This window comes from Cajanus cajan, chromosome 9 (genome assembly GCF_000230855.2).
Source record: "Cajanus cajan strain Asha chromosome 9, NIPB_CcT2T_4, whole genome shotgun sequence".
In the NCBI taxonomy this organism is placed as follows: Eukaryota; Viridiplantae; Streptophyta; class Magnoliopsida; order Fabales; family Fabaceae; genus Cajanus; species Cajanus cajan.
Window position 1 is genome coordinate 28,829,452 of NC_138525.1, and position 72,089 is coordinate 28,901,540.

A 72,089-nucleotide genomic window follows, 5' to 3' on the forward strand; every position below is an offset into this window, starting at 1 on the left:
TCTCTTCAAGGCCTTCCAATGTGTGTAGCTCGGATCCTCCATGAATCTGCTCGTTATCCCAACACTCAACATTAAGTCGGGTCTCGTGCTTGTAAGGTACCTCAGACTTCCGACTAAGCTCCGATATCTCCCAGAATCAGCTCGATCTCCTCCATCAAACTTTGAAAGTTTTGTGCCTGGTTCCATTGGAGTAGAAACCGGATTGCAATCCTCCATTTTAAACTTCTTTAGGATTTCAAGTGCATACCTTTCTTGGGATATAAAAATCCCTTCATCCGATTGCTTCACTTCTGGGCCAAGAAAATATTTCATCAGGCCTAAGTTTGTCATCTCGAACTCCTTTTCCATTATCTCCTTGAACTCCTTAATCAGTTTAGCATTACTTCCAGTGAATATGAGGTCGTCGACATAGAGAGCAACTACCATCATATCTTTTCCTGAGTTCTTTATGTATAAGGCATGCTCGTACGGACATTGCTCATACCCGTTTTTCTTGAAATACCCATCAATTCTTTCATTCCAAGCACGAGGAGCTTGCTTCAACTCGTAGAGGGCTTTTCTCAATCTCAGCACCTTCTTTTCTTCTCCTCTCTTCATGTACCCGAGTGGTTGCTCAACATACACCTCCTCCTTCATCACTCCATTTAGAAAGGCTGACTTCACATCCATCTGTAGAATTTTCCATTGTCTCTGAGCAGCTAACGAGATCAGAAGTCGGATTGACTCCATTCTCGTTACGGGAGCAAAAACCTCATCATAGTCAACTCCTTCCTTTTGTTTATAGCCCTTCACAACAAGCCGAGCTTTATAACGCTCAACCTCTCCCTCAGCATTCAACTTCTTTTTGTACACCCATTTTACTCCAATGGGCCGAGCTCCTTCAGGAAGGTTGGTCAATTCCCAAGTTTTATTACGCTCAATCGCCTCAAACTCCTCATCCATAGCTGTTCTCCACTTCTCATCTTGGACAGCTTTCTCAAAACTCAAGTCTTCAGAGTCGGCAAGAAGACATACAGCATGGACTTCACTTGTAGTGTCGTAAATTTCCCTCAGGCTTCTCATCCTTGGCTGTTGTAGCTCGGATTCTTCATCTGAGAGCTCGGTCGTAGTTATTGTTGAAGGTACAACAATGTCCGAGCTGGTTTCTTCTTCGGCCGAGTTACTCCAACACCATTGCTTTGTTTCCTCCACGTGAACATCTCGGCTCACCACCACCTTTTTGTTATCAGGATCAAATAACTTGTATGCTTTGGATTTTTCATCATATCCAATAAATATATACTTCTTGCTTCGATCTTCTAACTTTGTCCTCTGCTGTCTTGGTACTTGCCCATAGGCCAAGCTACCGAACACCCTAAGATGAGAAACACTTGGCTTCATGCCATTCTAGATCTCCTGAGGTGTCTTCTCTCCTAGCTTTGCATGTGGACATCTATTTTGCACATAGACTGCACACTGCACTGCCTCTGCCCAAAACTTCTTCGGCATATTCTTCCCTTTCAACATAGATCGAACCGTATCAAGAATAGTTCGGTTCTTCCGTTCCGCTACACCATTTTGCTGCGGAGAATATGGGGCAGTCAAGAAACGCTTAATCCCATGTTCCTCGCAGTATTTGTTGAACTCAACAGAAGTGAACTCGCCTCCTCGGTCAGATCGGACTGCTTTGACAAATGTACTCATCTCTTTCTCCACCATCACTTTGAATTTCTTGAAGGTTCTCAAATACTTCTAACTTTTCCTTCAAAAAATAAACCCATGTCTTTCTTGAGAAATCATCAATGAAAGAGACGAAATATTTCTTACCACTGAATGATTCTGGAGTTATCGGCCCACATAGATCGGTATGGATCAGTCCGAGTTGCTCCTTTGCTCGGTACTCAGAACTCCTTGGGAAAGAAGTCCTCGCGTGCTTCCCGATCACACATTCTTCACAAAATTTCTTTTCAAATTCCATTTTAGGAAGTCCAAATACCATCTCCTTTTTCACCAGCTCGGTCAAACCCCTAAAGTGAAGATGACCAAACCTCAGATGCCACTTCATGGCCTCATCCTTCAAATCAAGTTGCATGCATTCATCTGAACTATTTTCAGCTCAAGTTTGTACATGCGATTTTTCTTCATTTCTACTTGGGCAACTAGCCTCCCGAGTTTATCCTTCAGTTGTAGTTCTCGGTCCTTCATCAGAACCGAGTACCCTTTCTCCATTAACTGTCCCATGCTTAGTGTGTTGCTTTTGAGATCGGGTACGTAGTATACATCTCTGATCTCTCCGATTTTCCCATTTCTCTGTTGATATCGGATCGTTCCTCGGCCTTTAACAGTTACTTTTGAAGCATCGCCAAAAGAAACGGATCCGAACTCCTCCTTTGAAAGTATTTTGAAAAACTGCTCGTCACCACACATGTGATTACTTGCGCCGGTGTCCAAGTACCAAACTGAGTTATCAGAACAACTCGGTTTGATCTCGGTTTCTGGAATGGTTGTCACCAGCAACAATCCTTCATCTTCTTCCTCGGCAAGAAAATTGGTTGATTCCTCCTTTTTCTTCTCGGACCTACAATCTTTGGAAATATGACCCAGATTTCCACAATTGTAGCATTTTATCGAGTAACACTCCTTGGCCACATGTCCATACTTCCCACAGTTATAACATTCAATAATGTTATTTGTGTTTGATCGGCCACCCCAGGTCTGACCTCGGCCTCCCCGCGCTTGACCTCGGCCACCCTGAGTTTGACCTCGGCCACGCCAGTTCTGTTGGCCGACATACTCATTACCTCGTCCTCCTCTTCCTCGACCACCTAGGCCTCTACCTCTTCCTCGTCCTCTATTATTCTGAGCATAGAGCACCTTCTCCTCCTTTATTGTCGCCTTTGCCTGGAGAGCTTGTTCAAGGGACTCCCCCTTCTCCTTCTTATTCTTCTTTCTCTGCTCATACGCCTCCAGGGACCCAGTAAGCTCTTCGATAGTGAGCGTTCACAGATCCTTGGACTCTTCAATTGCACACACTATATTCTCAAAGTCATCTGTCAATGACCTTAAAATCTTCTCCACAACTCGGCTTGAGGGAAGATTCTCTCCATTCCTGTTTAGTTTGTTCGCCACAGTCTCCACCCGAGTAATGAACTCGGATACACCTTCTGACTCCTTCATCCTCATGTTTTCCAGTTCGCCCCTAAGGGTTTGAAGCCGAACTTGCTTCACGCGTTCATCTCCCTTTTTTGCTTTCTCGAGTATGTCCCATGCCTCTTTTGAAGATTTAGCATTAGCAATCTTCTCAAAACCCGACTCGTCAACAGCTCGGTACAGCAAATACAGTGTTGCCTTGTCCTTTGCCCGAGCAACCTTCAATGCATTCAGTTGGGCATTTGTATACCCCTCAGTGGTCACCGGTTCCTCGTACCCATTCTCAACCACATCCCAGTTGTCTTGGGAGCCAAGAAGGGCCTTCATCTGCAGCTTCCAGTTGTCGTAATTGACATCTTTAGTCAATTTGGGTAATGGAATGCCATTAGTTAAACATGCCATCTCTCTTGAGTGTATACGCTCCACTCACACACCTCACAAGAATTTTTTTCTCTTCTCTCGGGCTGGGTACACCAGGTCGGCTCAGGTCGGCTCAGGTCGGCTCACTCTCACCTCACGCACACAAGCTCTGATGCCAATTTGTTAATGATAAAAGGCATAAATTTGGGAGCAAAACAAACTCTCTATGTTCTCATTCATGTTGCAAATGAAATTACACTTATTTGTAGTTGAAAGAAAAACACAACGTTTACATCTTTAAATGCCTCTCATAATTCACACCATTAATATTATTAAAACAAAATAAAACTCCTGATTTAAGTTTCATAACAGTTAAGAGGGTCTATGTTAGGAGGAAAAGGGGAGATAGTTAGTTATTATGTTAACTAACTGATAACTGTTCTGTGGAGGCAGTTAAATTGTATAAATATTAGAGAATCATAGAAGTAGGTGTGAAGAAAATAGTGGAATAATTTCGAGAGATAGGGGCTCTCGAATTTGCCCAGTATCACTGTATTCTTTCCTTCTGGTTTGCATGGACCAGCAAAGGTTCAATAACAAATATTACAACAGTCTTTCATTTATCTCTAAATCTTCCTTAATACCCAGTTGAGATCTATCAGTAGCATATAGACCTTCACTGCCAGAGGGCTGCAAAATACACCTGGTGTTCCATATCAGCAGACTAATGAAGGATGTTCCTGCTTATTACCAACCTCAATGGCTTCCAGCTGCGTTAACAGCTGTGTGCTGACTGGTAGCTTCAACCCCAGCTTGAGGGTATCCTTCCTCTGCATTGGAACAAGCAAGGCCAAGCAGATGTTTTGGCTAAATGGATTAACCTACCGGACTGTGAGTACCCTTAGGTGTTTGTTGACACTCTACACAATACCTTTCTGATTTTCCCCTTGAGAACAAGGTGAATAATGTTTTAGGGGGGAGTATTGATGGGTGCCCAATGGTTAGGAGGGTGTATGTAAAAAGGGGAAATAAGGTTAGAACAATGAATTAATTGAAATGTATAGAACACTATAACTGGGGGGTGTTAGAAGTTAGTTGAGTTAGAAGCTCTCTCAGAAGTTGTAGGAGAGAGAAGGTGCTCTTGGATCACATTGCTGTATCCTTACTCGTTGTATAGAACAACTCACTGAATGATATTTTAGGGGTACATTACTCTCGTTTTCTTGTTCACTTGTACTTTCTGTTTGAAACCATTCGATGAGTCTGTCATTAATTTTTATAGAGAGCACGATGGTTAATTTTTTCACCAGCATGCATTCTTCAAATCTTAGAGCCAATTTTGTATAACTAAAATATTATGAAAATTTCTGGTTAATTATTTCACATGCAATTCAAGCTTAAAGTTTTTGCCTATTTCTTGTTATCTTAAAGTTGTAACCGATTTATGGTTAATATATTTTATTTGAGTGAAAGCAGATGAAGGTGAGGTAAACATATGTTGCAACTGTGTTTGGCCGCTGTAGCTTTTGTTCCATTTTTGCTAGTGAGGCTATGGTTTACATATTTCCCTTCATAACAAAAGTATCTTTCAATTAATATTATTTTTGTAATGGCTCTTAGTGGTATTTATGTTTTTATGCAGAATGTTAGATTCCTAGCAAACTTCATAACAGAGGCTGGAATTATTATCAAGAGAAGCAAGGTAAGTTCTTAAGCTCGGCTAGGGAATAGAGTTTGTAAGAATGTTGCAAGATTATGGAGTAAAAATAAACTATGGATGTTTCAGAATTAGTACTGTAATCATTTCCCATTCCTCTTCCCAAGCATATTACCCCCTTCTGTCATATAAGCAAAAAAAAGAAATTCATATATGTTGGTCTAAACTATATGTAAATTTTAACTAGTTTCATCCTTTTTCTTTTTTTTTTTTCAGCAAATGTTAATTGTTAATTATGTTAGTGGAGGGATTCAAATCTACACCCTCCTTATCACTCTAGTCCTATGACCCTCCCAAGTTATTAGACCAATCTTATAATTAGTTTCATCCTATTTAATGACATGATTCCCAAAACACCTTTTATTTAACTGAGATTGTATTTTTAATAACTATTTTTTATTCTTAATATCAAGTTTAAATGAAGCGTAGTTTTTTTTTAAAAAAAAACCATTTTTTAAATCCGATTAATAAAATAAAAAGATGTTAACTACCTTTCTTAATTAGTATGAATTAATTTTTTTTTCTTATGTTAGAGATAGGAGAGAGAATATATATATATATAAACTTGTGTTATATAGTTGGATCTTATCTTAACACTTTTTCATCTTCTTCATGAAGTAGACTGGCATTAGTGCAAAGGCTCAAATGAAGGTTGCCTGGGAGATAAAAACTGCGCGAGCATTTGGTTTGTTGCCCTTTACAACAATGGGTACAAAGTCATTTGTTTTTGGGAGAAATATGAAGAATCTTGAGAAGGACTTTGCGTACGAAAGTAAAACTGAGAACATGGATGGGGAACATGATGTGGAAGACCACGCTTAGAGCATTGACATAGATGCTTATGCTTCTTGGGTTGAAGTAGCTCCCATCCTTTCCTGTACTTATTTATTTGTTTCTCAACTTGCCCAAAAGACGGTTGAAATTTATTGAAATCTTAATTTTGCAGGTAGATTTTTACTATTTTAATTACCAAGGAGTTGTAGTTTATACTTGTACTAAGGCTATGTTGGGCCTAACTTCTTTTTTTTTTTTTTTCAAGTTACTTTAAAGCTAAAGTTTGTAATAACATTTCTCTTTTTATTCAAATTAGAATAATTATTTTGAATGGAGCCTATTTAGGAACCATTTTAATAAGTATTATTAAGAGATTTTTGTGTGTTTAGAGATTTTCTTAATATACTTTCTTTAATATGTTTTTATATTTATTTTTAAATTAATTTTTAATGTTTTTTTATTAGAAATTATTGATAGTTAAAATTAATCTAATCATAAATATAAGTTTTAGGATAAATCTAAAATATATTTTATATTATATATATTTAAAATATTTATTTATTATAAATTTTAATTAAAAGGTAATTTCTTTTATATGAAAAAGTATGTTTATTATTAATTTTAGCTAAATAAAATAAATATTTATTATGTACATTATATTAGTTAAAGCATTATTTTTTTTTATAAAAAAAGTAAAAGTTGTTTGTTTGAGAATATTAATATAGAAAAAGAAGTTGTTTTACGGCATAAAAATTCTGAATTCTTCGCTTTTTTTTAACATCTTATTTTTATCTCTTGATCAACATAATTTTAAAAAATAATAGAAAGGAGTCTATACAAAAAATAAAGAAGTCGTCTTTGGTATCCATATGAGTTGTTTATTTTTAGGATTCGTTAACGATTAGGAATGACAATGGGACGGTTACAAGTTTTACTATTTTTGCTTTCGTCTTATATCTTATATTTATTCTTCTCTTTATATCCGAGTACGAAATTTGTATTCTCATCTCTATATTTATCAAATATTGGATATACTTATATCTATTTTATATTTGTTTAGAAATTAATTAATTTTTTAAATATATATATATAAAGTAAATGTTAATTTAACAATTATAAAATTATATTAATTAAATTTTATTTGACATGAATTTAAAATAAAATCAGAATTACATAAATGTTAATTAAATTCTAAAAAAATATTTAAAAATTTAAAGTGGACACGGATACGGAATTTATATATATATATATATATATATATATATATATATATATATATATATATATATATATATATATATATATATATATATTGTACTTAATTTAATTAATCGAATATTACTATATTTATGTTCGATCAAATCGAATATTTTGTGTTAAAGTTAGAATGAGTTTAAATATTATTTATCAATATGAATTTATTGTTATCCCTAATAATGATTATGTCTCAATGAACTATTTTACTGATAATCTCATAGATTTATTCATGGAAATTAGTTAGAATACACTATCTTCTATTCATTTAATATTGTATTTCTCAATTTATCCTAAACTCTATTGAACCAAAAGTCACTCCACTACTATCAATTTAAAACGGTATAGTTCTTGAATTGTCTTTTTTTATCCACATGAAGACAAAAGCCATCCGAGTGAGCATTTTTTTATTGTATTTTAATTGATGTAAAAAATTGAGCTTTGTAATTCATTATAAATAATTTTAAAACAATTATGGGGATATAATCACATTAAGTAATTCATTTTAATAATTTAAAAAAATCAAAAATTAAAGAATCTTGGAGGACATACCTTGTCGGTCAATTTCGTTTTCTATCTCACTCTCATTTTCTATTATGATGTCCTCGTTTTCCATTCTTCTTTTTTCTTTAACCTGCTTGTGTTCCCCTTATTTCTTTATGGTGATTCAACCTAGTTGCGTTCCTCATAACATCATGTCTAGGGTTTAAGTTAAAAAAAAATCAAGAAGGGTGTGCTAAACTTGAAGAAAGAAAGCTTAAACTCTTATTGAACTTTAAATAACTTTCAATAGTCTATTTTCTCTTACTTGTATATAATTTTTCTTATAAATATTTTTTATTTCTGAACTTGTATTTTTCGATCAATTGGTATAGAAAATTATTTCCTTTTAATTATGTTTTTAATTTTAGGGGTGTAAATAATATTTTAAGGGGATATAACTAGAAAATGAGATGTGTTTATTGGGCTTGAATGATCCATGAGAACAAGTTTGAATGTGTAGTCCAACATGTGGGACGCCCACTTTGTAGACAATATGTTTTTATGACCATTTAAACTTCAATAAGTCATGTGTCGCCTTTAGTAACACTTTTAGCACCTTGCCAGGTGACAAACCCCCATTGACTCTTCTAAATCTAGGATGTTGACACGAGTCACACTTCTTGCACCTTGTCACATGCATGCTTCTATTGACTCTTCTAGATTTAAGATAGTGAGATTTTTTATGAGAGAAATTCAAGTTTTAAATTGTAACTAGAGTTGGTAGTTTTGAGTATAAGTTAACTTAATCTATGTTACATGTAACCATGATTAGCTTAACTTGCATCACAAGCTAGCAAACTCTATAAATTGAATCTCCCTACACATATTCAACCACTTTTAATTGAATAAGAAATTGAGTTGCAAATTTCTCTCCCAAAAGCTCTTAGTTTTCTCCTTGGCAAACTTTCTCCTTATGAACTTTTATCAAGGAATTCCTCCTTATGGCAAGTTCTTCGATTCTTACTTTTCTTCCTAATGAAGTGGTGCATCCTCCTCTTGTCTCTTCAATCGTTTTCAAGTTTGCTTTGGAGTTATGAATTCCATGGTTGTAGCATCAATATAACTAATTGAAAAGATACACCAAGTTTCTCCTCCAATAGTTTCATCTACTTGGTATCATAGCCTATGGTCATCCATGGAGGTTTTTCTATCATATTTTTATGTTATCCAATAGTTCTTATATGTCTTGAGTAGTGTTTGTATGCTATTTGATAGATCTATAATTATCTTGAAAATTTTGGTTCAAATTTTTTTAGTTCTAGTATTTTATGAACCAAATCTCTTTGTATGATCTTAGGATTCTTGTTCTATGAACTTTCCTCTATGTTTTGATGTATGATGTTGTGTTTGAAGCATGATATAAAATTTGTGTAGTATATAGGAGTTTTATTTTGAAATCTATGCAAATTCATGTGTCTTAGAAGTCATGTGTAGTTTTGGTATATCAACACTTCTAGTTGTCTATTTTGATTTTTGAATCTTGAAAACACCTGTTATAAGATGCTAGACCAAATCATATTATGTGCTTTTTTCTTATAATATTTGAGTTCATGCATGTTATTAGTTCGTTAACATGTTCCTAAAAAGTTAGGCTTCCATGTCTTATACTTTTCACTATTTTTTGTTTTCTCCAATTTTTTGTGATTTAATTTGAGTTCAAATTTTGGTGAATCTTTTAAACTTTTGCAGTTACAACAAAAAGATGTTTGAAGTTACTTTTTGAAGTTTAAAAAGTTTCCAAAATATAGGCCTAAGTGAAAGCAAGAGTAGTTACAAAATTCTCCACCAATTTTTTTTAGTCATTTTAAAACTTTCTATTTCTAAAAATTTTTGCAATTTTGAGTTTTTTATCTTTGAAAATTTTGTGACAAATTTACCGTAACTAAAACAAGAGAAAAATAATCACAAAAGTTGCTCCAAAAGAAAGGAAAGCAAAAATGTAAAAGAAAAAGAGAAAAGAAATAGAAAAGATAAATACAAGAAAAATGAGAAAAATATTTGTGATAAAAAAAATATGTGGAGCATTTTATAAGAAGAAAGTTCAAAATATTTTGTCACCTTTCATTTAGCTTAAATTTACATTTAATTTGAAAGTAAATTTAAGATCTTATTGATTTTGTAATCTAATTTTAAAATCATTTTCAAGACTATTCCTTTAAAGTTTTAACTTCCAAATTATAATTTAATATTTTTTTTATTGGTAACTTATTTTTAAAATATTAAAATTTAATCTATAAATAATAATGTAAATAAAAATTTAATTACATAAGAAGTTAAAAAAAATTTTAAAAACTTTTCTCGTTGAAAAAAAATTCATAAAAATACTTTCATATAAGATTTTATGTTTAATATATAAAAATTAAATATTTTTAGAATATATGAAACTACAAAATATCTTTTTTACCTTAATAATATATATATATATATATATATATATATATTTATTTATTTATTTTTCATTTTTCAAACTGTTCTAAGTGAATGAATATTGAGTAACAACTATCCCCGTATTCTTCTCCGTTCTCCCTGCTCTCCTTACACTGCGCTTGTCACTTGCCAGCGGAAACCACTCCTTCACCTTCGATCCCGAGTATGTATGTTTGTGTCTCCTCTGCTCCCTTAGGGTTTTATTTCGTAATAATCTAAATTTTGCATCACACGCCATCCATTTAACAATTCGTATACGCAAAATTCGATTCAAATTATTTATCATTTTCCTTTCGATCCTTCCTTTCGAATAAATGCGTGGCCGCGACACCGAAGTGAAAACATTAGAGTAGAGTTCTCTAGAAATCTGAAATTCTTCTCCGCAATCTGTCTTTGTTGTTTTTAAGTAGTGGACTTGTGAAAGGGTTTTATGGAACAATCTCGAATAAGTGTTTGTGATGTGTTTTATTCAGTTCCGAATTCAACCCTAATGGGCTAATTCATTGATTCCAACATGCTCAATTAATACATATATTTGGCCAACGAATTATAACTGTTGCCGAGGGTGTTGTGGTTTTGTCGCAATCCTTGATGTTGTAGCAAATTGCAGACAAATGTGGCTGCAATGGCGGTTCTAGACCTTTTTTTAAAACCTTGACTGTTGCTTAAGATGGTAGTTTTACATGATTAAAGGAGAAAAAGTATTTTTGATGGCAGTGTTAAGTTGGTGGGCTATGGCCTTTATAGCATTGTCTTTGATTATCTAATACTGCCCCTCGGTAATTCTGGCTTAGGGTCGGATGCTGTCCAGATTTGATTTTAGAACACTCCCCAGAATAGATGTTTTGTAAAGGAATGCTAATATGCTATAGAGTTGGTAGGATATTTAATACGCGTATGGTTTCAATCCTTTTGTGATCAAATTTCTACATAAGAAAGGATAAAATTAAAGGAGGGGAAAATGTTGTTGAAGATTTATGAAAAACTAACCTAGGTGGTGTTAAGTTGATTAGATGTATGCATAAAAGAAGGAGCTTCCTTGATCACTGTTTCAATTTCTTATTGTCCTAAAGTTTTCCATTTTCTGATGTCCTCTTCGTTGTCAAAAGTTATGTATTGCTTGTTAGAGTTGAGTTCTACTTGCATTGCCTCACATCAATGCTCTGTCTGTTCCTTTTAAATATTTGATGTCATTTAGATATGTTCCTTTCTAGTTTGATTTTGGTCGCAACTTTATAATTGGGAATGCTATTTACTGAACCGATAAACTTGGATTTGGGACTACTTTCTATGTTCAATTATGTGTGGTTACAAGGAATGATTTAGGTTTCCTAGTTCCTACTGGCTCTGAATTATTTTTTTTTTTTTCAATAATCTGAATGTGTTGTAGTTTTGGATGTCTCTTAATTCAATGAAACTATGAGAGAAAAGCTAAAGTGTGTGTTATACACTTAGCTCCAAAACATTCATATATATATATATGTGCTTAGAGAGTACAAGATAAGACAGAAAAGGAGATACAGCAGTCTGATCCCTGACACAGCCACCAACATCAGTAAAAGTATGTCTCAAAAAGAAAGAAAGTAATAATTACACCTATAAAATACATTAAACTTAACACTCCCCCTCAAGCTGGAGCATATAAATCATATGCTCCAAGCTTGGAACATATGAACTTAATTCGAGGCCCTCTCAAAGACTTGGTGAGAATATCTGCTAGTTGATCATTTGAACTGGTGAATTCAGTACCAATCTCTTTGGATAATAGCTTTTGTCGAACAAAGTGACAGTCAATTTCTATATGTTTAGTTCTTTCATGGAACACGGGGTTGGAAGCAATATGGAGAGCTGCCTGGTTGTCACAATACAACTTCATTTGCTTAACATCGCAAAACTTTAATTCTTGAAGGAGTTGCTTAATCCATATTAACTCACAAGTGGCTGTAGCCATAGCTCTATATTCTGCTTCTGCACTAGATCGAGCAACAACGTTTTGTTTCTTGCTCTTCCAAGAAATGATATTTCCTCCAATAAAAACACAATATCCGGTAGTAGAGCGTCTATCTATAGGAGATCCTGCCCAATCAGCATCACAATAACCAGAAATTTGGGTGCTTCCCTTATCCTCATACAGTAGTCCTTGTCCTGGATTCTTTTTGATGTACCTGAGAATGTGAATCACAGCATTCCAATGATCAATATAAGGAGCTTGCATGAATTGACTGACAACCCCAACTGCAAAGGAGATGTCAGGTCTAGTGATCGTGAGATAAATAAGTTTTCCAACAAGCCTTCTATATCTCTCTGGATCTGAGAATGGCTCACCATGGTCTGCCACTAACTTCTTATTTGGGTCCATAGGACTATCAATTGGCTTGCAATTAATCATGCCTGTCTCCTCCAGAATATCTAGAGCATACTTTCTTTGTGAAATAACAATGCCCTCCTTTGATTGAGCCACCTCAATACCAAGAAAGTATTTAAGATAACCGAGATCCTTGGTCTCAAAGTGGCTGACTAAATGCCTTTTCAGCTGGGAAATCTTGACAGAATCATTTCCTGTAATAACTATGTCATCAACATACACAATTAGATAAACACATTTTCCAGAAGAGGTATGACAATAAAAAACTGAGTGATCTGCCTCACTACGGTTGAGCCCAAAACTCTGTACAACGTGACTAAATTTTCCAAACCAAGCTCGTGGAGATTGTTTGAGCCCATAGAGAGATCGACGCAATTTACAAACTAATCCACACTCCCCCTGAGCAACAAATCCAGGAGGTTGCTCCATATAGATTTCCTCTTCTAAATCACCATGAAGAAAGGCATTTTTAATATCTAACTGATGGAGGGGCCAATGGCGAATAGCGGCCATAGCAAGAAAGAGTCGAACAGAAGTGACTTTGGCCACAGGAGAAAAGGTGTCACCATAATCAAGGCCATATATCTGAGTGTATCCTTTGGCCACCAACCTAGCTTTAAGGCGATCAAGCTTACCATCAGGCCCAACTTTGATGGCATAAACCCATCTGCAACCAACTGTCTTTTTCCCAGGTGGAAGAGGAACCAATTCCCATGTCCCACTACTTTCAAGAGCTTGCATTTCAACAACCATGGCTTGTCGCCATCCAGGATGAGCAAGTGCGTCATTGATATTTTTAGGAATGGTGATAGAAGACAAGGATGAAACAAAGGAAAAATATGAAAGGGATAAACGATGGTAACTCAAAAAATTATAAATAGGATGAGGATTTCGAGTAGATCGAATACCTTTGCGAAGAGCAATTGGCCAACTAGAATCTTCATCATTGGGAATCGTGGTAGGTGCAGTTGATGGTGAAGAACATGAAACAGATGGCTCTCCATGATGTGTTGAATTGTCCCTTTGTATTCTTCGTTGGTAAGTGATGAGGGGTGGTGAAGATGGTTCAGGTGGGTTGATAGTTGGAGAAGGATTTGGATCTATGTTTTGATTGGTAGTTTCAGGAGACTGGGTCAACACTGACTCAAGAAATGGAACAGGTAATACTTGTTGAATAGAATCTAAAACTTGCATGGAAGATGAAAAGAACGAAGTGTCTTCGAAGAAGGTGACATCAGCAGACATGTAGTATCGTCTGGTGTCTGGAGAATAACAACGATAACCTTTTTGAAGTCGAGAGTAACCCAGAAAAACACACTTAATGGCTCTAGCAGAGAGCTTGTCCAAACCTGGAGATAAATCATGGACAAAACAGACACAACCAAAAACACGAGGAGAAACGTGAAATAGAGGTTCATTTGGAAAAAGAATTGAATAAGGAATTTTATTATCAAGAGAGGAGGATGGCATTCTATTTATTAGAAAACAAGCCGTAAGAATTGCATCACCCCAATGATGGACGGGAACATTGGTACTAAGTAATAAGGTACGAGCAGTTTCAACTAAATGTCTGTTTTTTCTTTCTGCTATACCATTTTGTTGTGGTGTATGAGGACAAGTAGATTGATGTAAAATACCATATGTAGTTAGAAAGGATGTAAGATCTGAAGAAAAATATTCTTTAGCATTATCACTCCTAAGGACTTTTATTATTTTCCCAAATTGATTCTTAATTTCATTGCAAAAAGACATGAAAATGGACAGAAGTTCAGATCGATCTTTCATTAAATAAATCCAAGTACATCGAGAGTATTCATCAATAAATGTGACAAAATATCTGAACCCAAAAGATGTGACACGGCTTGGACCCCAAATATCTGAATGAATGATGGAAAAAGCAGAGTTACATCTTGTTTCAGTTCTTTTTGGAAATGAAGACCTAACATGTTTCCCTAGTTGACAAGACTCACACTCTAAGGCTTGAAGTTTGTTAAGGCTAGGAACCATTTTCTTTAATTTTGTCAGGTGAGGATGACCCAAACGATCATGCAAAAGTTTAGGAGTCGAAGATGCAAAACAAGAGACAGAGGGGCTAGTTTCAAAATAGTAGAGTCCTCTAGATTCATGTCCTCCCCCAATCAACCGACCCGTGCCACGTTCCTGAATAACAAAGGAATTAGCATCAAAGGTAACAGAACAATTTAATGATTTGGTTAATTTACTCAAAGAAATTAAATTAAAAGCACATTTAGGAACAAAGAGGACAGATTTTAAGTTCAAGGAAGGGGTGAGAGAGACTTGACCAACTCCTTGGGAAGCGACTTTGGATCCATTAGCCAAGGTAATGAAATGAGGAACTTTAGGTAAGGAAATAGAAGAGAACAAAGAATTATTACCAGACATATGGTCAGAAGCACCAGAATCTATTATCCATGGACCTTGACTCTCCGTGGATTGAGAAATGCATGCTGTTGAAATATTAGGAACAAAGGAAGATTGAGCTTGACTATTGGATTTCAACCGAAGATATTCTTGATATTCCTCCTCAGAAATTTTTTTATCAGATTTAGAGTCTTCAATTTTGGAGACATTGGCAGTTTTTTCAGGAAAGCCATGCAAGGAATAGCAAGTCTCTTGAGTATGACCCATTCTTTTACAATATGAGCACTGGGGCCGACCACTCCTGCCACCACGGCCTCCACGGTTTCCACGACCTCCTCTTCCTCGGGTAGAAACCATTGCTGAAGATTCAGTAGGTTCAACCAAACTTGCACTATTTTTCGAACTTGGAACACGAAGAAGACGCGTTACAAGGTTCTCCATTGAAGGGATTTCTTGATCTGTCAAAATCTGGTCACGAATATGATTAAAATTAGAGTTCATGGCACGCAGAATCAACACCATACACAACTTATCAAGTTTCTTTTTCATCTCTTCCACAGAATCAGCTTCTAAAAACATTTTCAGCTCCTCAGCTGCTGATTGTGCTTGGGCAATGAAAGAGACCATGTCATCATCAGTTTGTTTGAGAGATGCTAACTTGTGAGCTGAATCATATAGACGTTGAATGTCATTGGCAAATATAGTTTGAGCTTTCTTCCAAAAGGAATGACAAGTTTTGAAAGTTCTCAAGGTTCCTAAAATGTTGGGCTCTACTGACTGCCACAGCAAAGCACACAGTTGAAAATCAAGCTTTTTCCACAGTTCTTGACTCTCAGAGGATATTTGAGTAATATCCTTCTCCAAATGGTCATGATATCCCTGCCCAAGAAACCATAACTCTACAGAGGCAGACCAAGACAGGTAGTTTTTGCCATTAAGTTTCTCTGCTGTTATTGTGGGAGTTCCAGAAATGGAAAAAATAGGGCCAGAGCTGGACATGTTGCTGAAATAGATGAAAAAGAAAGCCCAAAAGGAAGAGAGAAACAGACCCACTCTCCAAATAGACCAGAAAACAACAAAGAGAGCTTTGAAACAGACCCAGAAGGTGTCAACGAAGAACTGTTGGTGGCGTGGCCGTTTTCCGGTGGCTGCAGATCGGTACGTTAACAGTGCACGCCTGGTGTAGCAGCCCAAAGATGCAGCGCGTGAGAAGATGTGAAGAGGCTTTTGCCTCTGTGACCACTTGGGTTGGGTTGCGTTTGACAAGGCGCACCAACCCCTAGGGTTCGCCGGAAAATGGCCGGCGGCGGACGGCGGCCGGAGACGATGAGCGGCGGCCGGAGACGCGGACAGCGGCGGTGGACGATGACAGGCGGAGCGGGTCGAACCCACTCTGATACCAAGTTGAGAAAACTGATGGAATATGAGAGAAAAGCTAAAGTGTGTGTTATACACTTAGCTCCAAAACATTTATATATATATATGTGCTTAGAGAGTACAAGATAAGACAGAAAAGGAGATACAGCAGTCTGATCCCTGACACAGCCACCAACATCAGTAAAAGTATGTCTCAAAAAGAAAGAAAGTAATAATTACACCTATAAAATACATTAAACTTAACAAAATCAATAGCACATAACATGAGCTATTGTTCTGATTGAAAGAATTGATTTTATGTCTTACCGTTTAAATCAATAAGACATTTAACATGTAATTTTTTTATTTTATTTTTATCTTGCCTTCATATTGTGAGGCGAGAGTACTCATAAATGAGGAATATCCACTTTTCATTTTATAGTTCCTGTGTCAGTGCATCTTCTTTTTAGTGCTACTTAAAAATAGGCTTCCTAATTTGAAACATCAAGTAATATTTGATTTACATTGCAATGCTAGCCATTTTTGGATACTTTCATTGAAAATATTCATACAACATATGTCCTGCTTCACCTCCTCTTACATTACACCCGGTCAAATTTTGCAAATTCTATATAATTTGCTTTATTTTTTGTCTATGGACATAGTTCACACAGTGTTCCAAAAGTGACAATTAAATACTAATATACACTCATGAAAGGTGGTTTTCGTTGGCTAATTTGCTTTTAACTGCTAAAAGCTTGTAAATTTTGGGGGACTGGTGGAACAGTTGAATTAGTGAGATGATATTTTTCAATTGACAACTGAATTGATACTGATATTAACATATCATTAGGACTTTATTATCATTTATTACCATACCCAACTCATGTAAGCATAAATACAATAGTGTGTGGTCTGCATTAGATACACATTAGCATTATGAAATTTCTTAAATTCTATAAGGATATTTCAAATTTCTTATTTTTTTCTGTCTCTCATTTGGTGGATGAGGGTGTTCAACTCAAGTCAAGACTTTTCAAGCTGTGTTAATGTTTTCCCTTTACTGAATATAAACTATATTGTAGCTTGAGCTGAGAGTTGTCTGTTAAGTTGACTGTACTCTGTTATATATGATAGATTGATCTTATTCAATAAAAGGTGTAATAGGTTTAAATAAGGATTATAATATACAGTGTAACATGGACTGTGTGATACATTTAGCACCTAAAATGCATAGATACAATATGTTTAGTTATTTCAGTACATGTTTGTTGTCCTTGTTTACGGTGCCACTTTCAGCATGATTTGTTTTCTGGTATACTAGCAGGAACAATTCGTGTTTTAGTCCTCTGATCAGCAAGATATTAACCCAGAGTTCATATTTTGAAGACCTTACTCTTCATCAAGTAGGTTCTTGTAGATATTAGTTGCTTCCTGCTATGTTCTTGTATTTATGCTTGAATCTTGTGAAATTTTTATGTTGCAGTCATGTATCTTCATGATAATTTGTATATGAGTGAACGTGAATCTGTTAATATCTGGATGTATGAGCGAATCTTGCTGAAAGTTTTATATTGTAGTCATGAATCTCAATGAAAATTTCAATATGGAAGATGAGTTAAATACAATGGAAACTCTACCTAATAGTACTAACACAGAGGCTACTCCAACTAGTAATCATTCTTTTAATTGAAGAATTAGTGCTACGGGTTATAAAGTTAAGAGTAGGGATAGTGACCAACAAACTGTAGAGGCTAAGAAAGCTAAGCCTAATACCCCAATTATTTCCCCAAATTTCTACTTAAACCTGTAGAAATGTGGTGTGGTTCCTTGGATTGGGAATTATTTGAGACTTTTTATATGCTGTGGTTCTCTAATTCTTTTCATTTTGTGCGCAGAGCAGAACCCTCACTGAGCAAGCATTGGGTAATCGCAATGAGCAATTCCTCCACTGGAACTGGAACATCATCAAAACCGAGGGCAGCTTCCTCGCAACCATCAGAAACTTCATCCAAGCGCAAAAGAGGAGTTTTCCAAAAAGAATGTAAGCTTTTTTCTTCCAAATTTTCTACATTTAACCCTACTTTCTTATCAATCTCCTTTGGGTGCTATAGTGCAGCACATGATGTATGGCTTTGGAGATGACCCTAATGTAAGTCTCAAGTGTTATCATTCTATACATCTTTTCATGTAAATTTTAAAGAGCAATGTCTGTTAACTTGAACTTTTATTCTTGTTTGCCACTGTAATTAGCCACTTCCTGAAAGTGTGGCACTTATGGAGGACATTGTTGTGGAATATGTCACAGAATTGGTAAGACTCCTAACTTTTTAGTTCTTCAGCTCAGTTTGAGTAGTTAGTGAGCTTTGTTGTCCTCATGCTAATTTTCTCTGCAAAGGTACATAAAGCCCAAGATATTGGATCTCAGAGGGGGAAGCTATCAGTGGAGGATTTCCTCTATTTGATTCGCAAGGTAAACTTTTATTCTCAATAATTATTATCAAGATTAAAAATTGTTGGGGAACCTTGAATTCTCTGCATCTCTTTTCATATAGTCCATCCTTTTAGTAAATAAAGAACCAATATTATGTATTGGAAGAGAAAACACAACTGAATAAATGAATTAAAGAGGAATCCAGATCAAGCTAAAGGAAAAATCCTCTTTAACACTTAAATATTTAGAACAGTATTGACCCATCTTTTTATAAGTGTTTATTTCCTAGTTGATTTGGAATCAGATTTGCAGAACACAATTGTAATCTAACACTCTTACTAGCTAGAAGCTGCTCTTTTCAATCCGTCTTTGGGTCTTGTTTGGATAAACTACACTAAAAACACTTCTAGAAGAGAAAAATAGAAACAAAAATGAAATAAATTTCTACATAAGCTAATTTTTAGATTTTTTTTAATTCGTTTTTTCAAAATCTTATTTTTAACTTATGCAGAGGCTAATTTTAGCTTGTAGAAAAACTTATTTTAGTTTTGCTCTTTTTTTTCTTTTTTTTTTCTAAAGTGCTTTTGGGAAAATTTATTCAAACATATTCTTTTTCAGCATGGCAATTTGAAATGTTATAATAGGCATGCAAGCAATCAATATTATCACTATTAATTTTCTATTACCTTGACCCATAGTTTTAAAAACCGGACCGGTCATCGAACCGGTTAAGGTACTGGGTCAGTGGGTCAAAGGTTGAACCAGTGGGTCATTAGTTGAACTGCATGACTCGGTTTTTATTTATTTTTATTAAAAAAATATTCATATTAAATATATTTTATACTTATAAATTTTAATAAATTCATATCTTATTTTAAATTTCAATTTTTCTATCTTATTTAAAATTATTTTTATTTTTATTTTGTAAAAAAAATACATAAAAAACTACATGTTAAACGGTATATTAATACAAATTAAAAATATAAATAATATGTACATATATAATATGCTTGCAATTAATATCACCAAATAATATATGTAATATTTACATAAATATTATATTATTAAATATATAATTTAAAACTAATAATATACTATAAAAATTATTTAAGTTGTATATATTGCAAACAAATATATTAGAACAAGTAGTCATTGTTATATTTAACAAGACTCCTTGCTTTTCCATTAAGAGATTCAATTTTTATTATTATTTTTTGTGGTTTATGATCCCTTAAAAAAATTATAAAAAAAAAATGGTTGAACCGGTTTGACCCACCGGTTCACCGGTTGAACCGGAAAATTGACCGGTTCAATCCGGTTTGAAACGGGTCGACTGCATAACCGATCCAACTTAAGATTCGGACCGGCTGGACCACCGGGTCCTGGTCCAACCGGTCCGACCGGCCGGTTCGGTCCGGTTTTTAAATCACTGCCTTGACCAGCCAAGGAATCTGAAGAATATTTCGGTGACTATTTAGTACTAGCACCCTCATTTTAATACTAGGGACTGAGGTACTATTATTTGATCCTGAGTTCTCAGGGAACGGAGAACCATTCGTGCATAATGCATAAATAATTATGTTTTTTATATTCCATTTTTCTCTAGACTTCCTCCTCTTTCGTTTTTGTAGCATCAATCATTAGTATTAGATCTCCATGGATCAAAATTTAGGCCGAGTTATTAGTGTCTTAATGATCATTAACATTAAGTATTGCGAACAAATTAAATGTCAGTACTCAGTAAGTACCATAGATTGTAGAAGTAGCACCCTACTGACTCTAGCAGAGGTTAGTTTGGTTCCTCAAAGGTGTAAGCATTGGCAGAAACCCTTCCTACATTAACATTACCTCACCATTGTTTAAGTTGAGCAAATGTACCATGATATTTTAAGAAGCTACTGAAGACTAACTCATAATCTTTTGTTCAAAAAGTGAAAGAAAAAAATGAATCCACTGCTCTGGTGGTTGGTACGGAGAACTGATTACCGACCAAACTTCTGGATGGTCTTATTCTGGATATAGCACTTAAGAAATTTGAAGTTGTCTTGCAAGCCTAGACTTGGTTCAGAAAAAAACCCTGAAATGTTGTAGCCTTCATTGACAAGATCATGAGCTAGCATGGCATTATGCTGTCATAAGTTCATGTCATCTACCTTTTAAACAACATGATCTCACTACCGTCATATTTAATTGCAAGTACATGATAATCTTTTTGTTAATTATCAATGTCACATAAGAAATCTGGAATTGTCTTACAAGCCTAGATGCAGCTTAGGCAAAAAATCTGAAATGTTGTAGTCTTTAGAGGGAAAATCTTGAGCCAACATGGCATTAGGCTGTTATAAGTTCATAACATCTACCTTAAAACAACAGGGTTACACTACAACATGATATTTGTTTGTCGTTTCATAATAATCTTTTGTTGTTTGTCTTATATCTATAATATATAATTATGTACTGCAGGATTTACCAAAACTTAACCGCTGTACAGAACTCCTGTCTATGAATGAAGAGCTGAAACAAGCAAGAAAGGTTTTTGAATCAGAAGAATTCGATTGACGAATAAAAAATCCTAAAAACAAATAGTCATTTAGATTTATTAAATAGTGATGATAGTTTATAAAATATTTCAATTTCATGTATGTATACATTGTAATATGTATTGTTTATTATTTTCTTATATAAACAGATTAAGTTGATTGCACTAGAAAAATTATAAATCTACTTGATTGCTTGATAATTAGATTAATTATATAGTTAAAATAATCTAATAATTACTATATGTTTTCATTTATTGCATTCATTATTATTATATATGATAAAATTTGACGAAAAAAAATTATGGTAAAAGAAATTTTATCAATACATTTATGAATCTAATTTTAAGATTGGATGACATGGGTCAAATCTGCACTAGCTTTTACCTATTGTTTGTTTCAAGAGATTTTGCATTAGAGTGAAATTACTTTTTAATATGTTTTTTTTTAATTATATGAGTAACTATTTTTTAAGTGAATTTTAATGAGTATATGAATCTTAAATTTTAAAGATTTTAGTAATTTTTTAAGAAAGTAGATATAATTAGTTGACAGTTTTTCTTATCTTTATTATTATATTGTGGTCATTTTTTGTATCACAATTATAATTGCTAAATGTATAATAAAATAGTTATTCTTAAATATGATAAATTTTTACTTTGTAAATTAACTAAATAATTTTAAAATTTTAGTACACGCGAAGAAAATAAGTGCATGATATTTAACATTCTTATCTTTTCAAGTGTGAAAAGTATAATTTAAAATAATACCAAGGAAAAATTATTTGACACTTAATCAAATTTGAATTTTCCCTAACTAAAAAAAAAACAAAAATAATACAAATTATAACTAATTGATTTAAATATATAATTCAAAAGTATATTGTAAGGTATATTAGTTTTGTTCAAATAGAAAAAAAAAATATACATATATATACATATATATATATATATATATATATATATATATATATATATATTACACGTGCTACATTAAATATGAAAAGTTTAAGCTTTTTTTAAAATTAAATATAATATAAGGCACAATTTAGAATATTATTTTGAATTTTTTTATTTGTATTAATTAATGTTTTTTTAGTTGATAATAATGTAGCAAATTAATAAATTTATTTTAGAATTTAATTTGTATCATTGTTTGTTTTATATGTTGATAACATTATATGTGCAACAATGTATCAAATGATTTACATCTATTTTAGAATATTTAAATTTTTACAATTAAAAATAAATTTAATTATGTTAATCTGATTAATCTAACTCAACCCGTTCGTGATCGAGTTGGGTTGGGTTGGGCTTTAAAAAAAATGCACAAACGTGACCAAACCCAACCCGTTAAATTTTGATTGGGTCAGATAAGGGATTCATCTAAAACTAACCCAACTCGACTCGCTTACACTCCTTGACTGCACATAATAATTCTCAATCTTTTTAGGCAAATGGTATATCACATCATTTTAATTTTATATTCCCAATGAAATATTAGTTAAGAGGTTCTCTATCATTAAATCTCATGATCAACCATTTTTAGAATAACAAACTCTAATTCAATAATTATTATTGGTTGATCTCAAATTAATTTCACTACAATAAAATATAATGACATAACATTAGTGGATTTTATCTCATATGTATCCAGGACTCAATTAATCATCATTATATTTTATAATACAATTGAAAATTCACAATGTTAAATACCATTAATTTATAGCATCTTTATAACATCTCATGTTATGTAAAATATTATAATATGAATAACATCATATTACTCATAATTCTCCACTAACTCATGTTATAAATGATTATAACTTTCAAGAATTATACTCAAAAAACTCATATCACTAATATCATCATACCATAAAGGTATCAACATATATAATTAATATATCCAAAATTAGAGAAAATATGTTCATCCTCACATAAAAATCATTCACACTAAGATCAACATATTATTTATCTATATTGTTCTAGGTTAGTTTCATCTCATAAAAATTATAATTTTTCTCACTATGAAGAGATTTTCAAAAATAATATTAATTATATACACTATTTTTCTCTAAATGATGCTCCACAATTATTTTCTTCACCTCTTCACCACAAAATTTCACAAAATAAATGAATATTTAATTTTCCTCAAACACTTTTAATTCAAACAATTAAATATATAAAGTCTTTCAATATAATGTGCTAATCATGATTGTGAATCATGTAACATGCACCACATATTTAATAAGTAGTTACAACCCAAAGTAATTTAATTATCAATTAACATATCATAGTTGAACATAATAATCCAATATAACAATATATTACAGACCATGATATCTAAACATAAAATATTTAACACATATTGATCAATAAAATTTGGACAAATTACCAAATTGGTTGGCAAATTTTTTTTTTGGAAACAGCTGGTTGGCAAATTAATTATGCTTACTGTTATTGATATGAATTTCTTCTTCCTACAAAACTCATTACTTTACAGGAGACTCAACAATTGTAGAATCACATAGGACTGACCAATTGACACCTTGTTCTCCTCCACATGTGACCGTCGCAGTAGCGCATAAGTTGCGTTCTCTTTGTTGTCATAGTCTCGTGCTCATCTCTTACATTCATCAAGAATTTTCGTAGACAACTTTAAGTCTTTTAGATTGTTGTCCATGAATGTTGAGAACACAAACTAATTTAAACTCTTGAGGTGTGTAATGCACCATTCTAAAGGACTTATCTACAGACACTCATGTAAGTCTTATAGGATACAATATGATCTTTTCAATATTAGACATGCATTTTCAATTCCATCTATAACTACTCAATATTAAATAAATAAAAACTACAACAAATTTGGTTGAATAATTGTCTCCAAAAATATTTTCATTGAATATATTTTATTCTAATTTATATGCAAAGGAGATTGAATTATACATTTTTATTGAATATATTTATTCTAATTTATATGCAAAGGAGATTGATTATTGCATAATTTGTATATTTTAATGGTTTCTAGTCCATAGAATTAAGGTAAATTTTTTTAACTCTTCAAATTTAAAATCACTCTTTTTAATCCCTGTAATTTTTAAAAATATTGTTTTAATCCTTATGTTCAATTTTTTAAAGAAGTCAATATTGTCTTACACAATCTACTTACTAGTATTTCTTTTACATTAAATTTCGTTGATATTACATAACTTTTTTAATTTGTTATTTTCAGATATATTATTAGTGACTTGAGATATTAATATAATATTTTAAAAATTACAAAAATAAAAAACTAATTTTAAATTTGAGTTATCAAAAACAAATTTACTTAAATTTAAAAGATTAAAAATATATTTAAATTTATTTTAATTTAAATATATTTATATTTAAATTCTAATTGTATAAGCAAGTAGTTAGTCCAATTGGCATTAGAGCCAATCTCTTTGATAAGATATAAAAAAAAAAAATTATTGGAAAAGGAAATTTCATTAATGCTTTATTTGGTTAAGAGAAAATAAGTAAGAATTAGATTCAAAAGAGTGAAAATATGAGAGTGAAAATAAGTAAAATTATTTGATAAAAAAAAAGGGGAAAAAATTAAAAAATAATATTTTATTTATTTATTTCTGTTCATCTTTCTTATCTACAGCTTATCTATTATAATACTGAGAAGTCGGCTGTATGAATAACAAGTTAAAAACAAAATTATATAAGTATAAAAAAATAAATGGAGAGTCCTTGAAGTGAATGAATATGAACATTGAGTAACAAGTAATCCCAATATTCTTCTCCTCGCTCTCCGCATCTCAACACCGAACCCTGCGCTTCTCCTTCGATCTCGAGTATGTTTCTGTCACACCTTATTTATCTCCTCTGCTCCCTTAGGATTTTATTTCCAAATTTTGCATCAAATTTAACAATCCACATACGCAGAATTCGATCCAAATTGTTTACCATTTTCCCTTCCAACCTTGTTTTCATATCGTGTGACCGCGACTCAGAAGTGAAAACTTTAGATTAGAGTGCTCTAGGGAATCTGAAATCCCTCTTTGCAATCTGTCTTTGTAGTTTTTGAGTAGTGAACTGAGTATTGATTGACGTGAAAGGGTCTAATTCATTGAGTTTATGTATTTTATAGAGTGATTTATGCTTTTTATTGAATGCGCAATCTCGAATAAATGTTTGTCATGTATTTTATTGAGATTCAAATTCAGGCCTAATTACCTGATTCATTGATTCTAACATTCTCAATTAGTACATAGATTGAGGCAAGAAATTAAATGAGTTCTATTTCTCAGTGAGCAAAGCCCTAGCCAGTTAGGTTTGGCTCATGTCTAGCCAGGCCTGCCATAAGCATAACTGTTGCCAAGCATGGTTGCGATTTTGCCGCAATCCTTGATGTTGTACCAAATTGAAGACAAATGTGACCGCTTTGTGGACCTTTTTAAAAACCTTGATTGTTGCTTAAGATGGTAGTTTTACATGATTAGCAGAGTTGTTGCTGTGGGCTACATTTAAATCACCCAAGTGCTGTGGATTTCTTATATGGATGCTGGTATGTTTTCTTTACTTGCCAAGAAATAAAAGATAAAAAAAAGTTAGGGCCTGCCCAGTAGTCTATTGTCCATTGCCTTTATATTGTTGTGTTGGCCTGTTGGGTTTGGTTATCAAGTACTGCCACTTGGTAATTCTGGCATAAGTTTTGGTGCTGTCGAGATTTGATTTGTCTTGAGTCTATGTTCTGAAGAGGAAAGCTATGGAGTTGGTTGGATGTTTATTACTTGTATGGTTGTGATAGCATGCCATACCTGTGCTATAACGAGGTGATGTGGGTGCCCTGTATCACTATGGGATTCAAATAGCGCAGCAGTTTCCAATATGGACCATTGTAGCCAAAATAGTGGCACTGCCACATGTTATAAGCTTCAAAAACTTTTATTTTATTTTTTTATCTTTTTCTCTTTCTGTTTCCATTCTTTGTTCTTTGTTCTTTGTCTAGACTTCTCAATTAACATTTTTCTAATTTTTATCTAATTTGTTATTTTTTCCTTTTTGATTTGGTCACTGTGTTCTTATTGCTCCTAGATTGATGATGATTGTGTGTGCAAACTGTGACTTGTTATTTACCATAAATCATAATTTTTTTTTTGTTGAGTAGATATATGAATAGCATGAATTATTTAGTTTCTATTATAATATTTAAAATAGCGGTTATCCCACTTTGCACTATTCTTCCATAGTATTTTCAAAGTAGGTCACTATTTGAGACTCATAACTATGGTTTGTGTTTCTTTTCATGATCTAATGTTTGCATAATAAGGAGAAAATTAAAGGAGGAAAAGTATTTTTGAGATTTATGAAAACCTAACCTAGGCAGTGTTAAGTTGGTACGTTTCATGGCATTTATTGTGTTTTGTTTGGTCATCAAATACTGCCCCTCGTAATTCCGGTGTAGGTTTTGGTGCTGTCCAGATTTTATTTTATACCACTCCCATGAATAGATGTTTTGAAGTGGAATGCTAAAGATATTTAATACCATATGTTTGTGTTTCTTTTCATGATCAAATTTCTGCATAAGAAAGGATAAAATTAAAAGTGGAAAAATATTTTTAAAGATTTATGAAAACCTAACCTAGGCGGTGTTAAGTTAGTATGGCCGTATAGGTGTATGCATAGCAGGAGCTTCCTCGATCACTTCTGCAATTTTTTATCCTATCTGGTTGACAAAACTTACGTATTGCCTGTTAGAGTTGTGTTATATCTGCATTGCTTCACATCAATGCTCTGTGCGTTCTTTTTAAATATTTTGTCATTCAATTATGACGCCATGATCATGGGTATGCTTATGTTTGAACATGATTTAGTGTCCTATATGGGTTTTTAAACATTAACATGTTTGTCTTTGCTTAGAGAACATAATTTTCTTTTCTAGTATATAAGAGTGAGGCTTTCTAATCTATGTGCTTGCATCAATGAAATAAACACTATTCAATTATTTATCCATTGGGTGTTGTAGCTTAACATTCTAATTGAAATTCTTTGTTAAAGATAATTTGGTTTCCGTCATTAATTCATGGTCTGTCATGTGATGAGCCAACACGAATCTGTTTCCTTTGCTGCCTACTCATCTAGTGTGATTGGATAGATTATTCTCTCCATCCTCGTAGTTAATAATTTTACATTAAATTTTTTCCCAACAAACCTTAATGTTGCCTCATGAGTAGTCCCTACATTCTACTCACATTGGCAGTAGCCTCACTACTGGGTTACCCTTTGTTCAAAATAACACCTGCCTCATACCTATCTGCCATTCTGTGATGACTTTTGTGGCTTTCCATCTGTGTCTGAGATATGCCATTGAAATTTGAAAACAATATCTATTACTTTGACGAATTGAAATTCTAATAAGGTGGCAACTTTTGATTTGACACAATAACCTGACATGTCTGAAGCATGGAATCAAAGCAAATTGTGTGTTAACAGGTCCTTATTTGTAGAAGTATAAATAAAATATTATTATACCCCATTCAACACATTATTTTTTCATGCAACCTTTATCTTTTTCGGAATTTTTTTTTTCTCTCCACGTAATAATGATGGAAAATCTAGACTCTAGACTAAGATTGGCAACCACCATCATCTGGACTCTGTGAATGCATCTCTCCATTTTTCTCTTCACTTTGTGTTTTGAGTTGTCTAGGCTCATAATGACACATTGATATGATGTTTGGTATAGTATGAACTTCATTGGGAAAAATTCAAGTCCCACGTTGACTAGAGATAAAGTTAAAACAAAGTATATAACTAGGGCTAACCCTCATCTTTCAAAATGGTTTGTAAGGTTAAATTAGGCCCATAATTCACTTTCTTAAGATGTTATCAAAGTTATTTTAGATCTATTAAAAAGGGTTACCCACCATTTATACACATACCAAGCTTAATAGTATTGGGCATGAAGGAGTGTATTGAGAAAAATTCAAATTCTGCCTATCTTAGATCATTTAAAAAAATTCATACACCATCTATTCATGCATTAAGTCCAATAGTGTTGTTGGGCATGAAATGTATTGGAAAAAATTCAAGTCGTACATCAATTAAAGATAAAGTCAAAATAAAGTATATAAGTGGAGATAATCTTCATCTTACATGCCGGTTTTGTAAGTTTGGACTAGGGTCCATAATTCACTTTCTTAAGAAGCTTTATAAATTTTTGGGCTCTTGTCCTTCAATTACTTTTGGGGTATGTGCATCCCAAATTGCCTTGTAATTTTTTTCCAGTTATATTGGAAGGTGCAAGCACCTATGTATTGGGGGCATAGGTGGTCTCGTGCAGATTAAACCTCTAACATCAACGGTTGAGCTACAAGTTTATTGGTCCCTTGTGTCAACATTTGTCACAACCTAGCGTGTTGGAACTTAGATCAGAGCTAAGAAGCAAGACTCCCTAGTTCCAAATCATTTTTTCTTTGATTCACATTAAGCTTAGATCAGCATCTTCATTGTCTAACATTTAGGATATTGTTTGGTGATCAGATTTTTGTGGATATCTGCAAGACCCTTGGAAAAGGAGCTAGATTGGGCTAGACCCATTACCATAATACCCATCTTCTGTTATAAACCTTTTGAACAACAGTATAAATATGTTTACGTGGTTCTCTCCAGTTCTAAGGTGTCAATTAAAATGGAAGACTGAAAACCAATGACCCATGATAAATATTACTATTTACTTTAGTCTATAAATTTTCTTCTTTATGGTTTGATTTAGGTTGCAATTTAATAATTGGGAATGCTATTTTCTGAACTAATAAACTTGTTATTGGAACTGCTTTCATGTTCAATTATGTGTAGTTATAAGGAATTATTTAGGTTTCCTACTTGCTCTGAATCTTATTTTTCAATAATCATCTGATTGTGTTGTAGTTTTGGATGTCTCTTAATTCTATGGGACTATGGAAGTGAAGCAAGCTGTGTTGTATTTAGTATTTGCTAATATTTAGCTTGAGTGCCACAAGCTATTTGTTTTGACGGTTGTACCCTTGTCTTAACCTGACAAGAACACAGCCTGTAAATATAAATTGCCTCTCTGAAATATGGTTAAACCCTGGGAGTATAGATTCTGAGAAAGGTTAAATTAATAGGAGATGGCATGACCTATGTTCTGATTGGAAGAATTGATTTTATGTCCTTCTCTGCTGTCTTACCTTCTAATCAATAAGACATTTAACATGTACTTTTTTATTTTTCATTTTATTTTTATCTTGCCTTCACATTGTGTGGCAAGTGTACTCAAATAAGGAATATTCACTAGTCATTTTATTGTTCCTGTATCTGTGCATCCTCTTTCTAGTGCTACTTAAAAATAGACATCTTAATTTGAAATATCAAGTAATATTTGATTTTCATTGCAATGCTAGCCATATATGGATGTTTTTCATCAAGGATCTTCAAACAACATATGACCTGCTTCGCTTCCTCTTAAATTACACCCGGTCAATTTTGTAAATTCTGTATAGCTTGCTTTTAACTGCTAAAAGCTTGTTACTTTTGGGGGACTGGTGGGAGAGTTTAATTAGTGAGATGTTATTTTTCACTTAACAATTGAATTGATACTGATACAAAGGCCATTGGTATTTAAGTTTATCTTCTTTTAAACTATATATTCTTTTGCAGAACTTTGTTTAAGCAGCAGTCATGTCTTTTCTTCCTGCCACAACAGAGTCAATTGAATTGGCGTTGGAGGCCAAAGACAGAGACCCGTCTGAGTCCATCTTCATTCTTTATCGGGTACTTGATGATCCTTCTTCTTCTCCAGAAGCTCTGCGCATGAAAGAGCAGGCCATCACCAACCTCACTGACCTTCTAAAGCAAGAAAATAGGGCAGAGGATCTTCGCAGCCTTCTCACTCAGTTGAGGCCCTTCTTTTCCTTGATTCCCAAGGCAAAAACTGCGAAGATTGTGAGGGGCATAATTGATTCTGTTGCCAAAATACCAGGGACTTCTAATCTACAAATTGCACTATGCAAAGAAATGGTGCAATGGACTCGTGCTGAAAAGCGTACCTTTCTGAGGCAGCGGGTTGAGGCCAGGCTTGCAGCACTTCTGATGGAAAATAAGGAGTATTCCGAAGCTTTGGCTCTCCTCAGTGGCCTGGTCAAAGAGGTTAGAAGATTAGATGACAAGCTTCTACTTGTAGACATAGACTTGCTCGAAAGCAAGTTACACTTCTCCTTGAGAAACTTTCCGAAGGCAAAAGCTGCCCTCACAGCCGCAAGAACAGCTGCAAATGCTATTTACGTTCCTCCAGCTCAACAAGGTGCCATAGATCTGCAGAGTGGGATTCTTCATGCTGAGGAGAAGGATTACAAAACTGCATACAGTTATTTCTTTGAAGCTTTTGAATCTTTCAATGCTCTTGATGACCCTAAGGCTGTCTATAGCCTGAAATACATGTTGTTGTGTAAGATCATGGTGAGTCAAGCTGATGATGTGACTGGAATCATATCTTCCAAAGCTGGCCTGAAATATCTTGGGCCTGACTTGGATGCCATGAAAGCTGTTGCGGACGCTCATTCTAAGCGATCTCTCAAGTTATTCGAGATCACTTTGCGAGATTACAAGGCTCAGCTGGAGGAAGACCCAATTGTTCACAGACACCTGTCATCCCTGTATGACACTCTTCTGGAACAGAACCTTTGCAGATTGATTGAACCATTCTCAAGGGTCGAGATTGCACACATTGCAGAACTAATTGAACTTCCTGTTGATCACGTGGAACGTAAGTTGTCTCAGATGATTTTGGACAAGAAGTTTGCTGGGACATTGGATCAAGGAGCTGGATGCCTTGTCATTTTTGATGATCCCAAAACTGATGCAATATACCCTGCAACCTTAGAAACCATTTCTAATACTGAGAAAGTCGTGGACAGTCTTTTTGTTAGGTCTGCCAAGATAATGGCATGAGCTCTCCATCCCCTATGTTATTTGCTTTGCTACAATACTTTATGTTATCTTCTTCACAATTAATAAGGTATCATTTGATTATTTTCCAAATTTGTCAGATTCTTGAGAGTTTTTAGCTTTTGAATCCATTGATCCCTAAATCACTTGAGGGGCCTTATTATTATCGTTAAAGCTGTTTTGATCGACTATTACGAGCGTAACCTAGTCTTTAGTTATCAACATTGACAAATTGTGTAGATCATATCATAGACAAAAATTAAAAAAGGTGTTTAATGGTTCATTTTTGAAATATATGTGGTATCTTCATAAATACATGGATCTGGATCGCTTGCGGTTAGAAATTACATTGATTTACAGAGATAGTGTTTTGTAATCATGGATAAAGATAGATAACTCAAATATCAAACACATATTTTCAATTTGATTTATGAAAATAAAACACGAGCTGTCTGATCTTCACCTAACGGTTACAAATGGCTGATTACATAAATGCGTGTAACTTTCGATTGAACTGAATCTGGTTCTTAAAAACACACGTTGAACATTCTCCAATATGACGAATTTAAACCATTATTTTATAAATAGTCACTTTCAATATTCTTCTCAACTAGGGATGGCAACAAGGCGGGTTGGGTACGGGTTTCATGATACCCGTTCCCATCCCTGCGAGTCAAACTCATCTCCGTCCCCGTACCCGTACTCGTTGGGTATATGATTTTCATCCCTGTCCCCGTTGGGTATCGGGTATATCATACCCTTATCTGTACCCGTCAATTTTTTTATTTTTTATTTTTTGTAAAAAAACTGATATTTTTAAATTATTTTTTTATTATATTATAATTATAATTAGGTTATTTCTCTATCTCATATTATAATAAATAATCACATATAAAAAATATTAAAATTCTTTAATATAATTAAATTAAAAGTGGGTATTAAATTAAAAATAGGAACGGGGATGAGGATGGGTACAGGTACGGGGCGGGTAAGTACATATCTGTACCTGTACCCGATTTAATATATCGGGTTTTACCCGTACCCGTATCCGGTCAAACCGGGTATTCTCCGTCAAAGTCGGGACGGGTTTGAGTATTACTTGCGGGTACATGTATATTTGTCATCCTATTCTCAACAAGTGTTTATAAAAGAAAAAATTAAGATGAGTTTTTGTGTGCTGAAACATTGCATAACATGAGTTTAAGATTTTTTTTTATTTATAACAAAAAAAATCAATAATTTCTCATTGTTTGAATAGATATCATGGTCAACAAAAATCACTATAATCACAATGAGTTTCACAAAGTCAATTTTGAAGCACAAAAATATTGGGTTTATTCACTATTTTTAATCTAAAAAAAATATGATAATTATATTAATTAGAAAATTTTATTTTCTTAGATTTTATCTACAATAAAATATACTTTAGAAAATTAATATTTTATTATGTTTTTGTTTAGAATCTGACCAAGACTTCATTATGAGTTATAAATACTCTTTAAATGCCTTATATTATTCACATTATTGATTAATTAGTAGGAAAAAAAACATTTCTTGTCTTTGCTTGAATAGGTTAGTGAGATAGTGTGCGATTATTGTTATTCAATAATAGTTTTAAGAATAAAACTTCAGCATCAGAAGATTTTTGTGACTTTTATTAATTATTACCATGCATTGTTTTATTTTCATTAAAAGGTTAAAGTTATATAACAAAAAAAAAAGAATAACGTGTATGTGAAAAATGGGGATTGCCTTTATATATAGGTATAAATAATGGTGAGGGACTTGCCTTTCATGGGTTGGAATAAGGTTAGTGTCAATTATGGATTGATAAATTTAGAACATACTTGGATACAAGTTTATAAGGATTTTTAAGAGCTTCTCTACTAGAAAGTACTCATTATTTTTAGTAGAAAAGCTTTCAAAAGTCCTTATAGATTGTATCCAAATAAGCTTATAGTCATGTTGTGCGCGATGGTGTTATAAGGGATTGTGGAGAGAAAAGAGTCACTAGAAGGGGGTTGTATAGTATCAATTGAAAACTCAAGACATTTTTTGAAATAATAAAGTAGTATAAAGACTTTAAAGGTGCAGATGAAGAGTAAAAAGTAAAGAACACAAAGTATTTTTATATTGTTTTGTCTCAACTACCGAGACTACTTGTAGTTCTTGATCAACCTAATCAAGTTTCACTATCTTTACAAAGATACAAGTATTTTTTCACAAGTCACTTCTAGTTCAACCTAAGTATTCTTTGACTTGCTTCTTTAAGTAACTATCCAAGATTTTTTTGAACAACAAAGTCTTCCTATACTTCAACAACTAAGTATTCTTTACAACAGTCTTTTCAAGCTTCAACAACCAAATATTTTTTACAACAACCTTTTTAGGCTTTACACTATAATATAAAGTTAAAGTTAGGAAATCACTTATTATTTCATCTTACTCACAGGACATGATGAATAGTTCTTCTTCTTTCTATCTCATTAAGTATAGAGTTTTTATAGAAAGAATGAAATGCAATTATTTTACAATAGTTCTTCTTCTTCTTTCTTTATAAGCCTTCAAACTTCTTTATATAAGTATTTCATGAAGATGACTATTGCGAATCCTTGAGTTTTTCTCACATTCTTTCTTCGTCTTCGTTCTTTGTAGATAAAAGTGTTCGTTAGTGCATTAAATATGAGCACTAAATGCATTTCACTAAATTGTCACTTAATTGATCAAGAAAGCTACTTATCACCTTTAAGGTGCAAAACTAGATGAATTGTTGTGTGTGTAGTAAAAAATGACTTTATCTGACTAAGACTTTGCATATTTTGAGATATCTGTTTGTCCATTCTTTAATGAAAAACACGTCTCAGTTCCTTTCTTTGAACTTCAAGTACCAAAAAAGCTTTTATTGCTTTGATTTGTTGTGGAATAATATAGACAAAGATGATTTGGTTATCAAACATCATAATGTTAGAAAAGATGGCCTAACCAATAGGGAGGGTGAATTGGTTGATTAAAAATTTCTTGCACAGCTATCTTGATTTTGCAAAACTTTTCTAAATCTTTCCAAAGAAGTGTATTGATCTATAGTTGTATATAGGATACTTAGTTTAGATTTAATACAAGTCTAAATTCACTCAATTCTTAATGCAACGTACATGCCTCACGAAACATATCAACAAGCATGAAAATAATAGAAATAAAAGAATGTAAACTTAAGTATTGGGAGAGAGAAAAACACACAACCAATTTATATTGGTTCGACCACATCCATTTGTGACCTACATCTAGTTCCCAATCAACCTGATTGAGATTTTTCGCTAATCCTTAATATTAGAAGTTTTACAATCACAATACCACATGCAATACACTTTTACACTATTAAAGAAATCACTTCTTGCACCCGAAGAAACACCTACTTGTAGCATCCCACTACAAGATTCTCCCTTCTTAAAAAACCTACTTAAGAGCAATACATTGTACTTCTTTTGCTTATCTGACATTAACAAATTCTATTCACATTTCACAAAAATTAACCTGAACAAATTTTCTCACACAAAAAGAAAAATATTAAGTCACTATATGACTATATCCTTCTGTCATGGTTGTCAACTCTTTGAAGACAATAGAGCTCGCATTCATGAAGGCTAGTTATCAAACATGATGTTCTTGAGCTTAATTTTATATGATCAAATAAAATAATTAAAGTTCAAAATCAAAACACTTCAAATTTTTGCAAAAAAGGATCACAATTGAGGTGAAAAAATAATCAAATAGAATAATACAATTGAGATGTCATAATTTCTTTCGAGCTATTCCCATGGCAACATAGTTTGGAAGAAATCTTAAGGACTTTATCAAAATGGTCAAAGTAGGATCCATAATCATTCCATCTCTAGTTTTAAGTTTTATATCACATGTGAAACTATGTTTTGTAATTTTTTGACAACATGACAAAGTTAAAAATATACTGCATCTATACCTGTCTAATGGGTATACTGGTAAATCTTCGCGTAAGGCTTTAGACTCCTTGCTAGCTGACAACTCCGAAGGGTAGTGCTCAAGTTAGAATGAACACAAATATCTAGGAGAGTAATAAATGAACATTGATTTACCTTGATTTTTGCAACTACTTATATTGATTATAATGGACTTGGGTTTGGTGAGTTTTGTTCTTTGATTACCAATTAGGTAATATAATTATTGATGACAAATTAACCTGTTTAATTTCATTTACTCTTATTAGTTAGATAATCAGTGGTTTCACACACACAAAAACCCATAGACACGCACACACACAAACTCACATATAGACACACACGCAAACACACCCAAAGACACCTAGACACATACACACACACACACACACTCACACTTAGACACAAAAACACACGCAAAAACACATAAAGATATACATGCACACAGATATAGACACATAAAGACACAAATACACACAAACACACACACTAAGGCACGCATACACACAATCATAGAAACATGCAAACACACATAGACACTCACACGCATAGAGACACACCGACAAACACACATAAAGACATACATACACACAAAGACAACCACACATATAAATGCAAACATAGACACATAGAGATAAAAACACACACAAGCACAAACACATACACACAAAGACACCCACACCTAACCAAACACAAAAAGACACAAACACATACACACCGACACCGAAAACCAACCACACACAAAAATACAGAAACAACCACACTCACACACATACTCAAACACAATAACACACACAATCACATAAAGACAAACACACAAATAAACACACACACAAATACATAAAAAGATAGACATGCACACACATAGAAACATACACAAAGGAACACAGACACATGCTCACACTCACAGACACACATAAATAAATACACAGAAAGACATACACAAGCACACACACACCCAAACACATACACATACACACGCATAATCACATAGACACAGACATAGAGGCACACAAACACACACATCAAGGTAGACACATGCACACACTAACACATATAGATACACATGCATAGGCACACAAACAAAGACATATAGACATACATAGAGATAGACACAGACACACAACCACACAAACACATAGAAAGACACATACAGATAAATACACAAACACATAAAAACCAATGCATACACACACGTGCACACAAACATACACGTAAACACATGCACACACACATAAACGTAGAGAAACACACACACAGATACACACACAAACACTAGCACACAAACGATCACAATGACACATAAACACAAAGACACACATAGAGATAGACAGAAACACACAATCACACATACACTCATAAAGACACATAAACGCACACACAAGTACAAAGAGACATACACAAAGGCAAATAGATAAACATAGTCTCACACGCCTACAAGAACACACACATAAAAGCACACATAGACAAATACACACACACAAAGACACACACATGGAAACACTTGCACAAAAACAAACATAGACACAATTAAACGCAAATAGACAAACACACATAAATAGATAAACAGCTACACACATAAGCACAAACCCAAAGACACACACAAACACACACATAAAATAACCCATAGACACACACATATACACAAAGACACCTAGACACACACTTAAACACAAAAGCACACCAAAGACACACAAAGATAAACAAGCAAACACATATAGACACACACACAAACACTAAGGCACACATAGACACACATGGTCAAAGAAACACACGCAAACACACAGATATACACACATTAATAGACACAAAAACACACATACACACACATACAATCATAGATAAACAGACACTCACACACACAGAGACATGCATCAACAAACACACACAAAGACACATAGACATAGACACAATAAAACACACACAAAAGCACACAAACACACATAGTCACACACATAGAGGCACATGCACATACAGACATACACATGTACATACACACATACATACACATATACACAAACACAAACACACACAAAAACATATACACACGCACAAACACACATAGAGACATATACAAACACACACACACACACAAAAACACCTACATAAACAAACAAACTCAAAAACATAGACAAAGACATAGACACACAAAAACACACATAAATAAACACAAACACAAAGCCACACACAAAGAACGGACAAAAAAACACAAAGATACATTCACACACTCACAAAGACACACATACACATAGACATAAACACACATGAACATAGACACACACATAAACACAAAGAAATACACACAAACACACAGATAGATACAACCACACACAAACATACACAAAAAAACACAAACACCCAGACACACACAGAGACATACACACACAAATGTACATACATCCAAACACACGCACATGAACACACACAACCACACAAACACACATATTGACATACAAAAACACACACAAGCACAAAGACACACATAAAGAGGCACATTGACATACACACATATAAGCACATACAAACAAACACACACATACACCTAGACACACACACACACACACTTATACACAAAAACACATGCAAAGACACACAAAGATAAACACACACACACGTATAGACATATAGAGACACAAACACATACACTGAGGCACATATACACACATAGTCAATGAAACACACATAAACACACACACACAGGTAGACACTAACAGACACACAAACACTCATACACATACATAGAGTCACAAATACACAAACACTCACATGAATAGAGACACCCTAACAAACACACACAAAGACACTCATGCACACATACACACAAAGACATCCACACACCTAAACGCAAACACAAACACAGAGATACACAAGTACAAACACATACATATAGAGACACCCACACCTAACCACACACACAAAGACACACAAACTCATACACACAAAGACACCCAAACACAACCACACACAAAAACACAAACACACACACAGACACACACACACACACTCAGGCACACACAAACTCAAACACTAACACACGCAAACACAAAAAGACAAATACACATACATAGACACACACACACACACACACACACACACAAAAACACACAAACATAGACGCAGACACACACAAAAAGACACACAGAAGCATACAAACACACACATGCACATTGGCATACAGACACACACATACACAAGCAAATGTACATATAGACACACACATAGGCACATGCATATACATACACACACAAACACATACACAGACACAAATACACAGACACATATAGATTTATGTAGTAGCATGGACCAAGGGTCCAACCACTAGAGCTATGACTAGGAGGATTCATGAAGATTTGGCTACTTCAAAGCCTGATGGGCCTAGTGGGCTTGGTGGGCCTAAGTTGCTCTTCACTTAGGCCACACTTTGAGACACACTACTTGTATATATTATATTAGTATAGGTTTCATATATTTTTGTCTTGTATTTTGGGCCTCATAGATGAAGGTTTTAGGACCTTAGGCTCAGTGGGCCTATTTTTTGCCTAATGGGCCTTGGGTATTTTAGTACCTAATATTAGACTCATTTTGCTTATTTTTTTATTTTTTTTTAGTATTTAGGATACTTTAGTCATTGTATTTAGGCCATTAGATTAGGATTTGAGAGGAAAAGCTTAATTAGGAAAAGTTGGAAAAATTAGATCACATTTAGGTTTAATTTGAGATGCATTTGGAGTACATGTGCTAACTTAAAATTGGTTACACATGATCAACCCCAAGTACCCTCAAATTAACCCTAAATGCTATCTTAATGAAATTGGAGCTACACATGGAGTAGCATGTGACTACCAAAAATTTGAAATTCAAATTCTATTTGAATTTCAAATTTTTGGTGCCTACACCTACCCTTGGAGCATCAGCGCCAATTTCTTCCATCTCTTGCCCATAAATTAAGCTCTCCTCCTTCACTTGTATTCACTTTGAGTATTATATGTAGAGCATTGAGCTTTCTCAGCCATATGCTCTCTACTTCAAAGTCCTTTAGATGTTTAGGTTTAGGGTTCCTAGAAAGCTTCTAGGATAAGCACCTTGTGAGCAAACCTTTGCTCCATTGGCTTAGGTGCTTCCTAATCTAGAACCTCTGTGTCTCAACCTCTTCTCTGGTCAATCTCACGTCTAGAATTCTCTCAAGGAAGGTCCACGGGACTTGAAGGAAGTCATTTGAAGGAATCACCCACCATTTCTTCAAGATTTGCTAGGCAAACACTAACAAACACACAAACACTCATACACACACATAGAGTCACAAATATACAAACACTTACATGCATAGAGACACCCTAACAAACACACAAAAAAACACACGTGCACACATATGCACAAAGACATCCACACACCTAAATGCAAACATAGGCACATAGGCACAAACACATACACATAGAGACATCCACACCTAACCATACACATAGAGACACACAAGCACAACCACACTCAAAAACACAAACACAAACACAAACATAGGCACACTCACACACACAAACAGAAAAAGACAAACACACACACATAGACACACACAAGGACTCACAGACATAGGCATAGGCACACACAAAAAGACACACATAGAAGCACACAAACACACAAGCACATTAACATATAGACACACACATACACACAAGCACATTGAAATATAGACACACACATAAAAACACATACACATGCACAAACACACAGACACACATAAACAATAAACAACTAAACAACTAAACACGGATACATTCACACACACACACACAAAGACACATGGACAGATGGACATAGACACACAAAGACACAAACACTCACAAACATAGACACACACACATAAATACAAAGAAACACACAAATGCACAAATAGACACAACCACACACAAATACAAACACAAACACTTAATCACAAACACCCAAACACAGACATGTACATACACACACAAACGCACATACATCCAAACCCACACACACACAAAGACATAGACAAACACATACACACACAAATAAACACAAACACAAAGCCGCACACAAACAAACACACATATAAATTCACACACATACACACACACAAGGACACATACAGACGGGCACACACACTCAAACACACATTAGCATACACACACACATATAAACACATAGAAACACACACAAACACAACCACCTTCTTTGAAGCACGTTGTTATGTTCTTGCATTCTCCATCTCATGAAAGTCTAAGTTTACAAGATGTCTTCATACTTTTTCTACATAAATTTCTTCTTATGAAAGGATATTTAAGTTATGCCATATTATTGATTTTTTATTAAATTTTTTCCCCATCAGCAAGAAAATCATCAATAAATAGTCTTTACTATTTATTATATAAATAAATACATTGACCTATCAGGCCTAATAGTCTTTACTATTAGCCTAAGCCTGACCTTTTTATATAAATAGGTTTTTTAAAAGCTTAAACTTGGCCTTTTATTAAATAAGCTAGGCCAAACCAGGCTTCAAAGATGCTAGGCCATAAGCCCCCATGTACCTGTCTAAAGGGCACACTAGTAATCTTTTAGTACTCTGAAGGCCGAGCGAGAGCTCCAAGAGAATATTCCGTTGAGGGGGGAGGGTACTTACAAAAGGCACTCCAACGCTCAAGTCAGAACAAGCATGAATATCGATAGTAATTAATGAACAGTGACGTTACCTCGAGATGCAAACTATTTATAGTGACATTAATGGGCTTGCCCTCTATGGGCCCCATGCTAGGTATACCGAATTAGGTAATACGTCCTTAATCTCCTTACATACGCGATTAACCTCTAATCACTGTTTAGGGATTATTTACCCTGCGAATCATTCTTTAAGTCTTTTCGGCAATCAAGAATGCCGATTGGGTGTCGGCGATCAGAAATAGTTCTTTCGGGTCCCGATTACCTTTGCAAAATGATTCTCCTTATCATAACAGCTAAACCGAACTAGTGCTTGGAGAGGACCATGGGTTGTGTCGGCATTCGACCTTGTCGACACCCTATGCCAAGCAGGATGGCCGAACCGAAGGGTATGGCCGAAAGGCCTTACCCGTACACTTGCCCCCCAGTCTTGAAGAGAGAGAAAACTATCTTCAAGGGTAATTCAGTTTGTAGGTAGCCACATCATACTCAACGGTCGGGTCGGTTGGAATTCCGAACGGTTAAGTTGAAAGGTCACATCATTGTTGCCGTTAGATCTTTTAGATTCAAGGGCTATGATCTTTTACTACTGTGCCCTTCAGACAGGTACACCCCCTATTTAAGGCCTAGCCTATTCTCATCCTATTCATGTTGCGATGAATGTCTGCCATGATTACTTTAAGAGAAATTTAGTAAGCATAACAAAAGAGGTATTGCGAAAAATGTAAGACAAGAAATATTACATTTTTCTTACTATTGCTATGGAATTAACGAATAGATTAAATACCTCAAAGACATATGACTCGTTATATTTTATTGTAGTATTCACCAAATTTTGTTATTCTAAATTTTGTCCTATTAAAATTTTCTCGACATTTGCTTTGTACACACAACTAGGGATGAGAATAAGTCAAGCCACATCAGGTTTTGAATATATAAGTTGAGTTTGTTTTAAAAAATTAAAGCCTAAACTTGTCGTAATTTCTATGATAGACTTTTCTTATAGGCCTAACCTGACCATTTTAAAGTTTGGCCTAACCTATTAACCAATTTAAAAGCCTATTTATATTAATAATGTTAATTAGGTCAATAAACTTAAATTTTAAACAATCAACAAATTTATTTTTAGAATATAATTTACTCAATATTATTAAAATTTAAATTCTAAAAGAAAAATAAGGAAATAGTGAATTATTTTCTGTGTAAGGGACAATTCATGTGTAATCATGTATGTTCACATAAACTCACGCATAAGTCGTCAACTTATAAAACTATAATGAAAAAAAAATAGTTGTGTAAAAAATATTTTAAATATTGATAATTTTTTTTCTGTTTTATAAATTTATTTCTTTATTTATATTTTTAATAATATAAGTATATTAATTTTTTGTTATATTATATAAATAAATTTATTTTTAAATATAGTTTCCTTAACATTATAAAAATTTATATTTAAAAAGAAATATAGGAAAAAAAAGTGAATCGTTTTCTGTTGGAGGGATAATTCATGCTTAACCATGTATGTTGACATACACTGACGCACATGACAGAAGCTTATAAATCTATAAGGAAAAAAATGTATAAAAATATATTGTAGATATTGATTTTTTTTTTTTTTGAATTTGTTTTTATCAATTTATTTGTTTATTTAAATTTTTACTAATATAGATATATTAATTCTTTATTATATTATATAATGAAATAGGCTTACCTATGAGGTCAAATAAGATTACTTATAAGCCTAAGGCTAACCATTATTTTACAAATACTCTATTTTAAAAGCCTAAATTTGGTCTTTTATTTTACGAGTTAGGTCAGGTTAGGTTTAGAAACCATAGGCTCTTGTTTAAGGTCTGACCTATTTTCTATCCCCAAACATAAGCACAACATATTATTAAAACCTTATACGAACATAAACATAGAAAAAAATTATTGATGTAAGCAATCTTAGTTAATGATAATGAAGGTTTTTTGCAATAGACTAGTGAGGCTCCAACAACATTTAGGTCCTCTCTAATCACCTTCTTCAAAACACACCACTGTGTTTTCCCACTCTCTACCTCACCACTCCTAAGTTTTCAAGAAATCTCCATATTTTTTGTAAATAGTTTCTTCTTGTAAAAAAAACTTTAAATTTCTATTATGTTTTTGCTCTTTTGTGGAGTTGTTATTATTGTGAGGGGTAGGGATGAGAATAAGTCAAGTCAAACGTTGAATATATAGACTAAACATGTTCTACATAATTAAAGCCTAAGTCTGACCTATTATCTATCATACACTTTTTTTATGGGTCTTTCCTATTAACCTATTAAAAGCCTATTTATATTATTATTGTTAATTAGGTCAATAAATTTATTTTTAAATACATCACTACAAGTTATTTTTTAATTTGCATGATAAAATATAGTTTATTCAATATTATTAAAATTTAAATTTTTAAATATATACAATGTCACAAAGAGGAGAAAAAGTAAATCATTTTATATTAGAGGGACAATTTATGTACAGTAACATATGTGGGTGTACACACTATAATGAAAAAGGATAATTATATAAAAATAATATTTTAAGTGTTTCCTATATCTAATATCTAATTTGGTATATTCTAAATAATTGATTCATATTTTAACAAATTGAAATAGTTATTATGACAATTTATAGATGAAAAAAATATTGATTATACATGAAGTGATCTCAAGGGTACCAAGTATATATACATTGTTACAAAGAGATAATAGATAAAATTATTTTCTATTGAAGGGACAATTCATGTATATACATGTACAATGATGTACACCTACACATAGACAATGATAAAAGAGGTTAGTCTTATTCAAAATAAAAACTTTTTAATTATTTCAATTATCTCATTTGACATACTTCCAATAACCAACTCCTATTTTAAAAAATTAAATTAGCTACGATAATACCTTTTCAGATTATTGATTTATTTATAGCAAAATTTAATATTTTAAAAAATGACACAATTATTCAATATAATTAATTTAATACTAATATAATTATTTGTTTATTTATATTAATAATATATATATATATATATATATATATATATTAATATTTTATTATATTATATAGATAAATAGGCTAGTCTATTAGGTCTAACAAATTCTTTTATAAGCTTAAGTCTAATCTTTTGAAATAAATAGGCTTTTTTAAGAGCCTAAATTTGGTCTTTTTATTAAAGAGGTCAGGTCATAGATCCTTGTTTAAGGCCTAGCCTATTCCTATCCCTAGTGATGAGCTTTCCCCTATTAGAAAGAACAGTAATTAACCAATACATTGAAGCTATATGTTTCAAAACTTTTACGAGAAGAGCAATGCTTCATGTTGCATTAATTCATTGCCACTAGGGATGAAAATATGTCAGACTTTGAATATATAGGTTGGGTCTATTCTATAAAACTAATGTTTAAGTCTGACCTATTATCCATCACATACCTTTTTTAGGTCTGGCATAACTTTTTTAAGTCTGATCTGACCTATTAACCTATTTAAAAGTTTATTTAAATTATAAATGTTAATTAGACCAATAAACTTAATTTTTAAAAATCAAAAAAATTATTTTTAAAATATAATTTACTAAATATTATTAAATTTTAAAATTTAAAAAAATATAGGAAAAATTGAATTATTTTCTATTCAAGGAACAATTCTTGTGTAAACATGTATGTTGACGTATACTCATGCACAAGTCGTAAGCTTATAAAGATAATAAAAAAAATAATTGTATAAAAGAATATTTTATATATTGACAATTTATTTTTATTTTATAAATTTATTTGTTTATTTATATTTTTAATAATATATATATATATATTAATTTTTTATTATATAAATAAATTGGCTGATCAAGCCTAACAAACTTTTCTATAAGCCTAAGTCTAAACTTGACTTTTTTATTAAACAAGCCAAGCCAGACCAAACTTTAAAGAAACTTGGCTTCATGCCCCCTATTTAAGGTCTGACCTATTCCTATCCTTACTTGCCACAAAGAATTGTTATCAAAGTTAGTAAACTATAAAATAATTTATAACAAAAAATATTGCACTTCTCTTATTTTTGTTGTGTATTTAACTGGTAGAGTAAATAACTTAAAATGTACAGTAGAAGAGAGATAAGAGAGAAGAACTTACTAACCAAGATGGCTACAAACAATGAAATTTTTGTTCTTTATTCTACAATAGTTATGAAGACATGACTTGTTTCCCTTTCTTATGGCAAATACCAAATTTGTCCATCCAAATTTTGTCAGATTATATTTTGTACACACAACATATTAAAAAGTGAAAAGAGATAAAGAATGACTCAACAGTAACTCAATGAAAACACTATATAAGGAAGATTATATTAAAGTAAATTATGTACACAAAATTTTGTATGAAATATACAAAAATTTTATGTAGCATGAACTATTCCATAAAAGAGGTTTTGTTCATACCGAAACAATGAGTACATGACCTGAAGAAAGTAAGATAAGGATATTCTGAAGAAAAGAAAAATCACCTAGAAAAATAAAAATTACGCCCTTCCTCTATTATTAAATTTGTTCTAAAATATCCAATTTCAGTCCCTCAAGTGCAACGAATTATACTTGATTCTGTTATTCCTCCTTTCTACTCCTTATAATGTCTCCTTTTTTTTTTTTTTTTATCAGTTGTCATGTGTATATGAGTGATCCCACCAGATATTTTCCCATCATAACAAAATGTAGTAAACTTATAGAAGTTACTTAGATAATAACATAAAAGGCTTTCAGCATAAACCACAAAAGTTGCCAAAAAAAAAAACATAAGTTCTCTGTAACCACCTTCTCTGAAGCATGCTACTATTTTCTTACACTCTCCATCTCATTAATGTCGGAATTTACAAGATGTCGTCGTACTTTTTCTAAATTAATTTCTTCCTACAAAAGGATATTTAAGTTATGATATGTTATTGATTTTTTATTGTTATTTTTCCCTATTAATAAGAACATTCATCAATGTCAATCAATACAATGAGACAAAATTTAACAACTCTCCTACGGGAAGAATCTTGCTTCATGTTGCATGCCATGGATACTTTAAGAATCTTGCTTCATGTTGCAAATTGTGTTTGTACCGGAAGGACCTTATCGGTCACGCGGACCAACACGTGCCTTGCCGTCAGACACCCACGCAAGGTAAATAACCCTAAAAGCCTTAACATTAGCACCGGCTCGGATTACAACCGAAAGTATGTTATGAGTCGGATAGCGCGATCGGCTCGGTGTGAGGTCGATACGAACAGAACCGTGGGCTTCGCAAGACGACGTACACCGGCTCAGACAGAAGCCGATCAAGTATAACAGCACAGTAAACATGTAACGACTCGGCCGAAGGCCGGGCCGAAAGGCGCAGCAAACATGTAAACGGCACGGCCTAAGGCCGAGCCGAGGGACGAGATAATAATTATAGCCTTCACCATGATCAATGAGGATAAGTACGTGATTAAAGCATAATGAGCCTATTAGCAGCGTATTACCTAATTTGGTAAACTTCAGGAGAGGCCCACTACTGACAAGGCCCATCAGTGGTAGTATAAATAGGTCACTTTTGTCAAGGTATGTCACTGTTCATTAATTACCTTAGAATATCGTGCTCGTCCTGACTTGAGCGTCGGAGTGCCTTTTGCAGGTACCTCCCCCCTCGCGCAGAAGAGCCCACCTGAAGACCCTCGTTCGGCCCTTTCCCCCACTGCAGAGTACGAGTGTGCCCCTAGACAGGTACATTTTGGCGCCCACCGTGGGGCCGAACCGAGAGACAACAAAGAAAGAGAGTTGAAGGGAAGCATGGTAAAGACAAGAAAGACCAACATGGGAGATCATCAATCCGAGGAACATCAATCGGGAGCCGACAATGCCGAGACCATTGAGGAGACGAATGTGACTGAAATGGTGCGACAGCTGAAAGAAGAAATGGCTGCCATGAAGCAGCAACGGGAGAGGGACGCGGCCGAGATGGTTGCCTTGAGAGCGGAAAATGATAACCTAAGGAGTCAACACCGAGACCCTACCTGGAAACCCTCCGAGACAACCCATTCTCAGGGATCGTTCCACTCGCACGGTCAGCACACGTCCGCCCCGAATACCTCTGCCGCGGCCCATGGCATCCACGCATCGGCCGCGCGACCGATACAGTCAATGTCGACCGGAGCGCACTGACATCCGTTTACAACGAGTATTATGCAGTCAACACTTCTCGACAACTGGAAGTCACTCCCCCTCGATAAGTATGACGGCACCACAGACCCGGACGAGCACGTGGACGTGTTCTTGACGCAGGTAACCTTGAGTACCACAGATGACGCCGCGCTATGCCGGATCTTCCCGACCTCCCTGAAGGGTCGCGCGCTGAGTTGGTTTACCCGACTCCCGGCAAGCTCTATCGATTCCTTCAGCACGCTAGCATCCCAGTTCATAGTTCAGTTTGCCACTAGCCGTCCTCACCAGTTGACCTCACTAGCCCTGGTCAGTATTCGTCAAGAGCGCAAGGAGTCCCTACGGGCGTTCATGACTCGATTCAACAAGGCGGCCTTGGAGATCAGAGACCTTAATCCCGCCGTCGCTTTGCACCATTTAACTACCGCTTTGAAGCCAGGTCCCTTCGCTAATAGCATATGCAAGAAGCCGCCCACAGACATGGATGATCTTCGGCGAAGAGCCGATAAGTACATGCAGATGGAGGAGTTAGCCGAGTTTCGCAATCATGCTAGAACAGAGGTGGCGGCCAAGTCGGAAAGGCCGACCAAAGGCAATACCCGAAGCCGACCGAAGGAATTGGTACCCCGGGAGAGGTCCCGGAACGGACCAAGATACCCGCAGTACACCCCCCTGAACACTAGTAGAGCGGCTATACTAGAGCAGGCATTGGCCTCTGAAGTATTGACAGTCCCGAAACGAGCCTCGACCCCTCCCATGGCCGACACAAGCAAGTCTTGCAAATATCATCATAATCGGGGGCATTCAACCGAGGAATGTGCGGCGTTGAAAGACAGGATAGAGGATCTAATCAAGTAGGGACAACTACAGGGTTTCGTGGAGCGTCCCAATACATCCCAGCGTACCGATCGGTCGAGACGGCCTGATCACCCCGAACCCAGAGCCGAGACACGCGGGTATAGAGAGCGCAGCCGCTCCAGAGAAAGGCGAGACCCGGAACCTACATCACAACCCAGGCGAGTCATCAACACGATAGCAGGCGAATTCGCAGGTGGTGGTTCTTCTTCATCGGCGCAAAGAAGACACCTACGCGCCATTCGGCACGTCAATGCCGTTGAGACGGCTCGGCATCCACTACCTACTATTTCCTTCACCAGCACCGATTTCAAGGGGATTGACCCGGATCAAGACGACCCAATGGTAATCAGCGTTGAAATTCATAACTGCATTGTGCGTAAAACGCTGGTTGATCAAGGAAGTTCAGCCGACCTCTTGTACTGGAGCACGTTCAAGCAGTTGGGCATCCCGGAGTCTGAGTTAATCCCGTATGACGAACCGTTGGTCGGATTCTCTGGCGAACGGGTTAAAACAAAGGGGTATATCAAGTTGTCGACTCGTTTCAGATTTGAAGGAGCAGAATACCGTGACATCTCGGTAAAATATGTGGTAGTCAACGCCAATACATCCTACAACATTCTGCTCGGCCGACCATCTCTGAACAGACTCGGCGCTATCGTGTCCACACCTCATCTGGCCATGAAGTTCCCGTCCGATTCGGGGCGGGTGATCACTGTCCATGCCGACCAGAAAACAGCACGCGAGTGCTATTTCGCCAGCCTGCGGTTACCGAAACCTCGTGCGGAAATTGTTGAAGAGCCCAAGCGTATCCACTCGGTATCATCAGAGGGGGCACTCGACCTTGACCCCAGAATGGATCAAGATGAAAGAGTTGAACCTATTGAAGAAAAGCAACCTCTCCAAGTCGGGACTTCTGATGCACAGCTTACTTATCTAGGCACCGTTCTCTCGGAACAAGAGAAGGCAGCTATCGAACAAGTAGTACTTGACAACCGAGATTTGTTTGCGTGGCACCCCTCCGACATGCCTGGCATCGACCCAGACTTTCTTTGCCATAAGCTCTCGATCAGTAGGGAGGCGAGGCCGATTGCCCAGCGGCGTCAGAAAACCGGAGAGGAGAAGAAGGCGGCAATCGAGGCCGAGGTAGCCAAATTGCTGGAGGCGCAGTTTATACGGGAAGTGCACTATACAACGTGGCTGGCTAATGTGGTCATGGTCCGAAAGCCGAATGGGAAATGGCGTATGTGTACCGATTACGCCAACTTGAACAAGGCCTGCCCGAAAGACGCCTACCCGTTGCCTAATATCGATCGCCTAGTCGATGGGGCGTCTGGCCACCGATTCCTATCCTTCCTAGACGCCTATTCGGGGTATAACCAAATCCGCATGCACCCTCAAGATGAAGAAAAAATGGCGTTCATCACCGAGATGGCCAACTACTGCTACCGCGTGATGCCGTTCGGTCTGAAGAACGCCGGGGCCACATACCAGCGTTTGATGAATAAAATTTTCCATGATCAGATCGGTCGGTGCCTGGAAGTTTACGTTGATGACATGGTCGTAAAGTCTGGCGAAGTTTCTGCCCACGTGCACCACCTCGCTGAAGTGTTCCGAGCGCTCAGGCAACACCGGATGAGGCTGAACCCTGAAAAGTGCGTGTTTGGTGTTTCAGGTGGAAAGTTTTTGGGGTTCATGTTGTCCAGTTGGGGCATCGAGGCGAACCCGGATAAGTGCCAGGCCATACTGGAGATGAAGAGTCCCGGCACTCTTAAGGAAGTACAGAAGTTAGCAGGTCGGCTTACCTCGCTTTCACGGTTCCTTCCTCGGCTGGCCGAGATATCTCAGCCAATCCTTGCCCTGCTAAAGAAAGCAAAGCAGTTTAGCTGGACCGACGAATGTGAAGAGTCGTTCCAACAATTCAAGCAACGCCTTAGCTCACCCCTGGTACTTTCCAAACCGAATGCCAGCTCCGATATGATAGTCTACCTGGCCGTATCAGGTCATTCGGTAAGCGCTGTTTTGATACAAGAAGACCAGAGGGATCAGCGACCGGTGTACTTTACCAGTCGGACACTACAAGACGCCGAGAAGCGCTACCAGTTGATAGAAAAGATAGCTTTAGCGTTCGTCTACACTGCTCGCAGGCTCAGGCAATATTTCCAAAGTCATAGGGTGGTATTCCGAACTGATTGCCCGATTGCAAAAGTCCTTCGGAAGCCAGAAATCGCTGGTAGAATGATGGCCTGGTCGGTCGAACTCTCAGAATTCGACATATCTTTTGAGCCGAGGGGACCTATCAAGTCGCAACATTTGGCTGACTTCGTCAATGAGCTCACCCCAGCAGGTAGTTTTCAAGACGAGCCGTGGACCATGCATGTCGACGGATCATCTAACGCTCAAGGAAGCGGGGCGGGGATAATTCTCGCTAGCCCCTCAGGCATCACGGTAGAACAATCGCTCCGCTTCAGTTTTCGAGCGTCTAACAACCAAGAGGAGTACGAAGCATTGCTGGCCGGAATGAGACTAGCAGCTGAAATGGGTGTGAAAAAAGTCGTATGCTGGACCGACTCAAACATTGTGGCCGAACAGGTCAACAACAACTTTCAAGTCAAAGATGCTAATTTGTTGCACTATTATCACCTCTTCCAGAAACTCAAAGATGATTTCGCCGAGGTTCAAATCCGGCACATTCTAAGAGGTAGCAACGAACGAGCCGCTCAGTTGGCTCGGCTCGCTAGTAGTAGAAAACCGGGACAGCTAAGAACAACAATTCACCTGGAAGTCCCTTCTCCAAGTGTGGCCGTAGAGTGCATGGCTACCGATGCCGAAGTACCGAACTGGATGACTCCCATTCGGAACTTCATCCTCCAAGGGGAATTTCCCACCGATCCGATGGAAGCGAGAAAGTTGCGTACCCAAGCAGCTCGGTACACCATAGTAGCTAGCGAACTCTACAGGCGGGGATTCTCCACCCCGTTGCTCAAATGCATTGACAATCTACAGGCTGAATATGTAATGCGGGAAGTCCACGAAGGTATCTGCGGATCCCATTCCGGAGGTCGAACCCTGGCAGCAAAGGTGTTACGAGCCGGCTATTATTGGCCGACCCTGAAAGGAGATTGTGCTGAGTTTGTCAAGAGGTGCATACCGTGTCAACGGCACGGAAATGTCATTCACGCATCGGCCACCGAGTTACACAGCATCAGCTCCCCGTGGCCGTTTGCGTTATGGGGTATCGACGTGCTCGGACCGTTCCCGTCGCAAAAGGGCAGGTAAAATTTCTTTTGGTCGCGGTCGACTACTTTACGAAGTGGATAGAAGCCGAACCGCTCGCCTGCATCTCGGCAACTAACGTTCATAAATTTGTATGGAGGAATTTGGTTACCCGCTTCGGCATTCCATACGCCATCGTTTCGGAGAATGGCCTCCAGTTTACAGACAAGAAGTTCAACGCTTTCCTTGAAAACCTCAGAATTCGACACCGGTTCACGTCAGTGGAACATCCTCAGTCGAACGGCCAGGCCGAAGCTGCAAACAAGGTTATTCTCACCCAGCTCAAAAAGCGTCTCGGTACGGCTAAAGGAGCATGGGCCGAAGAGTTACCGGAAGTCCTCTGGGCTTACCGGTGTACTCCGCAATCAACTACCAGGGAAACACCCTTCCGCCTGACGTACGGCGTAGATGCAATGATTCCGGTGGAGATAGGCGAACCCTCGTTCAGGAGACAACATTTTCATGAGGAAGCTAATGATGACTCATGCCGAGCCGAACTCGATGTCCTTGATGAAAGGCGAGAAAAGGCACGAGTGGTGGCAGAAGCATGCAAACAACGAATGAGCCGATGCTTTAACTCTAACCTAAGGCCGAGAACGTTTCAGGAGGGTGACCTAGTCTGGAGAGCAACTGGTTTGGCCAGGCGGAACGCTTCCGAGGGCAAGCTCTCAGCTAATTGGGACGGACCGTTTCGCATACGGCATGCGCTTAACAATGGGGCATACAAGTTGGAGGAGCTGTCCGGCAAAGTCATTCCGAGGACCTGGAATTCAACACATCTGAAGACGTATTATAGTTGAACCAAACTTGAATTTACCTTACAATTGTGTGTAAAATGGTGCACTCTTTTCCTTGAACCGATCTTTTTTCCCCTTATAAAATTGTGAAAAGGGGTTTTTGATTGGCAAGGTTTTTAACGAGGCATCAAGTCAATAAGAATACACTTCAAAATCTCAGACATCAGATGTTGGCTTATAGTTAAAATTTTAAAGTTTTAAAATTTTTACAAGTCTTCCCTCCCGAGATGTCTCTCGGCTAAGGACGCGGCTTAAAATTTTTACAAGTCTTCCCTCCCGAGATGTCTCTCGGCTAAGGACGCGGCTTAAAATTTTTACAAGTCTTCCCTCCCGAGATGTCTCTCGGCTAAGGACGCGGCTTAAAATTTTCACAAGTCTTCCCTCCCGAGATGTCTCTCGGCTAAGGACGCGGCTTAAAATTTTTACAAGTCTTCCCTCCCGAGATGTCTCTCGGCTAAGGACGCGGCTTAAAATTTTTACTAGTCTTCCCTCCCGAGATGTCTCTCGGCTAAGGACGCGGCTTAAAATTATACAAGTCTTACCAATTTTCAGTACCGTGTGAAATAAATATGACAACTAAGCAATTATAACCGAAATGATAACATATTCATTAAGGCACTATCGGCCTGGAGAAGTACAAGGATAAAAGGGGCACTATCGGCCCATCCATACAAAAAACAAACAAAACAAAACACCAAAATTCAACAAGAGCACTACTGGCTCATTAACACAAGGCGCACAAGAAAAGATTCAAGACTGCACCTCCGCCTCACCTGCACGGGGCCGTCTTCCGGGGCGCCTTCCTCGTATGTCGTCTCGTCGTCCGGCCTGGCCGCCCAAACCGGAGCCGCCTCATCCGGCTGCTGATCCGGCGGGATAGAAGTTAAGTCCACAAACTTCCCATGGAAGAAGTCCTTGGTCATGTCCAGCTGGAAGTCGGAGGGGAAGTCACCAAAGTAGCGCGCTTGCCGAGCCGCCTGGTTGAACCCAGCCTGATGCTGGGACAAGACCTTGCTACAAGCTTTTTCTTGGTAAGCCCCGAAGGCTGTCTTCTCGGATTCCAGCTCTTTGGTCAGCAGCCCAACCTTCTCCGTTTCCCCCCTCAAGGCAACCTCTAAGCGCTGGACTTTTAGCGCCAAGTCATCAGCAGTACGCCCTCGGCGGTCCAGTTCGGCCTGATACTTGCTGTTGGCCGTTTAAGCATCAGTCAACGCCGCCAAAGTCTCTTGCAAAGACTTCTCTTGCTCCGCCAGTTGACGAAGGAGGCCGTCTGCTTCTCCGTTCGGCTCCATCACAATACTTTGAGCCAAAGCAACCGCACGTACCTGGAACTCGCAAAAGAAGTTCCACTTTTGAGCCGAACTCATGCGGCTCAGCACCCCCTGCCCAGCTTCGGAGGTCAGGTCCTGGCTCAAGAAATCTTGAGCGTTGACGTTGCCGGCCAAGAAGTTAGGCCCAACCAATCCCTCAGGAGCGTTCGGGTTGGCTAGCCGTTGCTGCTTTGCCCGTCGGCTTTCATCCATGGCCCTGCCTTCCTCGGGCCTTCTTTTTTCTGCTTGAGGCGGGGTCGGACCCTTACCTCCCTTCCTCACCCTAGCAGTGGGACCCGACCCCCCACCTTGAGGTTGAGGTGTATGGCCCGCCGCACGGGCGTCAGCCGGAACCCTGTTCCCCATCGTCGTCGCCAGCTGATTGCGGATCAGCGTCCGAATGTCCAAATCATCGTCCGCACGGCTCACCATTATACCTGCACATCATTAAGTCAAAATCAATGATAACGTAAGAACCTACACAACTAGGAAAGTTACTTTACCGATTAGTTCTTCGATCGGGTCAGCCGATTCAGGTAACCGAACCAGAGGTCGGCACGGCAGCGGCCGAGGCAATTTCAGCAAAAATTTTAAACTAGTGCGCTCTTTAGGGGACAGCCGGGACTTGGACACTATGTCGTACTTGTGCGGCTTCCGAGTCCAGTACAACGGGAACAGAGGCTGTCCGTCGTCATCAAAAAAGTACTTATTCCCCGTCGACGGCCTAATCATGACTTTGAGAAATCCTCTCTTTAAGTTTTTGTAAGAGGTAGTAAACAGCTGCAACAAACAGTCGGCATGCCGAACCAATGACAACCACTTGACCTTCTTAGCTGGCCGAGACGAGTAGAAATACAAGAATAGGAGAGGGGTAGGTTGAAGGCCGAGGGTCAAGCACAACCGCCTAAACCCTTGCATGGCGGCCCAGGTGTTGGGATGAAGTTGAGTCGGTGCCACATTTAGCAAGCGCATTATCCCCATGCAATACCCGTTGAACAGCAGTGTCACCTTTAGATCGCGGAACATGTAATCATACATGTAAAAAAACTGGTATTTACAGCTTCCTCGATCTAAGAAGACAAAGTCTGGGTTGGGACCGCCGTCACCTCGGCACAGTTGAAAGAAAAGAGGAGCAGGATCTTCCTCGGCCGGGAAGGTCACACAATTCGTCACCGAGAGAAAGAGTGCGATCGAATTCTTGTCGGCGTACCGAGAGTAGACGCTACCCACTTCCCCGTGCACCCATGAATAACCAGGAGTCGCAATAGGGGGAAACTGCCGTGAACCCGTAGACGGCCGTTCCTCTGAACCTATTGCCGAGGCGAAATCGCCTTCGCTAGTAGTGTGCCTTGACCCCGAAGCGGATCCAGTATTGTCGGATCCGTTCGACGCCGAGGCTGACCTGTCGTGTCGGTCTGACGCTGCCCCCGAAGCGACACTAGCAGAGCCACCCGTGTCCCCAGAAGAGTCAACATGAACGATACCTGAATCTGCCATTACGTACCTGATGGTTGAGTTTGACCTATTATCAGTGAATAATCTAGCACTTGGATGATCTCGGCTCGGAGCAAGTTTAACAGCGTGCCTTTGAGGTTTCCCCCTACACACCTTTTTATAGGCGTTCCCGCAACCACGTTGAAAGCCATACCCCTCCGCGTACCGTTGGATCGCTTAGATCCAATGGCCCACAACGCGCGACCTTTCGCATGCGTCATTTATTACTCAGCGGTTATAACCCTTGGCATTCTTCCAACGGCTATAACCCTTCATCTCCCACCAGCAGCCATAACTCATCATTAATACTCAATCGTAGCAACTCTTCGTTTCCCTACAACGCCTGGCCTTGTTCTGAAGGACAGTTAAGCCATTTTTACCCTTTGCGTCGTTTCACTCCTCAAGGCTGGGGGGCTTGTGTACCGGAAGGACCCTATCGGTCACGCGGACCAACACGTGCCTTGCCGTCAGACACCCACGCAAGGTAAATAACCCTAAAAGCCTTAACATTAGCACCGGCTCGGATTACAACCGAAAGTATGTTATGAGTCGGATAGCGCGATCGGCTCGGTGTGAGGTCGATACGAACAGAACCGTGGGCTTCGCAAGACGACGTACACCGGCTCAGACAGAAGCCGATCAAGTATAACAGCACAGTAAACATGTAACGACTCGGCCAAAGGCCGGGCCGAAAGGCGCAACAAACATGTAAACGGCACGGCCTAAGGCCGAGCCGAGGGACGAGATAATAATTATAGCCTTCACCATGATCAATGAGGATAAGTACGTGATTAAAGCATAATGAGCCTATTAGCAGCGTATTACCTAATTTGGTAAACTTCAGGAGAGGCCCACTACTGACAAGGCCCATCAGTGGTAGTATAAATAGGTCACTTTTGTCAAGGTATGTCACTGTTCATTAACTACCCTAGAATATCGTGCTTGTCCTGACTTGAGCGTCGGAGTGCCTTTTGCAGGTACCTCCCCCCTCGCGCAGAAGAGCCCACCTGAAGACCCTCGTTCGGCCCTTTCCCCCACTGCAGAGTACGAGTGTGCCCCTAGACAGGTACAGTGTTATTCTAAAATTTGTCCTATTAATTTTTTTTTTGAAATTTGCTTTGTACACACAACTAGGGATCAAAATAAGCTAGACTATTTCAAGCTTTGAATATATAGGTTGGGTCTGTTTTAAAAAATTAAAGCCTAAACTTGCTGTATTATCTATCATATGTTTTTCGTATAGGTCCATTTTAAACTCTAGCCTAACCTAGCCATTTTAAAAACCTATTATATGAATAATATTAATTAAGTCAATAAACTTAAATTTTAAACAGTCAACAAATTTATTTTTAAAATATAACTTACTTAATATTATTAAAATTTAAATTTTAAAAGAAATATAGGGAAATAGTAAATTATTTTTTGCTTAAGGGACAATTCATGCATAATTATGTATGTTTATGTGCACTCACTCACATGTTATAAGCTTATAAGATTGTAATGAAGAAAAAAACCATTGTATAAAAAAAATTTAAAGATTGATAATTTTTTTTTGTTTTATAAATTCATTTGTTTATTTATATTTTTAATAATATAAGTATATTAATTTTTAATTATAATACATAAATAAATTTATTTTAAAATACAGTTTACTCAATATTATAAAATTTAAATTTAAAAAGAAATATAGGAGAATAAGTGAATCATGTTTTGTGTGAGGATAATTCATGTTTAACGATATATGTTGCCGTACGCTCATGCTTATAAATCTATAATGAAAAAAATGTATAAAAATATATTTTAGATATTGTTTATTTGTTATTCATTTTTTTATTAAGTTGTTTTTCCCCATTAACAAGAACAATCATCAAGCAGTACAACGAGATAATATTTAAGGGGCTTCATGTTGCAATGAATGTTTGCCATGAATACTTTAGAGAAATTTAGTAAGCATAGCAAAAAAGGTACTGTGAAAAATGTATGACGAGAAATATTACACTGTTCTTATTGTTGCTGTAGAATTAACTAGTAGATTAAATATTATAGAGACAAATGACTCATTACATTTTATTGTAATATTCATCAAATTTTGTTATTCTAAATTTTGTCCTATTAAAATTTGCCTAACATTTGTTTTCTATACACAACTACAGATGAGAATAAATGTTAGGCTTTTTTGGGTTTATTTTAAAAAATTAAAGCCTAAACTTGTCAATTTATCTATTATAGGCTCTTCTCATAAGTCTGACCTGACCATCTTAAAGTTTAACCAGATCTATTAACCAATTTAAAAGCCTATTTATATTAATAATATTAATTAGGCTAATAAACTTAAATTTAATATAGTCAACAAAATTATTTTTAAAATATAATTTACTCAATATTATTAAAATTTAAATTTTAAAAGAAAAATAGGGAAATAACGAATTATTTTCTATTCAAGGGATGATTCATGTGCAACTATGTATATTCATGTACACTAACATACAAGTCGTCAGCTTATAAAACTATAATGAAAAAATAATAATTATCTAAAAAAAAATTTAAATATTGATAATTTATTTTAATTTTATGAATTTATTTCTTTATTTATATTTTTAATAATATAAGTATATTAATTTTTCTTAGATTATATAAATAAATTTATTTTAGAAATATATTTTACTCGATAATTAATACTTAACCATGTGACACCTTTTACTACCCCAACAAATATATCGTAATAATGTAATTAAACTAAGGAAATAAAGGGTTCACATAAAAACCTTCAGAACAATTCTTCAATATCCAAAATGAATAAAAATTGAAAAATAACACATAAGAGTTTATAAATTATTTTCAAAAGAATAAGTATAACTCCAATTACAAATAAAAATCCATGTCCCAGAAATCTTCTGTCCCGATGTCACAATATCAGAGCACACCCACAATTCAATTGTTAGCATTCTAGATGCCACTCATAGCCGAATCTTTCTCATTTAAAACATCCAAAAATTGTACGGTGAGAAAAGAAAACATATATATGTAAAGTACACAAGGAAAACACAACCTATCTCATCACTTAATGAAATATTTACAACCATCTCTATATGTCCTAATTCTATCAATCATGCATCAACTTCACATCACAATTTCACAATCATACTAATTCATCACAAATCTTGCAATTAACACTATGCCAAGGTCACGTCACCTCTGTCAGCCCAAGGTTGTGCCACCCCTGACATAACATTTTGCCAAGATCACGCCACCCCTGTAGCATCTCTTGCTCAAGGTCGTGCCACCCCTGACATGTTATACCAAGGTCACGCCACCCCTGTAGCATATCTTGCCCAAGGTCGTGCCACCCCTGACATAAGTGATACGTATTAATTGTCTCACACATCCCACACTATGCCAAGGTCACTCCATCCCTGTAGCATCACTTACCCAAGATCGTGCCACCCCTGGTCATGAGTGTGAGGAACCACAATCACATTCACATTCACATTCCATAACTCAATTCCACAACACATACACAAAATCCACACAAAATAGTGGTTCACATACTCCTCAAGCAATTCACCATGAATCCTCATCTAGATCATCAATTCTTACTATATAATATAACAATAACATTTATAAATTAATATAATACACAATTGAATCACCAAGTTAATAGAATCTTAACTCAAATAGTAAAATCCTCAATTTTTCTAAAACCTAACTCACAGACACTTTTCTACGATTTCGTTCTCTCTCCCAGAGCATCATTTTTACAAATTAATCATATATTCATAATCCTAAACACATACAGAATCTCATAATACCAATAATTCTCCAAACAAAAATAATTACAAAATTACTCATAATCCTACAAGCTTCCTCCTCTACCCAATTCCCTTATGTAACTTTGCATATAAATAATTCCCTTTTCCCCTGTACCTCGATAAGCAGTAGCTGAAACTAAAGCAGGATCTGGTTGGTCTCCTCCTCTAGGTTCCCCTCGGTCTTTAGAGAATGTAGAAGGAAAAGAAGTCAAAACTGAAAAGTGTGTTTTGGGGAGTGCCAGAGCGTGCTATTTATAGGCATCAAGAGTGGTCGGAACGACCCGTTTCAAATCCAGAACGGGCCGTTCTGGACTTTTCGTCATGTGTAAAATTTCACATCCAGAACGACTCGTTCTAAAACCAGAACGACCCTTTCTGGGGTTACATTTTAACCCATAACGGCCATGTTTGGAACGGCCCGTTCTTAAACCAGAACGACCCATTCCTAACTAGGGTTACAAGCCTTTTTGGTTGCTTGGAACGCTCCATTCTCAATTAAGATTTGTAGGCAATTTTAGTAGTTTGGAACGACCCGTTCTAGGCTACTAAATCATCCTTATTGGGCTTTGGGCCTTTGTACAATCTATGAAAATCAGGCTGTTACAATTCTCCCCTCCTTTTAGAAAGTTTGTCCCCGAAATTCACCTGAAAAAAGAAATAGGTAGGCTCCTCGCATCTTGCTTGCTAAATCATAAGTCATAGTCTTTCCAGTCCCCTTTCGGAAACTCTACTAGTAGGAAAATTCATATAACCTTACTCCCTCACTGATGTACATCTCTATCAATCTCTCTAAAAAATATCTAATATCAAAAAGGGTAAGGTGAGCCACCTTGGTGAGTTTATCCACTATAACCCAAAAAGAATCAAATTTCTTAAGCATCTTAAGTCAAAACTACAACTAAGTTCATAGATACAAAGTCTCACTTCCAAAATGGGACGTCTAAAGACTGCAAAATTCCTAAGGACTTCTAGCATACTAAACATGAGTACACAAATTACTCTACTCCTCTCTTAACCTTAGGCCACTACGCTTCTGCTGCGCCACTCTAATACATCTTAGTAGCTCCTAAATGAATGCTAAGAGTACTCTTACGTCCTTCCTCTAAGATCATCTTCCTTAATTCGAGATTACTAGGCACATAGATTTTATTCTTGAACCCCAAAACACCATCAACTTCCACTCGAGGCTATCTATACCTCTACCAATCCTCTCCACATGGTTCACTAAGAAAGGATCTAACTCCTGGGCTTCTCTAATCTCATCCATTAATCTATTAGTCCTTTCCAACATACTCAATCCAATGCTCTTAAGGGTGAGCTCACACATCACGCTTAAGTCTCTAACCTCCTCAATTAAATCCAACCCTTAAATCATCAAAGATGATATGTGAGTGGTCATCCTAATCAAGGCATCTACCACAATATTAGTTTTACTTCTATGACTCTCTCCAAAGATCAAGTGCTTAAGCATAAGTTCACTAGTTACACATACTCGGTCTCAAAGTCTTACCACTCCATCTATACTTAAGGCAACCTCTTATCCACTACCTTGTCCTATAGCCTCATGTCTTGTCGCCAAAATGAATCAACCAATTATGCTTCTCCATTATCCTTCAACAATCCATTCATTATTTGAGTCTTACTTAGTTTCACATTACTAGGAGTAATCTCACAAGTCAAACTTAAATCCTTAGAGCTAGCCAAAAGGTTCAACTCTTTAATCATAAAGGAAGATAAATGTAGAGGTTTCCTACTCAAAACATCGACCACTACATTGGCTTTGCCCAAATAACAAATAAGATCAAAATCTTATTCCTTAAGAAATTCCAACTATCTCCTTTGTCTCATATTCAACTCCTTTGGTCAAAAGATATTTAAGGCTCTTATGATCACTAAATACCTGAAGCTTAGAATCATATAGGTAGCGTCTCCAAATCTTAGTGTAAATATTACAACCACTAACTCAAGGTCATGGGTAAGGAAATTCCGCTCATGAATTTTTAATTTCCTAGAAACATAACCTACTTACTACCTTTCCTTCTTACATCAACACTCCACCCAAACCCATCTTAGAAGCACTACTATATACCACAAAAAGCTTACTAAAATCCAGTAATATTAACCTTGACACACTAGTCAATCTTTCCTTAAAAGTTTGGAAACTACTCTCACACTTACTATCCCACATAAAGGCAATTCTCTCTTCCTGGTCAATCCAGTCAAAGGTAATGTTATCTTAGAAATTTCTTCAATAAATCTCCAATAACAAAGAACTAACCCAAGAAAACTCCTAACTTCACTAATTGACTTTTGGTATCTCCCACTTAAGCACAACTTCTACTCTAGGTAGATCTACGTTATACCTTCGTTAGAGATTACAGGGCCTAGAAAACTCGTCTCATACAATCAAAAATCACACTTAGATAACTTAGCGTAAAGCTGTCTTGGATATATTTTCACCCTCAACTCCAATATGATGATATCACATCATAAGGTCAATCTTACTAAACACACAAACATTCACTAATTGATCCCTAAGGTCATCTATCCTTATATCAATATATACACATATCAAATCATATTAGAATACCTACTTTAAACATTCGATATATACCATCCCTAAGCATGTACGAATCAATCACCATTTACTCCATATAGCATGTACACGAACCAATTTTACCACATAGCATCAAACAACCACAAACAACCTTTCAATCCATATGACAACGCCTCAAAACATCATAACCAAATCAGTTTTTATTCTTGCATTGCCTAACAACTCAAAACATCATGACACCGTACATATCCCTTCAACAACTGTCAAAGAAAATGATACCTAGAGAGTTATACTCATCCAAATGATCTCAAACCTATCTCAAAAGAAAGCTAAGAGAATAAGCTACAACTCTTATGAAAAAAAAATCATCTTCTTAGCTAAAAAATTCAAAAACCTCAACAGATATATTTAGCGCGTACAACTAGACCTATGATCACTAAAGCAGCTATAATTGAAGATCTAGACCTTCATTTTACCTGATTCCAATTCTATTGGAAAGATAACATCCAATGCTACAACTTTCATGAAGACCACAAAATCTAAATCTGTCAATACGATACTCATACTGGCACAACAAAACTGCAGCGAAAATATCCCCTACACCATACAGCAATAGTGTACTAACATCCCACAAAATACCTCAACCATTCCAAACTCACTCCTTTCCACCTTAAACTCATATCCAAGCTTTCCACTATAATCCTAAACCAAAACAACTCACATATTCAGTACAAAGGACTTAGAAAAATAAAACTCACATGCTACCTAAACCATAAAAGGTTAACATGCAAACACCAACACTCAAGGAAATTACCAACGTTCCAATCTCTCATCAAGAATACCAAAACTCCAATTCTCAACATACAACCTCCTTGGATTCAATAGCTACAACTATAGATTTCAGAAGCTCCATCAACCATAAACTCTGAATACACTTGACGAATCAATGTCTCACCCACATCCAAGATTCTAATAGTTTCTAGTTGATTAGCACAATATCTCGTCTACTACTACTCGCACATATGCTTTAAACACAAGCGATATCACTCATCCACTACTTCTTACGTAAGCAAGAAGTATCAAACAATTAAGCACTCATAAGAATGAAGAAGAACAATAATAACGTTATTAGCTAACACTATCTATCATTCCTCTAATTACAATATAATCTAACAATATCAAACTCAACAATATCAACACAAGGAGAACATCATCATCATCATTATCAAAGAAAAGCATCATCAAAGTACACAACAAACAAAAAACTATCAGAGTACACAACAGAATCATGATAAGTACATAACTCACGACCGATTGGATCGACCTACTCTGATACCACTAAATGCGACACCCTTACTACCCCAACACATATATCGTGATAATGTAATTAAACTAAGGAAATAAAGGGTTCACATAAAATCCTTCAGAACAATTCTTCAATATCCAAAATGAATAAAAATTGGAAAATAAGACATAAGAGTTTATAAATTGTTTTCAAAAGAATAAGTATAACACCAATTACAAATAAAAATCCATGTCCTAGAAATTCTCTGCCTAGATGTCACGATATGAGAGCACACCCACAATTCAATTGTTGGCATTCTAGATGCCACTCATAGCTAGATCTTTCTCACCCAAAACATCCACAAATTATACGGTGAGAAAAGAAAACATCTATATGTAAAGTACACAAGGAAAACACAACACTATCTCATCACTTAATGAAATATTTACAACCATCTCTATATGTCCTAATTCTATCCATCATACATCAACTTCACATTACAATTTCACTACCACACCAATCCAACACAAATCTTGCAATTAACACTATGTCAAGGTCACGCCACCCCTGTAGCAGCCCAAGGTCCTTCCATCCTTGACATAACACTGTGCCAAGGTCACACCACACCTGTAGCATCTCTTGCCCAAGGTCGTGCCACCCCTGACATGTTATACCAAGGTCACGCCACCCCTGTAGCATATCTTGCCCAAGGTCGTGCCACCCCTGACATAAGTGATACGTATTAATTGCCTCACACATCCCACACTATGCCAAGGTAACGCCATCCCTGTAGCATCACTTACCCAAGGTTGTGTCACCCCTGGTCATAAGTGTGAGGAACCACAATCACATTCACATTCACATTCCATAACTCAATTCAACAACACATACACAAAATCCACACAAAATAGTGGTTCACATACTCCTCAAGCAATTCACCATGAATCCTCATCTAGATCATCAATTCTTACTATATAATATAACAATAACATTTATAAATTAATAGAATACTCAATTGAATCACCAAATATTAATATTATATTTTTATAACAGTCCAGATACATCAAAATGAGATAGATCTAGAGATAGTACAAGTATGAAATTGTATAGTTGAGGATGACTTAAATGAATTAATTTGTACTACCTATACTAACAACATGCATTTACTTTTCGATAGCTTATTTCATAAGAACTCTACAATTAAGCGTGCTTGACTTGGAGTAATATAGGGATGGGTGACCTTCTAGGAGGTTTCCCAGAACTTGTACAAGTAAGGATAAAGCATGCTAAAAAGTGAAGTGTCATGAAATGGAACCCTCGAGAGGCCAAATATAAGAGGTGTTACATTAATAAATTTATTAAAATTAAATAGAAATTTTTTGATAGATAAATCCGTCGAAATCACGTAAATATTTTCAAATAATTTTCGATGGATAATTATCGACAGATATATCCGTCATAAATCTCCAATAGATTAAATTGTTTCCGACAGATTTTTTTTTCGATGCCCCTTTTCCCAACGGATTTGCATTCGTCAAAAATTCTCTATTTCTGACGGATATTTCTTTTTACCGATGGATTATGTCTGTCGGAAATTTGTGTTTTTCTTGTAGTGGCAACATAGGCCTTGATATACATGATAGATACATATGCTCTAATAGACATTTGAGACTTTAATGTGCAATGTATGCCCTAATGCGAATAAGTCGATATGTTCATTCTGATAGATTCTAAAATGAATAAGCATGCTAATATACACACCTACTTATGTTGAGTCAGACGAAACAATTCCCAGCAAGGTTTTGAATGAGACAAATATAATACATGTTGTTATTTCTAACAAGTATGTTATTGTTTAAGAAAAACATAAGTACAAGCAAAATCCAAAACGAAGCATGTGCGACTTCCCACACCAGAACTAAGACAAAGGGTAAAAACTACAAGGCATCAGATGGAGAGATCAAACGAAGCCAAGCCCAACACAAGAAGAAAAATAATGAAGCCTCAAATGATACAAGACCACAGACGATGGATAATCTAAGACGAAGCATCCTAGATGGAATTAAAAGTCTTTCATCTGCACAACTAACCAGATGAAAGGAAAAGTCAAACCAAACGAAAGGAAAATTCAAGCCAAATGAAAGGAAATGTCAAAGTCTATCTCTTAGATTGAGACTCAAATTTCCAGACGCAGACAAAGTATATTGAAACGCGTCTAAAGTCCACTATTCACAACGAAGAATATAATGTATCCTCTACATTTATAAGAAGAGCACATGAAGTCATAAAAAATATGAAAAGAAAGAAGAAAAATTGAAGAACGCAAATTCACAAGTCAAAGTTGTGTGTGTCAGAACAAGTACATCTACTTTTCAGAAAAAGACAACGCCTCTAAAGCTACACTGATGGGAGAGATATGAAATACCTAGGTTATGATTGAAGTCAGACATAGAAGTAAACAAAAGGTACAAAAGACTTCACATAACACAAATTCAGCAAGCAAACATTTAATGCAATATTAAATGCATTAAATACAAGATCTATGAAACATAGACGAACTAAACAAGGACAACAGATGAAGGATGGTCAAGCAACAAGACTAGGTCTGATCAAAAGCCAGAAGAGTATTTAACAAATACTAGACGAGGCCTACTATGTGACACCCTATACCCCACATACCATAACACAAATAAAAAAAATTGAATAATAATTTTTTTCATAATTAAAATACCAAACATGTTTAAATAGAGGGTACCACATCCATAACTTAAACAGTAGCTTAATCAGCGAAAATTTCAAAGAAATAATATAAGGTCTTACTAAATAATTTAATAAAAACATCTTAATCTAATCCTATCTACGCCCTGTCGCCACCCGCCGAAACGGACATTGGCATTCGCGACGATGGTTGGACTCTTTTTTAGTTTTGAAAAATGATGGATTGTTAGAACGACTTATTCTCAAACTGAGACCTCATTGAACTAACAATTTTGTTAAATGATTCTCACCAATCCGTGTTAATCCCAAACGGGACCCTCCATGGATTAGTGGTTTTCGCAAAAAGGGGTTCTTGGAGTCGCCACCAATGTTTTACTCAAAACATTGGAAAAAGACATAAGGCAATTGATTTTCGCAAATCAACTTTGGCCATTACAACCAGAGTTGGGTAAGGGAGTCGATTACGTGTGGGGAAGGTGTTAGCACCCCACAACGCCCCTTTCGGGTTCCCTATGACGGATTATTTCATAAATAATAGCGTAAAATTACTAAACTACCCCTATTTATTAGAACGATTATAAGTAAACTATCTACATGATGAAAGCTTTAAACGTGCAATGCAACAATCAAAAAACGATAAATGAAAGCGGTAAAAGAAAGGATTTGGAAAGAAACCTTCGAAGTGGGCTTTTATATATTCAAAAAGGAGTTAGGAGGCTTTTTGGCGCTCCTTCCCACTACACGTTCGCTCGCTCCTTTCCCTAAAAATAAATATTAACTATGGAAATCAAAGAGATTTCCCTTCGACTTGTTCGAGTCTCAAGCTAAAGGCTCGTGAACTCAAGAACTTAGTCGGATCAGCTCTCGGAGAGATTTCTAGGGCAGAGAATAGCTCAAAAACCCAAAAATACTCAGCCAGAGGGTGGAGAAATGCTCCAAATGTGTGGAAGGACGAGCCAATGACGTCCTATTTATAGGATTGAGGCGCAGTACGACCTAAGGAGTCAATACGGCCCGTACTGAGTTTTTGAACTACAGTACGGCCGTACTGAATTCAGTACGACCGTACTGAAGTTCAAAAACTTCAGTACGACCATATTGATTTCATTATGGCCGTATTGTAGTTCAAATGGCTCAGTACGGCCGTACTGAACCTCTAGGAGGGCGTATTGAGCTCCAATCCTCACACACCCTTATTCTAAGCTACTCTAAGACTTCTAGACCTACAAAGAATCATCCTAGGGTCTTCCAGGAATCCTTCCGGCTGACTTTCCTTCGGTCTTCGAGAGTCTTTGAGTCTTATTTCCGACCCGGACAATTTTAGGGGTCTACAGCTGCCCCCCCTTTACTTAGTCGAACGGCTTTTTTTGGTGTACCGGTTGACAAGTAAAGGAGTTGACCCAATTGTCCGGGGAGTAAGCCATCCTTCCGACTTGTAGTGTCTTCAGGTGGGAAAATTGTTGAGTAGCCTCTCTAGGTTGAGTTTGCCCTCTCCAGGGTGAGTATTAGTCGTCGCCTCTCCAGGCTCGTGCATACCTCGGTGTTTCTGACGACCTTGGTAGCGTGAGTTTGCCCTCTCCAGGGTCTGCATGCCTCCGTGTTTCTGACGACGTTGGCAGCTGCATACCTCCGTGTTTCTGACGACGTCGGTAGCTGAGTATTAGTCGTTGCCTCTCCAGGCTCGTGCATACCTCGGTGTTTCTGACGACCTCGGTAGCGTGAGTTTTCCCTCTCCAGGGTCTGCATGCCTCTGTGTTTCTGACGACGTTGGCAGCTGCATACCTCCATGTTTCTGACGACGTCGGTAGCTGAGTATTAGTCGTCGCCTCTCCAGGCTCGTGCATACCTCGGTGTTTCTGACGACCTCGGTAGCGTGAGTTTGCCCTCTCCAAGGTCTGCATGCCTCCGTGTTTCTGACGACGTTGGCAGCTGCATACCTTCGTGTTTTTGACGACGTCGGTAGCTGAGTATTAGTCGTCGCCTCTCCAGGCTCGTGCATACCTCGGTGTTTCTGACGACCTGGGTAACGTGAGTTTGCCCTCTCCAGGGATTTGTGATGATTTTGTCTCCACAGTCCACGATGTTGCTTCGACGGTTGTTTTTGATTTTGGTGCCGCTGAGGGCTGGATAACGCAGGGATCCGTCTAGGGGATGTGCAGTTACTCATAGGTTCTTGTGTCCCAACTTTCCATTGCGTAGTTGGTGCCCACTGGGGAAATTCTGATTCCTTGGGGATGCAGACACAAAGATGCTCTTTCTGAGGTGAGCGATGCCTTATGATTGGCTGACGTCCTTTCGACTTTGGTGGAGTATCCCGGTTATCCTTATTCGGGTGACTTTTTTGATTTTCTGGTTTTGTTGCCTCTGCGTAGGCTGTTATCCGCTGGGGGATTCTGTCATATTGATCTTGATTGGCCTCTTCTGTTAGGCGGATTATCTTGACGTTCGGTGTTTAGCTGAATACCGAATTCCGCTTGGGGAATGGTTATTGATCTTTTCGGATTTTCTCTTTTTGAAGGAGTGCCTCTGAGTAGGCGAATGGGGATTGAGGATCTTATGTATCCCAGAGTATTATTTAGAAAGCCTCTTCAGGCTTAGCTTCACTCGTCGCTCGAGTTGGAAAGCTATCTTCCACTGAGGAAGTCTAAGTCCTTTGACTCGGATATTTTGTTTGGATGATCATGCTTCCATTGGGGAATCTTGCTGATCTTGCTCTGATAGCTTTCACTGGGAATTCGGCCCAAGAGTGCAAGCTGAGATGTCTCTGGGGAGTATTATTTCGGCAAGCCTCTCCAGGCTCAGTTATTTTGTACGATTGTTGGATTTTCTGAATTTTTGCCTTTTTTGTCGATTTTTCGGCTTTTTCTGTTGGCTGCTGTCATACACAAGAAATTTTTCCTATTTTTCTATTTTATGCGACTGCCTCATGATAAGGTCTTTGAATGTGCAACTAATGTGTGTGTGATGCACAAAATGCAAGTTTAATCATTTTGTTAATGTTTTTAGAAAAATGAATGACTCTCCCTATCCTCCTCTTCTTGGAGGAATTTCTGTCGTCGACGTGAGGGAGGATTTCTGTGAGCCTCTTACGCAGGAGATTACGGATTTTATAGGAACCCCTCCAACTTTCTTTATTGACCGATTATTAAAGGAATTTCGTACAATTTTTTAAGAAACACCAATTTAGAGGCATAATCACATGGTCAAGAGAAGAGAAATGAATAGATATTTTATTGATATTCACAAATGTTTTTACAGAAAGATACACAAAAAGAATTTCTGAAGAATGGCTGGCCAGGGTAGGCTATATACATTAGGCTTAACAATTATATCTGTAATTGTTGCTCTTACGTTCCCCTAATTGCTTCGGGTGAGATGCTTGAGCCAGGAGTGTAGACACTGCAAGACGCTTGCTTCTAGAAGATAATCACTTGAACCGCCTTTCGGTTTTCGATTCAAGTGATCGTTGCTTGCTTTGTTTTTGTGTCTTATTCTTTTGCCCCTAATTTTTGCCTAGGACGTATCCTAGCGGGGATAAATTCGCCTTTATTTTGCCTAATACCCTTGTACTGGCGGGCTTTTTATTTTTCCCTAACTTTTGCCTAGGACGCCCTTTTCGGGTTTTCTTCCTAGCGGGCCTATGCAAGCAACGTCTTCAAGCATAGTACTTCTTTACCACGTCAGCGTTGACTGGGTATCGAAGTTCTTCTCCATCCATGTCCGTGAGGATCAATGCTCCTCCTGAGAAGGCTCGCTTCACCACGTATGGTCCTTCGTAATTCGGGGCCCACTTTCCGATTTTGTCCTTTTGAGCTGGTAGCAACTTCTTCATTACCAGCTCTCCCTCATGGTAGACTCGAGGGTGGACTTTCTTGTCAAAAGCCTTTTTGATCTTCCTCTGATAGGCTTGACCATGGCATATGGCGTTCAGCCGTTTCTCTTCGATAAGATTCAACTGGTCGTATCGGCTTTGAACCCATTCTGCCTCGGAAAGTTTTGCTTCCATGATTACCCTTAGAGAAGGTATCTCGACTTCGACAGGTAGAACTGCCTCCATCCCATAGACGAGGGAGAATGGAGTAGCTCCTGTAGATGTGCGTACTGAAGTCCTATAACCGTGAAGAGCGAAGGGTAACATCTCATGCCAGTCTTTAAATGAGACAACCATCTTTTGCACTATTTTCTTGATGTTTTTATTGGCTGCCTCGACTGCCCCATTCATCTTTGGCCGATATGGGGAAGAGTTGTGGTGTTGGATCTTGAATTCTTGGCACAGTTCTTCCACCATTTTGTTATTCAAATTAGATCCATTATCAGTGATGATTTTATCGGGAATACCGTATCTGCATATAATGTTCTTCTTGATGAAGGATGTTACCACCTTTCGGGTCACATGAGCATACGATGCCGCTTCTACCCATTTGGTGAAGTAGTCAATGGCCACAAGGATGAATCTATGTCCATTGGATGCTTTCGGCTCGATGGGTCCAATAACATCCATGCCCCACATTGCGAATGGCCAAGGTGAAGCCAATACGTTGAGTGGAGTCGGTGGGACATGAATGTTGTCGGCGTATGCTTGACACTTATGGCATTTTCGCACGTACTGGTAACAATCCCTTTCCATGGTCGACCAATAGTATCCCGCCCTGAGGATCTTTTTAGCCATTGCAGGCCCGGGGATATGGGTACCGAAAACCCCCTCATGTACTTCTTTGATCATATTTTGAGCTTCGACTCGGTCTATACATCTCAACAAGACCGAGTCATAATTTTTCTTGTAGAGGGTTTCACCGACTAGCAGAAATCCCATGGCCCTTCTTCAGATATGCTTCTTGTCATTATCGTTGGCCGCATCAGGATATTCCTCTTTTGTTAAATATTGCTTGATGTCATGGAACCATGGACGATCATCGACAGCTTTATCTATCAGAAGGCAGAACGCTTGCTTATCGTGCCGCCGGATATTGATGATGGGCATTTCATGCTCACTATCCAAGGCGAACATCGACGAGAGCGTAGCAAGAGCGTCGGCAAACTGATTCTCCTCCCTTGGAATGTATTCAAAGACGACACTTTGGAAGAGATGTGTCAAATCTTTGATGTGCTCAACATATGGTATCAGTTTAGGATTTCGGACTTCCCAATCACCTCGTAGTTGGTAGATGACTAGGGCCGAATCACCAAACACTTTGAGCTTTAGGATACCATTGTTGATGGCTGCTTGGATTCCCAACGCGCAAGCCTCGTATTCAGCCATGTTGTTTGTACAATCGAAGTTGAGTCTTGCCGTTATGGGAATGTATTTTCCTTGTGGAGAGATTAGCACTGTGCCAATCCCTCGTCCAAGCATGTTGGAGGCTCCATCAAAATACATGGTCCACGCATCATCTTTAGGCTCTTCATGTTGTAGATTCATTATATCCTCATCGGGGAAATTATCCTGAAGGGATTGGTAGTCGTTGGTCGGCCCGTGTGCTAGGTAATCAGCTAGGGTACTGCCCTTGATGGCCTTTTGTGTGACATGTATGATGTCAAATTCTGATAACTGTACTTGCCATCGGGCAATCTTCCCAGTGATTATTGGTTTGTCGAACACGTACTTAATTGGATCCATTTTGGAAACCAACCAAGTAGTATGCCTAATCATATACTGCCTGAGCCGTTGTGTTGCCCACGCTAACGCACAGCACGTCTTTTCTAACGGCGTGTAGCGGGTTTCATAGTCGAGAAATTTCTTGCTCAGGTAGTAGATGGCTCGTTCTTTCTTTCCCGTTTCATCTTGTTGTCCTAGCACACCTCCCATGGACTCATCAAGCACGGTTAAGTAGAGGATTAATGGTCTTCCCTCGACAGGTGGCACCAATACTGGTGGATTGGCCAAGCACTGTTTGATCTTATCAAAAGCTTGTTGACAATCCTCATCCCAAGATTTGGAATGATTCTTGCGCAACAGCCTGAATATTGGTTTGCACGTGTCAGTCAACTGTGCGATGAACCTTGCGACATAGTTCACCCTGCCGAGGAATCCTCTTATCTCTTTCTCGGTCTTAGGAGGAGGCATTTCCATTATTGCCTTCACTTTATCGGGGTCCACCTCTATGCCTTTTTTACTGACGATGAACCCGAGAAGCTTACCCGACCGAACTCCGAAAGTACACTTAGCCGGATTTAGCTTAAGCTGATACTTGCGAAGCCGGTTGAATAATTTTTTCAAATATTGCATATGGTCCATTTCGTCCTTCGACTTTGCGATCATGTCGTCCACGTATACTTCGATTTCTTTGTGGATCATGTCGTGGAATAACATCACCATCGCTCGTTGGTAGGTGGCACCCGCATTTTTGAGTCAAAAGGCATCTCCCTGTAGCAGAAAGTGCCCCAGGGTGTAATGAAGGAAGTTTTCTCGCGGTCTTCCACATTCATCTTGATTTGGTTGTACCCAGAGTACCCATCCATAAAGGAATAGAGTGTGTTCGTGGTTGTATGATCCACTAGTGTATCGATGTGCGGTAAGGGAAAATCGTCCTTTAGACTGGCACGATTCAGATCCCTGTAGTCAACACAAACTCTAACCTTTCCATTCTTTTTAATGACTGGCACGATGTTAGCCAGCCATTCGGGATACTGAGATACAACCAAGAATCCCGCGTCTAATTGCTTTTCTACCTCCTCCTTGATCTTTAAAGACCATTCGGGCTTGATTCGTCGGAGCTTTTGTTTGATGGGTCGAAACCCTTCTTTCAACGGTAACTTGTGCTCGACGATGTTAGAGTCCAAACCGGGCATATCATGATACGACCATGCAAATACGTCCTTATATTCCCTTAACAATTGGATCAATTGCGCCCTTATTTCATCACTGATATGGGTCCCAATGTTGACCTCTTTTATCTCTTGGCCCTGCCCCAAAT

At 36.8% G+C, this 72,089-nt stretch overlaps 3 protein-coding genes across 15 annotated transcripts; 2 read left to right on the forward strand and 1 right to left on the reverse strand.

Annotated features, from left to right (window-relative positions):
* Window positions 1-2,055: 2,055 nt before the first annotated feature.
* Window positions 2,056-3,531, reverse strand: LOC145952064 (uncharacterized). Its single transcript, XM_083064283.1, has 2 exons — window positions 3,013-3,531; window positions 2,056-2,931 (listed from the first exon to the last, which is right to left on the reverse strand). Exons 1-2 carry the CDS (start codon window positions 3,529-3,531, stop codon window positions 2,056-2,058), a joined length of 1,395 nt encoding a protein of 464 aa, XP_082920409.1.
* A 6,688-nt stretch (window positions 3,532-10,219) lies between these two features.
* On the forward strand, window positions 10,220-21,481 carry LOC145951883 (transcription initiation factor TFIID subunit 13). Of its 12 annotated transcripts, none has more exons than XM_083064048.1 (7): window positions 10,235-10,367; window positions 17,635-17,713; window positions 18,211-18,351; window positions 18,422-18,459; window positions 18,561-18,620; window positions 18,706-18,780; window positions 21,205-21,481. In XM_083064048.1, the coding sequence occupies exons 3-7, from the start codon at window positions 18,243-18,245 to the stop codon at window positions 21,298-21,300; spliced, it is 378 nt and encodes a 125-aa protein (XP_082920174.1). In that variant the 5' UTR covers window positions 10,235-10,367; window positions 17,635-17,713; window positions 18,211-18,242; the 3' UTR covers window positions 21,301-21,481. The 12 variants fall into 12 exon arrangements, with proteins under 12 accessions (XP_082920167.1, XP_082920169.1, XP_082920174.1 ...); XM_083064042.1 differs by having other exon boundaries at window positions 10,236-10,367; window positions 18,206-18,351; XM_083064044.1 differs by having other exon boundaries at window positions 10,240-10,371; window positions 17,632-17,713; window positions 18,206-18,351.
* Window positions 21,482-24,960: 3,479 nt separating this feature from the next.
* LOC109792013 (26S proteasome non-ATPase regulatory subunit 11 homolog) lies at window positions 24,961-31,327 on the forward strand. Of its 2 annotated transcripts, XM_083063417.1 has the most exons (3): window positions 24,998-25,119; window positions 25,576-25,832; window positions 29,948-31,327. In XM_083063417.1, the coding sequence occupies exon 3, from the start codon at window positions 29,969-29,971 to the stop codon at window positions 31,235-31,237; it is 1,269 nt and encodes a 422-aa protein (XP_082919543.1). In that variant the 5' UTR covers window positions 24,998-25,119; window positions 25,576-25,832; window positions 29,948-29,968; the 3' UTR covers window positions 31,238-31,327. The 2 variants fall into 2 exon arrangements, with proteins under 2 accessions (XP_082919542.1, XP_082919543.1); XM_083063416.1 differs by lacking the exon at window positions 25,576-25,832 and having other exon boundaries at window positions 24,961-25,119.
* The last annotated feature ends 40,762 nt before the right edge of the window (window positions 31,328-72,089 follow it).

Bases quoted from the DNA above. Each gene is read 5' to 3' on its own strand.
- LOC145952064 (XM_083064283.1), bottom strand. From the start codon at position 3,531: ATGGCATGTTTAACTAATGGCATTCCATTACCCAAATTGACTAAAGAT. The intron at 2,932-3,012 runs GTGTGTGCAATT...GCGTATGAGCAG, and splicing joins CAGATGACTTTGAGAATATA to AGAAAGAAGAATAAGAAGGA.
- LOC145951883 (XM_083064041.1), top strand. From the start codon at position 18,243: ATGAGCAATTCCTCCACTGGAACTGGAACATCATCAAAACCGAGGGCA. The intron at 18,621-18,705 runs GTAAGACTCCTA...TTCTCTGCAAAG, and splicing joins TGGAATATGTCACAGAATTG to GTACATAAAGCCCAAGATAT. The intron at 18,781-21,204 runs GTAAACTTTTAT...TATGTACTGCAG, and splicing joins TCCTCTATTTGATTCGCAAG to GATTTACCAAAACTTAACCG.
- LOC109792013 (XM_083063416.1), top strand. From the start codon at position 29,969: ATGTCTTTTCTTCCTGCCACAACAGAGTCAATTGAATTGGCGTTGGAG.